This window comes from Lemur catta, chromosome 1 (assembly GCF_020740605.2).
Source record: "Lemur catta isolate mLemCat1 chromosome 1, mLemCat1.pri, whole genome shotgun sequence".
Taxonomy (NCBI): Eukaryota; Metazoa; Chordata; class Mammalia; order Primates; family Lemuridae; genus Lemur; species Lemur catta.
In genome coordinates, this window is record NC_059128.1 from 179,402,851 (window position 1) to 179,474,939 (window position 72,089).

General features: G+C 36.9%; 1 protein-coding gene across 1 annotated transcript; it reads left to right on the forward strand.

The window, feature by feature from the left end:
- The first annotated feature begins 12,473 nt into the window (after window positions 1-12,473).
- On the forward strand, window positions 12,474-56,929 carry AGTR1 (angiotensin II receptor type 1). The gene is made up of 2 exons (XM_045539426.1): window positions 12,474-12,670; window positions 54,928-56,929. Exon 2 carries the CDS (start codon window positions 54,975-54,977, stop codon window positions 56,052-56,054), a length of 1,080 nt encoding a protein of 359 aa, XP_045395382.1. The 5' UTR covers window positions 12,474-12,670; window positions 54,928-54,974; the 3' UTR covers window positions 56,055-56,929.
- Window positions 56,930-72,089: the final 15,160 nt, after the last annotated feature.

Below are 72,089 nucleotides of genomic sequence, written 5' to 3' on the forward strand. Positions count from 1 at the left end.
ATATTAAAGAATCATTGCATTTCCCTTGCACCCACATGGAAAAAAGGCACACTTTCATAGTGCCATATGCACATGTAGTGACCTCTCTCCAGAGGTCTAACCTTTAAGACAAGTCTCAAATACTTCCACCTCTAGTATGAAGACTTTCCCAACTTGTGGCTATCCAAATTAATTCTGGCCTTCTTTGTATTTTCTAAGCATATCTTAATTATTTCAACATAGTATAATACATTCTTACTTCTCTTACCTCATTGGATTGCAAACTTCTTATATTCAGGGGCTATGTCTTCTTGACGCACCCACAACTAACCCAGTAATCTTTATAGTTGGTTTGATTAATGAATTGTGTCTCTTCTGTGACTAAGAGCCAAAAACTGGCTTATATCTACACTATAATAATAAGCAATATTTGAAAAAAGCAAAAAATAATAAATGGAAAGGGATACCATATGTTGCTCATGGATACATAATATGAAGGCACACTTGAAGCTCTGACTCGGGTGGGGCAAAGGCAATATATGTAACTAAACATTTGTACCCCTACAATATGCTGAAATTTAAAAAAATTATAAATAAATAAATAAAAAGAAAGTGCTACTTTATTTGCATTTTATGTAAGTAATTTTAATAACATGACTTACTTTTTTATTCATCCAGGAAAAGACAATGATTTGCCAAAAAGGCATATTTAGCTGTTAATTTCTATCCACTAATTTTATTTCTTATTTTGGTATGTTCAAAGTACATTTTGGTGAAATATAATTCTCTTTGCTAAGAAATATTTGAGAATGTTATCCTCACAATATTTGTTTTATATGCATAATATGTTTACATCTTGTGTATATTCAAGTCATAAACAATGTGGAAAATAGAGGATGACAGATGGGCTGCAGAAAGAGTCAAGAAAATAATTACAATAATAACTACTCTAATCTTTAAGATGTGCCAAAGGGGAGATCCAGGAAATTACCAAGCAGTTAACATCAATACTAGGAAAGAATAAGAACAAATAATAATAGAATTGATCAGGAAGTACTTAGGCAAAAACAATTTAATGAGCAACTAACAGCATGAGTTCATGTGGAAAGACTATGGAACACAAACCAGACGGAAAGTGTGGGTACAGGCAGAGTCAGCCAAAGGAACCTGAATTTGTCTATTTTAAATTATACTAATAGCCATGTCAAAGTGTCTGAAATTAAAATAATCCTATGAAGATTATGAAATTAACTTTTGGCTCATATACTGGAAAAGACTACTTAATTTATGAAAACTTGCTGCTCAGAGACCCCTTCAATCCAATTATGCCTCTACCACTGGATCCCAAGTGGTGCATATGAGTACTAGGGGTATTACTTGAATAATCTTAGCCTATCTCCCAATAAACAGTTGTGCAAACCTTGCTAATAAGTGGCTTTCAATCCAACCAAATATGGACTGTTGATGCAGGCTGCCTTTGTGAATGCTTCCGGCATGAAAACTAGTATAGACGAAGTCCTAAAAAGATGACAACTGTTAGCAACCCAGGGGCTACAGGTGAATGCATCACGTTTTACTTTTTTAAGGATAATTTGTTTATGTGTAAGGCCTCAAAACAAAGAAAAATCTTTAAAAGTATTTGGACTGCAAAGTCAAGTTAAAGATTCTAAATGGGCCAGAGGAAGCTTCATTCATTAGGAACTGTCTCTAACTTTAATGAAGCTCAGGTCAGATATAAACATCTCTCCTCTAAAAAGAGATGGCTTTCCCTGATCGGGGAGGAGCCTTCTGTTTGGATCAGGAATCATGCAGCTCAATGATCAGGGGCATGAGCATTCCCTGTCCAACACGGGTGTTCTCAAGGTGGCTGGGTGCCAAAGAAGAGTCTGCCAAGTAGACAGCCTGATATCATGACCTCTATAGAGGGTAAAGGACAGCCAGCATGATTATGTGACTAAACTATTTGATAGTAAAGAAGGGAAGAAAGGGCCACCCGCCAAAACTGAACCAAAATAAGAAATGTGGTGGTTATTTTGGAAGAAGCAAATAAAAAATAAGAAAGAAAGAAAGAAAGAAATATGGTAGAAAATATTTGTATTGTATAGGGAAGGCAAAATGGAAATCTAAAACCGGGACAACCTGCTCTCCCTATCTTTCCTCATTCAGTTAAATTCAAATACAATTTTGCAAATGTCATCCATTTTTCTAAAATTTTTAATCTGAAAGTATGTGTATTTCTATATGGGTCAAAATATACACCCTTCATCATCCTAAATATCTATCTTATTCTTCCCTGATTACTTCATTTTCCAGTACCCCCATCTATTAATAAAACTTCCTTCTTTTAAAGTTATATATTTAAGTAATTGATACAACTTTTATGTACGTCAGTTCCTTTGTACAGAGTATGATGCATGTATTCAATGATTATCAACACGGACGTTTATAGATTTAAAACATCCACATACAAAAAATTTATTGCTGGGAATTTTACTTTTGTAGTATTTTTCATTGTTTCCTATCATCTATCAACATTTTTATTGGTGAATGTACTAACCTTGCTTTTTTTAGAAAGTTAAATTAATTTAATACTAAAGTGATCTATCTTCATTTACTACATCTGACTTCATCTCTAATATTAAAATTAGCTTTATTTCTACTAGTTTTCTCTTCTTTCCTCAGGAACATTTATATAATTTTTAAATATTTTCTCACAGTTAAAGCAAAATATAACTTAGAATAATACATTTTACTCTTTTAGAGTCTTCCAAGCTTCTACAAATTTTCACATTCACCAGCTTATCAGCTAATTTTAAAATAACCTTATACTCCAGTGAGTTACAAACCTTGCAAACATTCATTCTCTATCTCTATAAATAAAGGTGATTAGGAATAATAGAAATCCTGTCTGATTAATGATCTGTGAAGTTTATAACTTAGTTTTTTTTTAAAAGGTTATATCTGTAAAAGTAGAAAATAAGAGGGGTAAAGCAGTTGTTTGCTCATCCTACGTATTGGTTTCTCACAGTATGCCATACAGACAACTGAAATAAATCACCTGAGAAGTAGACTCTCATTACAATACACAGCACTGTAAAACTCAGTTATACTAATGAGGCTATAAACATACCCCAGTAAAGAATGTTCAACAATGCTGTTTTTTGGTCATATTCTTGTCTTTTTCTATATTCTTGTAAGCCACTTAAAACAGGAATATAAATTTTGGTACATTGAGTAAGATAGATTTCTATCCTATCAGAAGGATTTCTTAGTGACTGTATTTGAATATTTTGATAACATACGTGTGCACAATTATTGGGCTAATACAAAACAGCTAACAATGATTGACCCTAACTACAAGCAGGCACAATTCTATTTACTTCATTTAATCCTCATTCACATTGAGTTAGATGCTATTAGTACCCACATTTTACTGATGACTAAACTGAAGCACAAAAACATAAAATAACTTGCTCAAGTTCACACAACTAGTAGACAGAATATTGGAAATCCCTTATTTTAAGTGCCAGGAAATACTTAGATGTCAAGATATTTTCATATCTTGGCCAAGCTCCATTTGGTGCCTCTTGAGAGAAAGAAAAATGGAGTCTAGGTCTCTGAACTCCTAGCTAACATTTCTTCCCATAACATTTCTTTGCTACTTTTCTATTTTCAAAAACAGGACATAAAGTTCAAAGGAGAAAGTAGTAACTTCTGGCAGATGTCAGCAGGAAAATTAAGAAATTGAGCGTTTGATCTGAGTCTTTGAGGATAGGCAGGTTTTTAAAACAGCAATGGTTGGAAGATAGTCTAAACAATGGACTAGCACAGGCAAAAGGATGAAAGTAAAAAACTGAAGAAATGTGAGAGGTATATTTGGAGAGATTTTAGTAATATGGTTGAAAATTTTAAAAGCAGGAAGGGGTGATAGAAAATGGAATCAAAATGAAGTTCTCCTTGTAAATTTAAAGTTCATAAAGCTTAATGATATTGTTAGGGAAAAATTTTAGAACAAGGGAAATACAGAGAATATTAAATTTTTTTCATTGTGAGCAATATATGTGGCCATTTGCATGAGTTCCAATTTATAATTTCCAGTAGCTGTGTAATGAATTCATTTGGAAGCTACATCGGCTAACACTGTAATGTGATCAGTCTAACCCAGTGCTCTCTCTGAGGCAAAAAATCATAGTTCATGCAGTAGTAGACTAGATTAACACCTGCCACAGTGTCCATCTCAAAAGCCTGGCTCTGCTCTCTCAATCTCTCTTCACTAGCATGGACCTCTACTTAGAAATGAACCTGAATATGGTGAATATTTACATATGCTTAGGATGCCCTTTCTTTCTCAAGTAAATTCCAGCTACATACTGAAATACCATAAAATACAAGAGAACCAGTTGCATACTCAAAACCAAAGAAATGCCCTAAAATACAGATATAGACACACTTACAAGGTTGAAGCCATTGGGCCTTCAAGTTTAGTGTCAGCAAAAGCTGTCCACAAGTTTCCAAAAGTTTCTGTGCTAAGTTCCCTGGCTTCTTGTTCATTCTGCTAATTTTTAGCGATATAATCATTATATAAAATTTGGACAATATAAACAAGAAAAACAGAAACAATATAAACAGAAAAAGAAAGTATGTTAACGTACTCGTAATCCCTATATTCAGAAAAACCCACTGTAAGCAGTTTAGTAAGTATACATCCAATCTTTTTCTATATGTGTGTGTATGTGTGTAAACATATATATGTCTTATATAATTTGAATAACAGTATACATATTGTTCCATAATCTGATTTTTCACTAATTAACATATCATGAACACTTTTTATATCATTCAATATCCTCCTACATTACTTTTAATGGCTAGATTCTATTCCAGGTGTATCATAGCTTATTTAACCAACCCTCTATTTAGGGGCATTAAATTTGTTTCCAATTATGTGCTATTATACATGGTAATATAAATAACATCATTGCATATAAATCTTTACATATATTCATGATTATTATTTAGAATAAATTCCCAGTTGAAGAGGGTACGCAACAATCCTACAGAAATATGTATGTATTTATATGTTTACATATATATACACACATATATGTGGGGGGGAACCACAGCAGCTTCCCCACAACCTTGCAAAAACAGAATTCTGATTTCTTTTTAATTTTTGTTAATTTTATTTAATTTTTGTTAATTTTATAGCTGAAAAATTGCACCTTTTTCCTTTAAATTTCATTTTTATTACTTGGAAAAATAAACTTTTTTTCATGTTGATTAGGCATTGAACTTTTTCTTTTGCATTTCCTGTTGAATTTTACCTCTAGACTGATTCAGATTTGGGCCTTTGGTAGACGGAATTTGACGCCAGCCAGGTCCTGGCTTCAGCAGAAGTGAGGCTCTGGGGCACTGCCTTTGCTCACCTAGCATTTCAATAACCCAGCTGCCCTTCAGTTCTGTGTTCACGCTTCCAGCTACACAGTGACAGCACCATCCAATCCTGCCTCATGTGACACATATAAAGAGGAAAGAAGGAAAAAACCTACATCAAAATTTCACAATTTCAATACCATACTAGAAAAATATTAATCAGGGAGATAAAAAAGTTTTGCCTCTTTTGAAAAAACATCAAAAAATTAATACATCTCTTACCAGCATGTAAAACTGCCTGCTTCTTTCCAAAAATGGGTGCCATCCATTAAGCACTGAAGTATCTGAAACTTCTACATACACTCTTTACTTTAGCCCTGACAAATGTTTAGAGAACATTATTGTCCATACAGTAAAAACCCATATCAGAGGAAAATCTTGTCTAAGTGTGCAGGGCTCTTGAAGCTCTGAATCGGGACGGCGGGGGGCGGGGGGGGGGGGGGCAATATACATAACCTAAAATTTTGTACCCCCATAATAAGCTGAAATAAAAAAAAAAAAGCTGGGCTTCAAGGTGCACCCTTTTGCACAGGATCAACATGTCATTATTGTAAAAAAGCCCAGGGTTAAAACCATACCATTTCTCAGCCAATTCATCACAATAATAATGATGCCATCAATTTCTTGGAAAATTTCCTTCTCATCTGCTGCTTCTGATGATATAATATCCCTGAGAGCAAACCCCACCCTTGCGGGAGGTTTTATCCAACACAGCTGACTCTCTAAAAAACTTCTAGTCCTCAAAACTATGATTATTTTTAAAACCAAGTTGGAATTTAGTACAAGAGTGACAGTGGTTAATGATTTACAGCACTAAATCGATTTTAAAATATAAAGATTTCTTGAATCTTAATAATCACAGGAGCATTTCCTATTTTCATTCACAGACTCTAGATTTGGTTATCACTGACTTCGGGCTTTTCTACAAAGGCCTTGTGATAAATGGTTCCAAATATCTGTGACACTACCAGGTAAGGCTCATGACGAGCCCAATTTCAAAACTGAGCAAACAATTATTGCCCAGGACAAGCTTTACGCTCTATAGGAGAGTTAGATGTTGTGAGTTTCCTTTCTAGTTCCATAATTCTTGTGTGTGGACCCCCACTCCCCAGCATTCCCAAGCTGTATCTGAATCACCTGCATGCATGGCTGCCTCCCAGAGACCACTCATCCTGTAGGAGAAGTTGCCAGTGACTTTTATCTCTGTTCCCTTATCACTTAGCATAGCACCAAATACAAAGAAGCTCAATAAACATTTGCTGAGCAAATAATCCAAGAGAGACTCCTGAAAACTGTATATGCAGGAAGAAGTTACATAAAATAAAAAGAAATATTACCAGTGTGAGTTTTTGACTGCTAGCAATCACAGTACAAAGGGGAATGTCACAATCCAAGAAAGGGTTATGTGTTGTCTGTTTAAAACAGAGCATGCCAAGGCCAGGAAATCAATGCTGAAACACAAGAAAAGGGCCTGGAATCCTAGAAAAAGTCCATGAAATCTCACTGTGTCTTCATTCTTTCTCTTTCCCCCCACACCACTATCTCCCATGGGTCCCGCCCCCACTCCTGGGATAACTCTCCCTCCACTGTGCTATTCATTCCAGTGCCTCCCTCTCTTCTTGTTTTCTCCCCGTTTGCTGTTTCTCCTGTCTCTGCCTATGCTTCCCTAAATCTTAAATATAGTCAAGGTCTCTGCTTGATTCCATTGCACTCTCTCCTCACCACCAAGCTTCTTGAAATGCTCATTTCTGCAGCCTCCACTGCCTCCTGGGCAGCTCCCTACTATGTAGCTCATCTCCTGATGCCAGCGCTCTCTCCTCTACCACGAAACTTTTGGATCTAATTCCTGGTCACCCTGGTCTTGAACACAAATACAAATCTTCAAAAGCTACCCAAAATCCATGACTATCTTTTCAACCATTTGAGCTAAAACCAAGCGTTCCCACCAAGAAAAAATAAACAGCAAAGTAAATATCTTTAAGCCCTCCAAAGGAGAACCATGATTTTCCAACTGTAAAGGCCAGTGATACATCTGCACAAGGTTCTTAAATAGATAAACCTGATGAGCTGCCTCTCATAACCAGCTAAATAAACCCCCAACTCTCCAGTCATTTCTATAAATTCTCTGTATTCTGTCTTGACATTGTTTCTAGTCTCATTACACCAATGTGGGTTACTTCTAGCTTGGTCCATCGTTATCCCAACTTCTAACATCTCCACACTCTAATCCACCATACACATCATGCCCCTCCCCACTCAAAAGCCGCAGTCATTCCTCAAGAACCAAATTAAGTTTAAACCCCTGTACTAACTTCTGAGCTCCACATTCATGTTAACCTCATCTTTCTAGTTCTTTCTGCCACTCCCTCTTATAGTAAATGCATAGGCTCTGACGCCAGACAATCTGGAATCTTGGCCCTGCCTCTCACAAACCACGTAACCTTGGGGAACTTGCTTAACTTCTATAGCTTAGGTATCCTCATCTGTAAAATGGGAATAATTACCTTTTATATATGGGTTTGCTGCAATTATTAATTAGGCTAATAGATATGAAGGGCTTAAGAAATACCTGATATATATAGTAAGTATCCAATAAATGATAGCTTTTATTAGTAATATTCATGTGCTCTAGAAAATTTCAGTAAGTATCTCTTCCTGCACAAATGATACTTTTTTTGCCATAGTATTTTACATATGCTGTTCCCCTGGTCCTCAGTTCAAAAATCCTATCTATCCTTCAAGACCCATTTCAAATAAAGTTCCTCCCAAGATATAGTTCTTGTATGGGCTCAGTCAGTCTTAGAGCAGGATATTTGCAGGTGTTACTATGTGCCTGACACCCCAGGAATATAGTGAACTGTGAAGGCAGGGCCCTGTCCCAGAGGCACAATCTAGTGGAGAAGGGGAGACTGTCCCCCTCCTGAGCTAGTACATCCAGGACTCAGGGACCATGTCTTCCTCAACTTGGCATTCTGACCAAGTCCTCCTGCAGAAACCTATGTTTACTACATGCTTGATTACATCTAAGTACATTTGGCATTTCTAATTTTACGAGAATTCAAAAAATATAAGTGCTTTCAACATATGGTATGTGGCCAAATAAAAGCCTTTGGGTTTTTTTTAAATAGGTCTTAGTTAATAATTAATTTACATTATGTTTCTGACCTGCAATGTTGTCTAGCACAGAGGTTGTTAGTCCTTGCAGAGGAGGGCATGAAAGGTTAGAATTGAATGTTTCTACTCTCTTCAAAAACTTGGAAGCAAGAAACAAAAGTCAGACATTGATGCCTTTACTCATCTACACAAATCTCATATTTTGCCTTTTTAAAATAGCTTTATTGATATATAATCCACATACCATACACTTCACCCACTTAAAGTGCACAAGTTCCATGGTTTTTAGTCTGTTTGCAAAGTTGTGCAACTGTCAACATAATTGAATGTACAACTTTTCATCACCCCTAAAAGAAACCCTGTGCTTATATTATAGCATTCACTACCATTCCCTCTCATCCCTCCATCCTCACCCCTAGGCAACCAAAATTCTCTATAGATATGCCTTTCCTGGACATTTTATAGAAATGGAATCAAACACTATGTGGTCTTTTGTGACTGGCTTTTTTCACCTAGCACAATGTTTTCAAGGTACATTCATGTTATAAAATGTACTTTATTCACTTTTATTGCCAAATAATATTCCATAGTATGGGTATATAATATTTTGTTTATTCATCAGTTGATAAATATTTGAGTTGTTTCTGCTTCAGAGCTATTATGAATAATGCTGTTATGAATTTTCATGTCTATGTTTTTGTGCGGATGTACATTTTCATTTCTCATGGGTATGAACCTAAGAGTGGAATTGCTGAGCCATATGGTACCTGTATGCTTAACATTTTGAGAAATTGCCACTGTTTTCCAAAGTGGCTGTGCCATTTTATATTCCCACAAACAATGTATGAGGGCTCCAATTCCTCAACATCCTAGCCAATAATTTTTGTTTTCTGACTTTTCTATTATAGCTATCCCAGTAGGCATAAAGACATATCTTATTGCGGTTTTGATTTGCATTTTCTTGCTGGGTAATGATGTTGAGTTTTGTCATGTGCTTATTGGCCATTGTCTACCTTCTTTGGATAAATGCCTATTAATTAGGTTGTGTTTTTATTATTGAGTTGAAAAGTTCTTAATATATTCTGAATACAAGTCTTTATCATATATATGATTTATAAATATATAATCACATTCTGGGGGTTTTCTTTTCACTTTCTTGATGTCCTTTGAAACACAGAAGCTTTTAATATTGATAAAATCCAATTTATCTATTTTTCTTATGTTGCTTGTGCTTTGGGTGTTACACTTAAGAAGGTTTTACATAACCCAAGGTCACAAAGATTTACTCCTATGTTTTATATTAAGAGTTTTATAATTTTAGCTCTTACATTTAGGTCTATGATCCATTTTGAGTTATTTTTTTACGTGTGATATTGTAAGGGGTCCAACTTCATCCTTTTGCATGTGAATACTTAGTTATTCCAGTACCATTTGTTAAAAAGACCATATATTCCTCATTGAATTGTCTTAGTACTCTTGTTGAAAATCAATTGACCAGAAACACAAGAATTTAATTTATGGACTCAGTTCTATTCCACTGATCTATATATCTATCCCTATGGTAGTACTATACTGCCTTGATTATTGTAGTTTTGTAGTAAATTTTGAAATCAGGAAGTATGAGTCTTCCAACTTTGTTCTTTTTCAGAACTGTCTGGGTCCCTTGCACTACCATATGAATTTTAGGATAGCCCTGTTAATTTCTTCAAGAAATTAGCTTTGGATTTCATAGAATTGTTTTTAATCTGTAGATCATTTGGGGATTAATGCCATTTAAACAATATTAAATTTTCCAGTCCGTGAACACAGAGTGTCATTACATTTATTTAGGTATAATTTAATTTATTTCAACAATGTTGTTGGTTTTCAGAGTACAACTTTTGTACCCTTTCTGTTAAATTTATTTTTACGTATTTTATTACTTTGATCTAAGGTACATGAATTTTTTTTCTTTGAATTTTTAAAATGTTAATACAATTGAAAGAAGTGTGTGTGGTTCATTTCATCTCCTTTGCTCAAACTAGGGTGTAGGGACTGCTTCCACTTCTCTGTCTTCTCTTGTTCTATGATGACCAAGTCTAAAGGTATGTGCTGCATTGAACATCAAACTTCACATTACTCTTATTTTTCTTAGTTTTGACAGATTTGGCATCCTTTCACCTGGCTGTGAGCAGAAAGTCCTTGATTTTGTCAATTTTTCCAGACATAGCAACAAGGTCTGCAGGGAGAAGGTGAAGATGGGCACAACAAGTAGTAAAAATCAAGGAGTAAATTGTTTTCTTAATTTCATTTTTTATTGTTTATTGCTAGCATATAGAAATACAACTGATTTTTGTATATGGATCTTATACTCCGAAAACTTGCTCATTTATTAGACCTAATAGCTTTTTAGTTGATTCCTAAGGGCTTTTAAAATATAAGACTATGTCACCTACCAACAGAAAAAGTTTTATTTACTTTCTAATCTAAATGCCTTTTGTTTTTCTCACCTCATTTCCCTGACTAGAACCTTTAGTATTAATACAAAGTTGAATAGAAGTGGGGAGGCCAGACATCCTTGACTTGTTCCTAATCTTAGACACATGAAAACATCATCTTTCAACATTAAGTATGATACTAGTAAGTTTTTCATAAATGGACTTTGCAGTTTGAGGAAGTTTCTTTCCATTCCTAGTTTATTGAGTGTTATAAAAGGGTGTTGGATTTTTGTCAAATGCTTTTTTCTTTAATTTGTTGAGAAAATTGTGGGAGTTTTGTCTTTATTGATATGGTTTATCACATTGATTTTTTTCCTTCTTTAATTTTACTTTTATTGATACATAATAGATGTACATATTTGGGAACACAAGCAATAATTTAATACATTCATATAATTTGTGAAGATAAAATTATATGTAATTGAGATATCAATAACTTTAAATATTTGTCTTTTCTTTATGCTAAAAACATTCAAATTATTCTCTTCTAGCTATTTTCAAATAAACATAGATTATTGTAAACTATAGTCACCCTACTGATCTATCAAACATCAATTAATTTTTGGTAGCCTAATCTTGCTTTCCTGTGATAAATCTCACTTCACCTTGGTATACAATTCTTTTATATGTTACTGGATTCAATTTGCTAGCATTTCATTGAGGATTTTTATCTATATTTATAAGACATATTGGTCTGCAGTCTTCTTGTAATAAATATCTATTTGGTTTTGATATCAGGATAATACTACTGTTCTCATAGGATGAGTTAGGAAACGATCATTATTCTTCTATTTTTTGGAAGAGCCCTTTGTGAAGAATTGATATTAACACTCCCTTAATTATTTGGTGGTATTTGTTTTTAATTTTTTTTCTATTTTTACATCTTAAGTAATGCAACTCGAATAAGAGGAATAATGCATGCCAATAAGAGGAAATGTCCATTCTTTCATTTTATAACCTTGTGAGTTATAAAAGTTCCAGTTACTCACAGTAAAAAAAAAAAGTTCCCTAATTAGTCCTTCAAAGTTTCCAAGTTAAAATAAAAAAAGCAGAGGAATATTAATCCTCATGAAAACTGATACTTTTGTTCCCCAGCTCTCTCCCGCTTTGCGACCTCTCGCGACGGGGGGTTCGGGGCCAGGTGAGTGCCGATCTGATTGACAGCTGATAACGCGGAGAGACCGTGGCATCATCCCCGCTGCCAGCAGTCTCTGAAGAGGGAGGAGGTTGGGCCGGGAGGTTCTGCCGGGGCGGGGCGGAGGAGGAGAGAATGCAAAACAGAGCCTCGTCTCTGGAGCCCTCGGAGCAGCAACGCCCCTGACTATAAATTCCGAGGTGCCTCCTCGCCGAGGATTCCGGCGCCTGACAGCGAGACCCCAGGCAGCGGCGAGGGACAGAGCGCCTGGGCGGGCGCACGGCTGGCAGCGCTGCCCGGCCCGGGGCGGCGGGCGACGGGGGGCGGCGGGCGAGGCCGGCAGTGAGGGCGCTCGGCGGGACGCGGGAGCCGGCACCAGCGCCGGCTCCGGACAGGACGCGGCTCGGGACTGCGGGGGCCGAGGTGCTAAGTTTCCTGTCCCGCTGTCTCATCTCTGGCTCTGTGCTGGGAGGTTTCCAGCGACCAAGGAGAAAGAGACCACCTCGGAGCTGGCCGCCCGTCCCCGGATCAGGTGAGGGGCTTCTGGAGTGGGGTGGGAGGGGGGACAACGTGGGCTTCTTTGCCGCGTGCCCGAACATTTCATTCAGTTTTGACCCAACTCTTTTTGAGTAGAAGTTAGAAGTCTCTAGAAATGGGTTGCAACCAAGTAAACTTTCTTCCCCAGGCTTTTAGTTAACTCTTGTCTTTTACCCGTGACCGGAGTGGGAAGTCCGCATGACTCTGCCCTGCGTCCATTTAAAAATTGTGTTACTTTTGAGGCGAAGCTAAGACTATCCCCAACCTCCCCCTCTGCTTCCCAGGCAATGTTCCCGAACCGCTCATCCCCCCCCCTCCCCCCTGTAAACCATACCGGTGGGTCCTTGACATTGGACACCACCCCCTCTGGGCCAAACTCTCCCACCTCAGATGTTCCAGGTGCCCTTTGATTCATCAAATTGGGGAGGGAGAAGCAGGGTGTCTCCACACCCCAATCCCCACAGCTGTGGCCAGTGCACATTTGTACGTTGTTGCAGGTCTTCTGCTTCCAGGACTGAACAGAGCCTCTTGCAGGCCCTCCTCCTGCACTCTACTTCTGTATCTAGCACCCATTCTCCAATTCCCTTCAATGTCCAGCTCAGGGTCTCCGTGGTGCCAGCCTGCTTGTGGTCTCCAGAAGACCTCAGCAAATCTTGCCCAAAGCATCTCCTTCTGCCCAGTTATCTCTAGGCAACCATTAGTGACCTGGCTGTTGAACCCATCTGGGGACGTTCACCTTTGTTTGCTGATAGCCTCATTAAGTATTTAAAAGCTAAGGCCCTCAGGAGCCTTATCTTGTCAGTGAAACTTTAGGTACTCACCTTCCCCTGGGAAACATTTGGGACTTGGCTACATTTCTTTCTTGTGTCATTCTGAGAAGAGAAAGTAACAGAGAGGCAAGAGATCTGGCATCCTACTGTTCTATAATTTTGTTGGACAACTTGTGTCTCCTTCTGAAGGTGCTTCATCCCCAACATGATTCTCTTGGTAGTTATCTCCTGAGGGTCCTGGGTCCCTAGGTGTTTAGTCCCCTTAGCATAGGCTTTAACTCCCTTATGAGTCTTCTCTAGAAAATTGCCCTGCTTCCCTTGTCTTCTTTGCTGTTTCCCCAGCTATCAAGACCCCACTTGGATAATCTCTCCTCAGACTGTGATGGATTCCCTGGTAATGCCCTGGTACCCTCTCCTTCCTCTCCACCACCCTTCCTGACAGCGCAGAAGCAGGGAAGCACAGAAGAAAGGGAGGGGAGACTCCCACAAGTAGCTGTGTGCTATTAGGAACATTATTTAACAACTCAGAACTTCGAGTCTCTGTTTATAAGGTCCCCTCCAGTGATAAAATTATTTGATTCCTTTTGTTTCCTGGTTATCGCTTAAAAAAAGTCTAAAATAATTATCCTATTAGAAGATATTTACAGTTTTCAAAACTGTCCAACTCTCTTGTTAAATTATCTGCTCTGGACAAACATTAGGTTTTTCAGTGATTGCTCCAAGTGTCCACACCCTACATTATGGTTGGCAGTTCCTATAAGGCTCAGGGGTAGCCCCAAGTTGTTAAGTCTCAACATTTGCCAAAGTTTCATGATTATTAGTTTCAAGTCTGTTATCTACTCTCTCTCCCCACTCTTTTTCCCCTGACTTCACTGTTCTTTGCTCACATCATGAGACCTTGATTTCTGATTCTGCTCTTCTTTGACCTTAAACTGAATCAACTGCTCCATCATCCAACTTAAGAAAATTGGTTTTCTTCCACTGGTTCAACTGATGCCGATGGAAGACTTGTCCTCCGTGAGATTTACAAAATGTCTTTCAGTCACTGTTGGCTGCAGCAGTGCTCCCTGTCCCACAGTATTCTAAGCTTAAATCTTTCCTCTTCCTCTCTTTGGGGAAGTGTTCAAAAAAGGACAGGGTTTTTGTGGATTTTTCAAGTTTTTTACTTTTCTTTTTCTTCTTTCTAGTTTGGGGTCAGAATTGTGTGTTTATGTGTGTACATAATTTTGTTTTTGTTTTTTCTGCTGCCGGTACTTATTACTGATGTTGCTATTATGACAATGGCTAATTCATAGTAATGACTAATTTTCCCCTGTGCTAGAGGGAACATGAGGAAGAAAAGTTTAATCTGCTACTTACCCAAAGCCCAGGTAAAATACTTAGCTGAGAAGAAATTTGAAACTCATAGTTGCAGGTCTCCTATAGTTTTATCTGTGCTGCGACAGTGCCCTTTCAAGCAGATAACTGTATTTTGCTTTCAAATTTGTTACAGGGACAAAGATAGCGACCCTCCATATTTACATGTTTTGGCTGCTTAATGCAAGTTCCTGCCCTCTAGCCCCATGTTTATTAGTTTACCTAGTCCTTTTCCTGCTCAGTCATGGCTGGAGAATGCCAAAGAGTCTCCTAAGTAGGCTAGCAAATTAAGAATTATGTTTAGAAGTTTGAAGTCCAAGTGTTGTAAAGATTAAAAAGCTGTCTTGAAGATACACTGTGGCAATAAACAAATATGGAGCCAGAGCAACAAAATATGAGGCAGTATCCAAGCCCAGGTTAGGAGCACTTTCCTCCCATATTATCTGGCAAACTGGACAAATCAGCTTTTAAACGCATCACCACTGGAAAGTGCTATTATTTTTCTTCAAAATCATTCTAAGGTTTCTCTTTCAAAGTTGCCTAGTCATTGGATCACATGATCTATATTTCTTTTCATGTAGGTGCGTATTTAAGCAGTATACTAAATCTCCACTAAACAAAAGTAAATTTTGATTAATTTGCATCCTAAATTTATTTATCACTTCACATTTCCTATTTTCTTAACATGATGAACTTTAGCTTCCAAAAATAAACTTTCTAATAGCTTAATATATAAAGCCATTTTAAATCAAGGAGTATCTATAGAGATTTAAGGTAATATCCAACTGATTTGACAAGTGACTACTATTATCCTATTAGGGCTCTAAAATACACTGGATCATAGCAAAAAAAAATTAAGAATTATACACTTGCCAGATATTTCATTACTTATTAATTTAATGACAAATTTGATAAGTGAAAATAGAAAGCAAAGTATATACTTAGAATAGTCATAGAAATGACAAGTGAATGTTGTTACTAGCTGTGATTGTATTAACACTAAAAGATTTGCTATCTGATTTTGATCCTATCTCTTCATAGCAGATGTTCACAGGGGAAAAAAATTCTCTTGCATATGAAAACCAAAATTGTCTTTCAAAATATTTTAGTAACGAAGAATTCATTATATAGTGTAAACGCTGTGTGACTGCTTTATTTTATGTTATTCTTATGGCTCAATTTAGAAGGGTTCGCATTTGTTTTTGCTTTGTTTAGTTCCTCAATAGGTGTATCTTCTAAATGTGTTAAGTAGAAATAAATGCCTAGAATCTGTCAGTTATTGTCAGAGTTATTTTTCTGTACCAAAGAATATTTTAAATTGTGGTGCTAGTCTCACATATAATTACTTTTCTAACATTTAAAAGTTTGTAAAATAGGTAAGAAATGAGTATGTTTTGTTTTTTATAATTGCAGTGTGCCTTCCTATTTCAAGACTTAGTTCTAGATGTGCTTAAAATGCAAAATCAGAGAATTAATAATCCTTCAGTTTGAGTCAATTTTTATATGATTTCTTATTCATTTTACATACACATAGGATTCCTTGATTTTCACCAAATGATGTTAAAATCTTATTTAAATCAATGGATTTAAGTATTCTGAATGGCTAACTGCAGAGTAAGAATATCAGTAAATACACATATAATTATATACTCTTAAAAAGAACTTATTATTGCTCATTTGCTAAATTTCTTTAGATATTTTCTCATCCTGTACTAATCAAAGCTCCTCTAATCTACTTTGGAAAATGAAGAATTGTATCTATGAAACAGTTGCAGATACTTATAGAGGAAATACTATAGATCTGAGTGAGATTAGGCCCGGAGGTTACATCAAAGTATAAAAATGGTTTTGGGGCCAGGCAAGATAGCTCATACCTGTAATTCTAGTGGTTTGGGAGGCCAAGCTAGGAGGATCGCTTGAGGCCAGGAGTTCGAGACCAGCCTGAGCAAGAATGAGGCCCGGTCTCTACAAAAAATACAAAAATTAGCCAGGCAATGTGGTATGCACCTGTGGTCCAGCTACACTGGAGGCTAAGGCAGGAGGATTGCTTGAGCCCAAGCATTAGAGATTGCAATGAGCTATGATGATGCCACTGCACTCTAGCCCAGGCAGCAGAGTGAGACCCTGTCTGCAAAAAAAAAAAATTGGTCTTTGCCCTAGAAAGAGATTGGTCAAGCTAAGCACATACTTAGATATGAGTCTCTAATAAGTCCCACTGCCACTGTGATAGGAAGTAGGAAACCATTTAAAAACTTCTGTCCTGCCTTGGTAGAATGTCTAAAGAGTTCACATTGTTTGATTCCAAGACACTTCTATAATAACCACTGCTCCTTTCCCTTCCTCATGGGATTATAACTCCTTTGATAGTATGGGCCACATTTAATGCATCCTTGCTTTCTATTACTAAATGCTTCACAGAAGTCACTTGTTTGCCTGTTTTTAGTTTGTTGGCTTTTTGTTTGTATGGAAAATGTTAAATACATTTCAGATGCCTATGTTTTAGAAGAGAATATTAGAGAAACCATTTTTTCTCATCTCATTTAGGTGTATTATCCTGTTACATACAATAAAATGATTTAAAGTAGGCTTGCTAATTGGGGAACTAAGCATTAATACCATTTTTCAACATAAGCAGCAATGGCCAGGGGATAGTAAAGAATAAAGAAAGGGAAAAAAAGGAATAAAAGTTGAAATACCAAATCACTGGTTCATGAGGTGTTGGGAGGCAAGACAAGAATATTAGAATCCCCTGGGGAGCATATTAAATCTGTTCACATGTTGCCCACACCTTCCTTTGTGCCCCTTCCCCCATTCATCCTTTTGAGACACATATTACAAATCAGGAGCAGCCATCCACAACTACCTCAGATGTCACAGTCCACATACTTGCACCATGGGTATCACCTGGGAGTATGTTAGCCATGCAGAATCTCAGACCTTACCCGGACGCATTGCATGAGAATCTGCATTTTAACAAGATCCCCAGGTGATTCAAATGCATATAAAATTAGAGAACCACAGTGTACAGCACTTACGGCTTGCTTAGAATGACTGCCTAAAGGTTATCTTCTTGACTTTTTAATAAACTAACATTTTTAATAATGCTAACATTTATTGAGCACATATAATGTGCCAAACACAATGTTCATCCTTTTGATGGTGTTTTTTATTTAATTCTTACAACAATGCTGTGAGATAGTCACTGCTTTATTCTCATTTTATAAATGGGAATACTGAGTAATAACAAGATAAGTGGCTTACCCAAATGTGGTAACTGATACAGTTGAGAATTCAACACAGGAATTCTAATTCCAAAGCCTGTGCTCTTAGCTGCTCTACACTAGGCTGCCGATTTTTTAAAGCCAACTAATTATTTAAAAATTGATTTAAAGTTACAATTTGAAATCAAGCCCTATTTCCCTCATCTAAAAAAACAAGACCTGTGCCATTTTGCTTGTAATAGTTGCCTTTACTACAATAATAAAAAAATTCTAGAAATCCCCCCCTTTAGTTGTTGTGAAAAATACTAAAAATATGACAGCTTGTCTAAACTCATCAAAATATATATTTAAGGCCAAGTGTGGTGGCTCACGCCTGTAATCCTAGCACTGCAGGAGGCCGAGGCGGGAGGACTGCTTGAGCTCAGGAGTTCGAGACTAGCCTGAGCAAAACCAAGGCCCTGTCTCTACTAAAAATAGAAAAATTAGCCAGGCATCGTGGTGGGCACCTGTAGTCTCAACTACTCGGGAGGCTGAACCCAGGAGTTTGAGGTTACAGTGAGCTATGATGAAGCCACTGCAGTACTCTACCCAGAGCAACAGAGTGAGACTCTGTCTCAAATATATATATATAATATATACATATTTAATATGTACAGTTTTTGTGTATCAGTTATACCTCAATAAAGATTCTTTTAAAAAAGTGACATACTTTTAAAAATTAACTTTCGATATCTCTATTTTTTCCCATAACTTATCTAAAATTCACTGTTTGCCTTTTAGTGTTCTGATGCTATAAAGTAAGTTTTCTCTTGAATAAGTTGTTCTCTACATACATGTAGACTGTTTAGCATTCCAACATACTGCTTTTTCAGCTTTTAATAGAAATGCTTATTTAGCAGAATCAAGCATGGTTTACAAAACTGTAGTCTAATGTAGTTACTAACCAGTCGGTCTCCAAGCAAATGGTGACTTATTTTAAGCCAGTGACTGCCCAAATGATTCGGCCCCTGAACTATTTTTCCCAGTGCATGTAGATTCTCTTGACATCCGTCAGTTGGATCGTGCTGAATACCCCTTGTTTTGCCCACTGATGTCAGTGAAAAGACAAGTGAGTCTGGATTTGGGTTCCCTGTGATCGTGTTTGAGAGGAGAGGTGTGCCAACAGGATTGAGCAGCCAGTTTTCTCAGTGATGTTGGAACATTCCTAGGAGATAGAATTTCTCCAACTGTTTGGATCTAGAACTTTGGATATTCAGGCAGCACTAACAAGACAGCGTCTAACTTTTAAGTTATGGGTTAGGGCAAAATCAACCCACGCTACCATCATGCCAAGTACTGGGGGCTGGGAAAGGGAAGTAGTACTGGGCGGGGGCAGGTATCCTACACCCAGCAGGCAGTTTCTTAATAGTAATAAGTGATAAAGTACCAGTGACCATCCCCTATGGCCCTTTAGAGTCCCCTGGTTTCACTAAGCCCAAACATTTGTGACTGTGGCTGAATATAATCTGCACCAGTTTTTTAAATAGATTTTTAAGAATCTCACAGTATTTTTTTCTAGTAAACTTCATATATTTACAATTTTATCAGCACATATACTTTTTTCACTTTTTGACTCAGATTCCTGTCACCTGATCCAAATGCTTCTAAATTACAGGGTATGCCTCTAGAACAAGAATGTTCCATTAACCCAGCTTTAATAACCTCTTTTTCCATTCAAATGATGTCACTTCACATAAAACACGTTGTATCACTATATCTCGAAGCCCTGAATCTTTACACAGTTAATTGCTGCCACTTTATCAGGAATGAAGAAGAATTTCATTGTGATTCTTGTGTAGTGGTTTCGTGACTATGTCCTGGCCTTTGATTTACTGAGTTATCAGAATGGATTTTTGAGAGAATACAGATCTATTCCTATTCTTTTAAATTCCCATTAGATTAAGCCATATGATAGGACATTATATAGTCATTATATATTTTACACAAATATATAATGTAACATATAACATATATATTTTATATGTTTAAATACATTTAATGGCAAGAAAAGATAAGTGAAAAAAACCAATGTATAAAACATGAATCATAAGTATGATCCAGTGTGTGTATGGGGAGGGGCAGATTCTTGTCAAGGTGCTAGTTAAGCCTGTCTTGGGTTATTGGTATCTTAGTGAAAGTAATTTAGTTATGTCAGTGCTTCTTTGTGAGTATAATCACTTAATACATTTTTGAAATGAATGCCTATCTGTGGAGTAGATAAGAAAGACTAGGAAAAATATACAACAAATTTTAAAATCTTTTGAGATGGTAAGACCAGGGGTGATTATTTTTTCTTCTTTCTTTCTTTCTCTCTCTTTTTTTTTTGTATGTGCTTTAAAATTTTTCTATAATGGATCTCTGTTGATTTTATGTTTATTTCTATTTGTCTTAGAATTGCTATTACTTTCTGTGTAACTCACTCTGTATTTTAGGTCTTAGACAACCACTTTTAACTTTCTATAGAATGGTACTATAAATCCGACCCTTCCTATAATTTTTTTCCTAAGGTGCACTAGAGCCTTATAAAATAGCTCCCAGAATTCATACTGTCTTGGTATTTTGTAGGTAAAATCATCTTATGGGAAATTTCTTTGGGTAACAGATCCTTCTTAGGCCAAAATTCTTCCATATGACAATGATAAAGTTGGTGTACACAGCTGTTTAAAAAGTAACCTATACACAATATTCTTCAACTTTAAAAAATATTTCTTATTTAAATCCTTAAAATCTATAATGAAACATAATGATGAATTTGGCTACATAAAAATAGATGTCTGCATAATAAAAAGTACCATAAACAAAGTCAAAGGATGAACAAGGAACCTGGGAAATCTGTTTGCCAGACATTACGTGTAAAATGCCTGTTTCTTTAACATAACATGAGAAACAATGAACACCTAATTGAAAAATGAGCAAATGCCAGGGCTTGGCACACTAGTAGAGGAATAACTACAGAAAATAATAAGAAAGTGAAAAGAAGCTTAACCTCATTCATAATTAAAGAAATGCAAATCAAAACAAAGACATATGTTTTTACTTATCAGATTAAGAAAAAAAGATTTGACTAAAGCCAGAATTTTAATATCATAAATTGGTGCAACCTTTATGTAAAATATTTTATAAATATCCATAAAAAACTTAAGGGTATACAAACAATTTAGTTCAACAATTCTGTTTGGAACTTATACTGATATATTTATAAAAGTACAAAAATGAGTAAGTATAAATATGATTATTGGGGCATTTTTGTAGCAATCAAAAGGGAAACTGAAAAAAAGATTAAGGCCCACTAATAGAAGATTGGTTAGATTATCATGTATTTGTGCAATGAATGGAATATTGTATAGTCATCAAAATGAATGAGGGAGATTTATGTATGCTGTTGTGGGAAATCTGCTAGCCATTATAATAAGTAAAACAAATAAAAGAGCAGAATAGTATGATGTGCAAAAAAGAAATATGGATATACACATTTATATGCATGTGTATGCATTTTTAAGCCTTGAGATACATAAGAAACTATTAATATTAGTCTTTCTGGAAAGTGGATCCAGATTAGAGAAGGTGAAATGTTTACTTTTATATTCTTTTGTAACTTGACATTTATACTACATGCAGGCATTCTATGAAAAAGAAAAACAGAAAAGATAATCTTTTAAAAGGATATTTTTTAAAGTACGGTATCATAACATTTGTATAAGCTTTATACTAAAACAAAAGTAGAATCATTTAACAAAGTTTAACTGTAGAATTACAAGTAAAAATCAAATCCATTATCATACTTCTTATTAGTAGTAACTATGTCTACAGAAAGAAGTGTCTTAGAAGACTGCACTAGTTTACCCAAAAACATTCTTTTTCTCTTTCCCTAGTGTGTATCTACAAGGGGATTGGGGAAAATGCTGACCATTAGCAGGAGGAGGATGAGACCCCATGACAGCCACTTAATACAACCTAATTCTATACAAGGAAAAATAAGTTCTTGATGTAGACGAGATGATTTTATTCCCTGCAAAGACCATTCTTAAGATACAGTGTCAATGATTACTCTGTAAATTAAAAAATAAAATCTGACCATATTTAGTGAATCAATTTAATCTTTTTTTGTCCAGGTTTGGTATGTGATAAATTGGTTTAAAATGGCTGAGTTCTTTATCTGAATAAGTCACTGAAGCCATCCCAGAAAGTCTGCACCAGGTAATTGTCTTACATTTACAACACTATGTCTGTCAGTAGTTTTCTCTAATGTGTTAACAGTGGGAATAACCCAAGAAGTCACACACACCATTGTCCTGTGAAAGAAGTAGAGGAAGCAGAAAAACGTGAAATTTCAGTTTTACGCCATCCCCTGAAATATACAGACTAAGAGCATATGTATTTATATGATTTTAAATGTAAATTGTCAGAATTACTAAGCTATTTCCATTTATATACTGATATAAACTATGTGAGAAATTCGCAACCCTTTGGCAAGGATCCCTTGTGGCCACGGGTGATTGCCCTGAGCAGTGTTCTTCTTGCTGTGTAGGGCTTAGGAGGACCAGAAGGGAAATGACTGTGCTCTCTCCTCAGTCCTCTAGTGGGGGACTGGGGCTCTGTGATACCCCAGCACTCACTTCCAGTAGCCTTAAGAGCATAAATCTTCAAACTAGACCAACTCACCTTCAGAAAACACGAATGTCTGAGAGTCTCATGCTTACAAACTTCTGCCTTACTCCAGTGACAAGATAGAGGAAAAAGAGCAATGTGAAACTGGAGATGGAGGGACCCTCCAAGGCCCGTGCAGCTAGCCCCTGCCAAGCATGAGTCACGTGGAGTCACGCAGCAGGGCATTAAATGCTCTCAGAACCTAGTGAGGAGAGCATCAGGGTTAGCCAGCACTGCTTTGTCTGTCCAACTCCTGTCACAGGGCCCTGTGTGATATTTTTCATAAAAAGAGTCCTGGATTTACCTAACTAGTAGGATTTTTTCCCTCCTAACAAAAACTTAGCTCAAAGAACAAACCTTCAGCTTCCTTAGTCCCCTCTAGGGAAAATGAAAAGAATAGCTTTTCCTCTTCTGAATATGTTGTGCTTCCATTTTATCAAAGTAAGGGAGGACGTAGGCTAGGTAGGTGCTAGGTAGGTAAATACTAGAGGTGACTTTATCTTTCTTTGCTAGATTGGCAAGTAGGAACCACTTTCTGGAAGGCACTGTACAGTGATGGTATTAGGAAACTATTTAGGACTGCTTGAATCTTGAAGATGAAAATAGTACCATTCTACAGAATTCTGTCACTGGATATCTTTAGGGTTTTCTTTCTTTATTTATTTTTTTCCTGTTTTTTGAGCTGGAGTTAAACATGGGACTCTGTAATATACATGTTTTCAGCAAAAATCCAGCTCTGGAAACAGAGCATTAAAATCTGTATTTTAGTTAGGACAATACAAAGACAGGACACTTTATTTTACATCTTAAGAATACTGAACAGAAGGGGAGCCTTCTCTGTGATACCATTAGCCCTACAGCAGAAATAGCAGGACGGATAATCTAGGGAGTTACTACTGACAGTGATTCCTCTTGGACCAGCCTACCTTCTCCTGGATTTCAGAAGCCTTCAGTTTCTATTAAAAACAGTCACACTTTTGTAGCAAAACTTCCAAGATAGCTATAGGGATGGCTTAGGGATAACAAAATATAGAAGAAAACAGTCTGTGAAATTTTAAACTTTTTCAAACCTTTACGTTTCAGATGAATAAGCAAAACAGAATTCTAAGAAGTTACTTTTTGTTTGTTAAAGCACTGATGCTATACCAATTCCACCACTAACTAGCAACTTTATCTGCAGTTTCCTATAAAATAATCTCTCAGGCCCCATCCTGACCTGTGAACACTATACTGAAATACAAAACAAAACCAACTGTTTGCAGAAGGACCTTCTGAACTCTGTAATATCCCTGTAAAACTTCTACCAACTTACAACTGGAGAACTCTGATCTCTTATTGATTTAAACCAGTGATGTGTAAATAATATTTCAGAGCTTGTTTTATAGGACCAAAGCATTTATGCTGCAATTTACTTAGGAAAAATGAGGAAAACCTTATTTGTACATTTAAAAGAATAAATAAAGAACCATATTCGGTGGCTTAAAATCTATAGACCTGCACCATCCAATATGGTAGCCATTACCACATGTGGCTGTTTAAATTTACATGTAAATTAATTACAATTAAATAAGACTAAAAATTCAGTTCAATAGTTGCACTAGCCACATCTCAAGTGCTCAGCACACATGTGGTTAGTGGACAGCACAGATACAGAACATTTCTATCATCATAGGAAGCACTATTGGACAGTATTGATATAAAGGAATTTATTAATGCAGTGGACTTTCATTGCCACTCGGTAAGAAAGTTATGCTCTTTTAAATTTGTCTGAAAAATGTTACATATTTTTTAAATTCCAATTTTCTTAGTGTTAGATTACCTGGTATATTGCTTTCACAGGTCCCTTTTTCTTTTTTCTATTTATTTGCATATTAAAATATATGGGATTAAGTATTTTATGTACTCTTCCAAACTTTGAGGTTCTTGCTGTCTTAAAAGTTGTAAAAAGAGGTATCCATGGTTATTTTGAATTAAGGACTAAAATAATAGCTATTGGCTTGGTTACCTGCATCACTGACATCTCCAGGTAAACAAAACTAGAAAAGATGTAAGATCATTTTTAAGAGCCAATACTTTCTTCTTTATTCTTTACCTTCTGTAGGTTTTATGTAGTTTTTCTACAATGATAAATATGTCCCAATTGTATTGATTAAAGCTGATTTGCGTTTTTTAAGCAATTGGAGAGCCAAACAAAATAAGTACTAGAATACTTCTTTTTTTCCTTTTTTATGAAAATGTACATGATATGAGAACTCTCTATGGTTATTTAAATTATATATATGTATATCACAAATAAGAGTAGTTTGTTTTCATTTTTAATTAATATGATCACCCCTTGTTATAGTACGTACTTGAAGTTCTTAGTCACTATTTTTCACTAATATGATCCCATTACTAAAACGTCAGTCTCAATCACTTTTTCAGTCACTTATACCTAGTAGTTCATCTATATTTGGTTCCTAGTCTAATGGTTGTGTGTTACACAAGGTAAAAAAATAAAAAAAACAAATTTCTCTTTGAGTCATTGAAGCATCAGGGATTTGGAATAGCTATATAACTAGCTGTGAGAAAGGGGTATAAATAAATATTCAGCCAATATTCCCTTCAAACATTTCACACATAGTATTAATATCATTTTCAATGAAAGCGTAAATAATAGAAGTTTGGACCTAGTTTGGAATTTTTGAATTTTTAAATATTAACCCCAGAATCTCACCAATGGAAAAAAAGGTATGGTAAATGCTAGCCATTTGTGTTTTCTTTAAATAAACAAAAATAGAGCTTGTTTTATAAGGTAAACAGGTTTGCTCCAAATAATGTATTCACACAGTTTATTTACAATAACTTTATTTCTTTGCTTAAATAATATTGCTAGATATGCTTAATCTATAGCTGACTGTATAGTAAATTATAATTTAAATTAGATTACTATTAATATTTTTAACCATTCAAAGAGCTCAGAGAATTAGCCTCTAAATTTAGAGCCTCTGTTTTGCTGGCAGGAAAAACTTAGGAAGCATCAAAAGTGTCATCATCCTCTCCCTTCAACCTGTTTTTCGTTTTAAGACTCTTAAAAAGATTTAGATGTATGAGTCATTTTTAAAATTCCAGAAAGGTCTCGGATATCTCAGAAATGTAATAATATAGTACAGACCCAGTGGAAGATAACCATTTATCTGGAACTAAGTCTTTGATGTGTTTGTATAATAGAATTTGAGCAAATGAGACTCACCCAGAGAGCCATCGGACAACACGAACGATGTCATACTGCAAGTCCATAGTCCAATCAGGAGCTGCATTCTTCCTCCTCTTATCCAGGCAAGGCCAAAATAAATCTGGACACAGGCCAGGCACCATCAAAAACAAGCAGCCACTGTACATAAAAACCAAGCAGGGGGTAAAAGCTGTCTTTTGACCTATAGCTTCTGCCTTGGCTCCTAGTGATGCTCCCAGGTCAAAGAGTAAAAATAAGATGGGCATTTTGTGGTTTCCTAGTCCTTCCAGTGGGGTCAGTTTACAGAGCAGGGAGACAAAATAACTGTCTTCCTTAACAATGCAAAGCAAGAAATCCAACCTGCTTTGACAAAGTGAAAGCAATACAAATTTGAGTCAATGATTACAGCTTCTCATGTGATATGTAAGCTTATTATATGATAGTAATGGGCCCACCATATTTTATTCAACCCTAAACCAATAATGGATGCTAGTCTTCATTTCACATATAGCATGTTTATCTATACACAACTGAACTAACAGGGAATGTTGAAAGTGGTCCTGTGAATATTGGCTCATAATGCATCAGCTGAGTTTGGGACAACTGAAGTAGTAGGAAGCTCCCCTGGACTTCTAGAATTTAAATTTAATTAGATGGATGGATTAGACTAAACATACTATATGACTTAGAGAGTGAGAAATACAATAGGCACCAATTAAGGAAAATCAGATAATAAATGTGAATAAATTTCAAACTTTGAATTTATTTTAGATTCCTTAAGATAATGCGGTCAATTTACCAGACCTAATTTAACATCTTAAAATAAAGACATCTGTGTGACCTATTTTGTGATTTTATTTTCTTAGGAGGATGCTTTAATATCTTTAACTTTCGTATTTAATCAAATTTTTTTCTTTTGTAGTTTCTATGGTGTCACCATCTATTAATCCATATTGGTTGGAAAAAATATATAGATATATATGTCTCCCAAGAGAAAGTAATTTTGCAATCTTCCTCAGCAATTCACTCTAACAATTAAGAACCCTTAAGCTAAATAGAAAAATTCATTTCACAGGAAACTTTTACTCAATATGTATAATTAGTTTTAGTTAACTTTATTAATGAAATGTCGCAAATCAATTAGGTTTGCAATAATCAGATGCTGAGGACCCAAGAGGAGCCATTCCTCTCACAAGAGGGGAAGGTGATATACAATTTAGTTGGGAATCAAATGTAATTAGATTTGATCAATTGAGTATTCTGTCCTGACATAATCAGGCAGATACCAAGCTTGAATATACAGATGGAAAAGAAGTAGAAAAAACAGTGTGAGGCCGGGCGTGATAGCTCACGCCTACAATCCTAGCACTTGGGAGGCCGAGGCGGGTGGATCATTTGAGCTCAGGAGTTCGAGACCAGCCTGAGCAAGAGCAAGACCCCGTCTCTACTGGAAAAAAAAAAAAAGAAAGAAATTAGCTGGACAACTAAAAATATATAGAAAAAATTAGCTGGGCATGGTGGTGCATGCCTGTAGTCTCAGTTACTCGGGAGGCTGAGGCAGGAGGATCACTTGAGCCCAGGAGTTTGAGGTTGCTGTGAGCTAGGCTGATGCCACAACACTCTGGCCAGGGCAACAAAGTGAGACTCTATCTCAAAAAAAAAAAAAAAAAAAAAACAGTGTGACTTAGAAATGTCTTTCTGGTCTCATTGGCCACAACTGGCAGCAAAATGAGCTTAGAAACCACAGATCGGTTTTGTTCAGACAGGGATATGTTTTAAACTTATTTTTCAAATTTGAATGCTTTTAAGTCGGGTAATATATAAGTTATTTGTCTCCTATTTGTCACACAGCCCCACCACTCTTTAGTGCCTTAGGTTGGGTACTTCACACATTTATTTAACTGCCCAAATTTAATGCCCAATGGCATTTCAGTTTGCAACTATCGTGACCTAGAAGTTAGCTATTGAGCACGTGTGAGGTAACCTTAAAGTATCTTTCCTCTGACTCTAAAATAGGAATATCAAAGAAATGTCATGAAAGCAAGAATCCTTCTGAAAGAGGATGATATTAAGCACAAAGTATTCCCATTTAGGGCTGTAGTTTGCAACGGATTCTACTATGATTCCCTTAATAAGTGTTTTTTGAACAGTGCATGCCAGTCACTGTTGTCAGCACTGAGCACAAAGTCATGAGCAAAGCAGACAAAAATTTTTGGCCTCATAGGACTTACATTCTAGTGCATAAAGCAGAAAAACAATCAAGTAAAATATATAATATGTAGGATGACATGAAAAATGGAAACAGAGTGAAAGGGACTATAGTTTTAAAAGGGTGTTTAGGGAAAGCCTCCTTAGTAAGAAGAAGAGAACTATGTGGCTATCTGGGAGAAGATTCCTCTAGGCAGAGGATACGGCAAATGCAAAGGCCCTGTGGCAGCACTATACTGGCTATTCAAGCACAGCAAGTAGACCCGTATCTTTAGAAACCACAAAAGAAGAGTGGACAAAAATAGTAATACTGTGTATTGAAGGGTATGAACTGACAGGTAGGAACTAGAGACATATTTAGAATAGATGCTAGAAGAAGGGAAATAGAATTTAGAAAGCTAAATGGTTCAAAGGCTCAAAATGCTTTGAAGTGCAGTGAAATGTTCCCTAAATTGCAGATTTAAAAAAAAAAAATCAGATCCATGATTTAGTCTTCAATGGCCAGTTCTGTGGCAGATTCTAACTCTAATCATTAGAAACCTGCATTTTATGTCAATTCCTTCTGGACATTCAATTACCATATTTGGTGCCTTTGGTATATTCCAAACACACTTTGCCTATCACTGACCTGTAATCCTGTGTCTCTGGACCTGAAAATAAAACTCTTCAAGTAAAAGAGAGCTAGAGCTATACAGCATTGCCGTTAGATTATTTTTTAATGAATGCTTTGCCTTCTTAGATAAATACAGCAATGTATTTAAACAAGTCCTAGGGATACTACTCAATGTAAAATAATTTCATATACTGGTTATTCCATTTAAATTTTTTATCCCAAGTCCGATGAGAAAATTCGAAATAAAAAGATACATTTGGGATTGTGTATGTGTCATCCATCCACATATAAGTGGAAATAAAATTAGCCAATGGAAAATTTCAAATCAGCTAATTCTAAAAAATATACAGGTAGTCTGAATAAGAAGAAACAATCCTGGCTTTGTGTTATTTTTCAGTGGTAGTGTTTTCTCATAATCCCCATGCTTTTTTCCTGTCCTGCTATTCTTTAAGATTTCCTAATGAGGATTAGGGAACAGGCATATTTAACAATCTGTGTTTGCAGGTTGGAAACAAGAAAATGAAGACTAATAGTTTCTCTCCTGCTAATTTGATTTTCCACAGCCTTTTTCTTACCAGCTTATGCAAAGGACTTAGTTACTATTTCCAGCAGATGGGAGGAAGGAAAAGACAAGCATCTGTGATGTCACGCCTCCCCCAAATTGGCCAGCTGCTTCACAGGCCTCCATTAGAGACTTCCCCGAGAGTAAGACATAAGAAGTGATCATGAATAAAATGAGTAAAAAATGCAACTTCCATTATTCACAAAAAGTAATAGTTCAATAGCTGGGAAGTTCTGTGGCCTAAAAGGTGTTGAAAATATGATTTCTGATTTTAAAAAAAATGCCATTATTCTTATCGTCACTGTTTTTTATCAAATAAGATTTTAACAATTGCATTTCAGATTGTTCTAAGTTTGAGTATGTTAGTAATTAAATGCTATTATTAGGAAGCATTTGAACATCAGAAAAATTAGACCATAAAATACTTAGTTGACCCTTGTATTATTCATATATACATGTCCTTTGCTCTAAAAATAGTTATTATTGAATGAGAACCTGTCTTTGCTGGCCTTTTATATATGATAACTTCTTTAATTTAATCTTTATACTTCTCTAGCCTTAGAAAGTTTGTGACTTGGATAACTTTCAAACAACTAGTATCCTGATAGAAATCCAGAACTTTTTAAACTCAGATCACAGCTGTATACCTAATCACTATGCAACAATGGCTTTAACTCCAAACTGTATCATGTCAAAATGCTTTTTTAGCAAATTGGACTGAATCATGTTCAGAAAACTGCTGGTCTAAGCAAACCTAGCAAAGGGGTAGGGTGGCCCTCGGCACAGCCGTGTCCTTTTCCAAGCTCTTTACTTTTAGCACCGTGTCCTCCTCTGCAGAGCTACTCAGCTGTACCCCCTTTCTTATTCTCCGCTAATCCCATGATGGAATCATACTTATCTCATAAAAGCCCTGGTCTCATAGAACTAAAAAGGAGACTCCTGGAAATGGGGTTGTGTTGAGCTGACAGAGAGATGTGAAGTTCAGTTGTGAATTGCCTATGTGTGGGTGGCCCTCTAAACTGAAATATAACCCCAAAAGACCTTCTGATAGGATTCCAGGGCCTAGGGCTGATTAATAGTACAAATGCAGTTATTTGTAACTATACAGGAATTTATAATATTTATTTATAATTTATAATATTTATAATATTTCCCGGTACCTTTTGTATTACTGACATCCCATAAAATCGGCCCTGCAAGAAACATTCTAAGAATATACAACTGCAGTCCCCAGTCCCCAGGCGACAGACTGGTAACCTTTTAGGAACCAAGCACATAGCAGGTTAGTGTCTGTCAAGTGGGTGAAGCATCATCTGTATTTACAGCCACTGCCCATCACTCGCATCACCGCCTGAGCTCCGCCTCCTGTTGGATCAGCAGCAATATTAGATTCTCATAGAAGCAGGAACCCTGCTGCAAACTGTGCGTGCAAGGTACTCCTTATGACAGTCTAATGCCTGATGATCTGAGGTGGAGCTGAGGCTGTGATGCTAGTGCTGGGGAGTGGCTGCAAATACAGATTATCATTAGCATAGAAGTTTGACTGCACAATAAGTGTAATGAGCTTGAGTCATCCTGAAATCATCCCCCTCTTCCTGTCCGTGGAAAAATTGTCTTCCATGAAACCTGGTGCCAAAAAGGTTGGGGACCACTGATATACAACACATAACTTTAAACAAGGCGTTTTCCTTTTCTCACACAAAAACATGAAAACTGGTTCAAACCGACCTAAACTTCTGTTTGGGTCCCTCTTTTGAAACTGCTGTGTGTCCTTGGAAATTGCTGCATAAAGGCCAAACTGCCAAAGTCTAGTTCTTCTCCTCTGAGCAAAGCCTTTTTAGTTGTATGTTATATCTGGTCATTTCTCTTTGGTACTCATTGCAAAATGTGACAATTGTAATTCCAAATCCCAGTAGTATTGGGGAGGCAAGTTGAGTTTAAAAGAATGTCTATAATTTAATCAGCAATCTATCCCTAACAAAAAGCTAGTTTACAACTTCCTTCAAATCCCTCTCCCACAGATTTCTCTCCTGAAAGGAATATTATACAACATTTTAGAGAAAACAGACATCTCTAAATTATTAAGGGTGGAGTAATGAAAGAGTTGGAAATAGCATTTTAAGCAAGATTACTTTTTTCTTTTAATTTCCTGAATTTAAACAGTTTCTGCAGTTTTTTAACTGCCTTGAAAATGATTTGTTTTTCTCATTGCTTGTTTCAGTATAATATTTTGTCTGGTAAAGTCACAGATTTAAGACATCATCCAGATCAGAAAAAAAAGTGAGACTTGAAGTAATATAAATGGGACAGTCTTCTTAATCAAAAAAATAAAAATCTCAAATCCAAGAATGAATCATCTTTGAAATCCTCCCAACTTGTGATCTAGTTTTCAGGGTAAAAGCTTTGGGAGAAGAGCTAGTGAAGCAATTGATAACCAGGCCCTGTTTCACACACACAATAGTATCTGTTATTCACAGCAACCCTTAGAGGTAACTATGATTATTACCATTGTATTATGTTGCCATTTTATACAGGAAGGTAGGAAGCATCACAGAAAATAATAGGAACATATATTAACTGGACACTTACTCGTAACAGGCACTGTGTCAGTCACTCCATCTGCACTTTCTTATTTAATCTAACAAAAAAAGTATAGACTAAATTCTGTTATTGGCTCCATTTCCTCACAGAAACTGAGCCTAAAGTGCTCACATCGCTAAACAGTGCCAGGGCCAGGACTTGCATTTGGGACTGACTCTGCCTCCTTGGTTCCAAACATTTTTTTCCTGGCAATAACCAACCAAATTCACCAGAGCCTAAGGTCTTATTATTACTGGTTAATTATCTACTACAATAGCAGCATTCTTTTTCATGTAAGTAAATACTGTGCTACTATTTAATTATAGGTTTATACTGATATTGGGTGCAAGTATAAGCTAACATTATTTTGAATAAGAGAAGAGTCAGGAACTCTGAATCAAATGTTCAGTATAAAGTAAAGCAGATATTTTTCTGTCACATTTCAGTGAGGAAAACTGTTAATTCATATGCCACCAACCATAGGTTGCAGAAATGCAACAGGAAATGAGGAAAAACTCCATTACTTTAAACAAGTTGGTCTGTAGTACAAATTATTGCTCCGTGAATTAGTTTCCTTGTAGAATTGATCATTTTGATTACATAGACAAGCAGTGCAAGACATTACTAAAATTATTCTGAAATCCTGGATTTGAGATCTATATAAAACACTAGGCAATTTACCCACAAATACATAGAAAACACTTTTTAAAAGGATTGGAATGGGTTATTTTCCCCTCTGTTAAATATTAGCCTTTGAAATGAACCCAGCTGATCTGCCAAATAACACTTGCAAATTGTTGTGTTTTAATAAAGTGACAGACTGAGAGAGAAGCCACACTCAACCTGCTTGTGCTTCTAGAGCTGTTACAGGCCAGGAACATTATGCAATGATGCCTTTTAAAAGAAGGGAGCCTCTTAGCAGTTTACCTTGCCTGGCAACAAATGTAGCCACTTACTCCAAATGCAAGCATAATTAGAATCTGTGAAAATCTAGCATCAGAATCCCAAACCTCTGGTGCAATACTCAGTAAATTACAGCTTTTAAATCTCTAATATTTTCAACCACCCTATTTAAATATGTGAATATATGAGTGTGTGATGCTTTAGGAGGCCTGCTCCCTATGCTATGGAAAGGTTTCATCAATTCTAATCAAGATGGTCATTAAATGGGACACCTCATGTTCAGGTTTCTGGAAGGCTCGGAGCCTGGGCCGCTGCTGGCAGAGAGCAAACCCAAATGGGCTACTCTGGTGAAAATCTCTAAGCAAACATGGAGCACAGGGAAAACCTGGAGAACCAACCTATAGTAGGTACCATCAGCAAGCATCATTCCTGTTATAACTTTAACTAGTCAAGCTCATGCTCATGAATTAATTTATAAAATTATACCAGGGCCTTATAAAGTAAAACTGAAAGGACATTAATTTTTAAACTAATTAAACCAATTATGACCAATAAAAGAACATTTTATTTAAAAACCCTTATAAATGTAGTAAAATTGCTGTTTTAAGTGAACTAAATGAGAATTCAATTACTTTTTCTTTTGTTGCAATAGGAAAATAAATACTTTAAAATTTAAACTAGAGTCCTTTAAATGTGTTGGGGAAAAATTATTTTGCATAGGCATTTTGCAGAAAATAAATTTTGTTCCCATGATTAGTGACTGACCACTGATTTCTGTGTTTAACAGTGTGAAGGTGTGCTCAGCCCTCTACTAGGAATAGTGGGGCAGACTCAGTCTTGTTCCAAATGGAAGGGTTCCTTTTAGACTTGCTCCTTCATTTCTTAAGTGTTGTGATTTTTATTCCCTGGTGTTATGTCGTAAAGATATTTTAAATCTTAAAACGTAGAAATAGCTACTGAAATTGAAAGCTGAAAGTCTCAGCCGTTTAGTTACATTTTTTAAAAATAGGTAATACAGACCTCTAGTGGTTGAACAGTTTGAAAGCCTCTGCAAGAAAAGGAAATTGTAGAGAAAGTGCCTGCATTTTAAGAGAAAAGTTAGTTGAAATTATTTACATGGCAAAATTCACATATTTCCTAGAAACAAAAAAAATAAGAATGTGCTTTGAGGGAAGGTGAAGTGCTCCCCATCCTTTCAGATGCTCAATTCCTCTAAAACAAGCAAGGATCCTCTCACCAAAGTCTCAGCAAAAGTCTGTGTCTGTGTTATTTTTCCTCTGAAAGACTATATGAATGGAGCTGGCAGATATTTGTGTTATGTGCAATACATTTTATTTTCCTTTATACATAGTTTTGCCTCATTTGGGGTTTTTCTTCCTCTATACTCCAAGGGCTCCCCATGAAAACAGAATCTCAGCAGCTCCAGTTTGCCTGTCCCGTTCTCAAGTTCTGTCCATGGGCAGCCAAACTTAGTGGGGAAGGTTCAGTGATTGGGGTGACTTTCCAGTCTTCTACATGAGAGGGAAATATTTGCTCCATGTGTAAGTCCAAGTGATTACTAAATGTGCCTCTGGACTGGTGCTCCTCAAACCTTCATGGATACCCAAATCATCTGGGGAATCTTCTTAAAATGCAGATTCTGACTCAGTGGGTGTGGGGTGGAGCCTAAGGGTGCTAGCAACCTCCCAGATGATGCTAATACTGTTTCTACAGCACCACACCTGGAGCAGCAAGCAGGCTCTATGACAACTCTCTATTCTTTCTATTACACTTTTAGTTTTTACTGATTTCTTCTTTGTTTTCTTGTTTACTTTAAATTTTAATTTTTAAATTTATAAAACATTTAACTTTCTTTTTCACTTGACTATGTACACATATCTCTGGGATCCTGTTACTGAAGTTTTGAAAAGTTGATCTTACATTTTGAAAATGGATTCTGTGTCCTCTCTTTAGCTTGCTGAGTTCTTGGTAGTTGTGAACACCTCACTGAGTGCTTGAAGTTACTGGGCACTTGCAGCCACAATGAAATATCTGATTGGCCACCTTCGGAGAGTGGGTGAGATCAGGTTTTTGCATGTCCTACATGTGTAGAAAAATGGCAAAGGCCCAGAGAACATCCACATCATGAAATCAAGCAGAATTAAAAAAGCACAAGGTGAAACCATGAGAGTCAACAGATCAGAGTAAAAAATGGGAGAATGTATTTTTCAGACCAAATCTATTATAATTCCATCATCTAAATAACTTCCTATCATAGCATGTTGTCAACCTTAATTTTGAAATCCATAATTTTAGAACTTATGTCATGGGGTAGTCTTTAAAAGCCTCTTACAAACTTTTAACATCCAGTTGCAAATCAAAAATAATATATTAACAAGCTGTAGCATGGAGGGAGTACATAAATTATCATCATTGCCCTGCATGAATAGTAATTCACAGGTTTGGCTCAGACACAACTTAGATGAAATAATTAACTATGTACAGTACTTAACAGTATAAAAGTAATTAATCTAGCTGCCTCATACTGGTTTGGCCTAAATAAACATGCAATAAAAAAGCCATAGGATTTTATTATTTTTTTCACTCACGTTACTACTTTAGTAAGTTGGAATTTTAATATGTCAGGAGAAAGATATCTTTGCTTTTAAAAAAAAATCATTTTCTTTTCAAACGTTAATGTATGATTATAAGCTGAGCTCCATATATTCATAATTGTGGGCAGATGTTCTCAATTAATAATTTTATGCATTCTTCCTACTTCCTAGTTTAGTGAAAATCATTATTTTAAATTAAGGTATGAATAAGAAAAAATGAGATTTTTATTGCTGCAAATCACATAGACTCTGCTGATGGTACTATAATCCTGTGTTGGTGTAGCTTTGGCAAAAATATTTTAGTTAAACTTGTTTTTTGCCTTGTGGGTTCTGGGAAGAGGTAAGTTGTCTCTTTGTCCTGTAGTCCCTTTACAAGCAGGCCTAGAAGGTAAAGGACAACGTCATTAATTGGCAAGAAGGCAACACATATGGCAAGTATCCCTGTTTGGGCAAGAGAAAAGAGTTGAGGTGATTCCCACCAAGGAGAGAGAAGGTTCATTCACCTCCAGTCTTTTTTTTTAAAGCCCATTCTGAGTGTGTGGATGTTCCTTTGCCTAATCTTATAGACTATAACATTTTTTCCCCTATGTGACTCCATTAATTAATCATTGTAATATTATCTCCATAAATGGGCCGAGAGGAGGAAGAGGCTGAGTATTTCTTCCAAAATTAAATAGCGTATAAGATGTAGGGGTGAAAACTCAAACCCAGAGACTTCTGCTTGATCTCCCCACCTAAAACAACTTTAAAAACTGGACGTACATATGAAACAATGGTTTTCAAGACAGTGGACATCAGATAACAAAGGGCAGTGATCCCTGAAGGATAGGAAACAAATGAAGGGAGCCCTGTGACTGCCCCAGCTCACTACCTGGAGGGAGTTTCCGGCCATGGTACAGGGAAGGCAAACTCAGGCAGAGCTCAGATGTCTCCCTGAGTTGAGGAGATGGATCTGGGAGGACAGAGAGGCCAAGGAGGCTAGAGTTCAGAGGACAGAGTTCCAGAGAGTTGAGAGAAAGATCCCAGAGATCTGCAAAGGGTCCCCCTCCTGTTTAGTGCATGTGAGTGAATAATCACCCAAAAGGAATAGAGGGAACAAGCCCCAGAGATCATCTAGAGCCAGAAAATAGTTCCTGTTTCCACCAGCCACAGTAGAAAAACTCGTAATTCATGGGGCATCAGGTAGCATACTCGGAAAAGTTTTGCCTCAGGAATGGGAAAAAAAATCTTCCCTAGACTAAGTGTTGCTCTGGTCCCACCTAATGAAGCTTAAAAGCCAGACTCAAAAGAATCAAACTATTTACAAGTAACTCAACTGCTTTGCAGAACAAATTTCTAGAAAAATTTTATAAAAATAGAAAAACATCCAATACCCAACAAAGTAAAATTGACAATGTTTAGCATTCATTTTAAATTACTGAGCATGCAAAGAAGCAGGAAAATGCAATTCATAAAAAGAAAAACAAACCAATAGAAACAGACCCAATAATGACACAGATGATGGAATTATTACACAAGGGCATTAAGTGGTGGTTATCATAACTGTATTTTATATGTTCAAGAAACTAGATGAAAGTTTTAACGTATTAAGTAGAGACATGGAAGATATAAAGAAGAATGAAACTGAACTTCTTGAGGTTAAAACTACATCTAAGATGAAAACTCAAACTGGGATGTCAGATGCTGAGTCCATGTTTATTCCACCACCCCCACAATATTCTCCCCTGGATTCTGTTCTATCCCAGCAGCCTAATACTTAATGCTAAATCTCTCAGAAACATGCTCCCTCTTCAGAGGGGGATTTGCCACTATGTAGCCCCTCTTCCATCTCACTCTGACTCCTGCCCGCCTGTCTCTGGCTCGTGGAACAGATTCCAGCACCTTCCTAGACGGATACTCCACTCTAGACTGAGCCCCACGCAGGGAAGCAGCCGTCAACAGTCCTCAACATGGCACCTTCTGAGTTAGTTACAGGGACGTTTACATCATCAGACTACTGTTTTCATCTGTTTTCTGTTTAAACTTTAGTTTTAAAAAGCATAAAATGTTATCTTTTCAATTAATATGAAAGTTAGCATTTTTTAGCTTCCCATCCAACATACTGTGTATGAAATCATGAACTATGTTCTTCCAGCCAACCAAGCAATTAACTGATATATACAAGTTGTCCTTTTACAGAATTTGAAATATGCTATTGAGAATTAAACTATTTGTTTTCAATAAGGCTGAAAAATCAGCTTGTCCAGGAAATTTTATTAGGGCTAGAATCCCAAACAATGAATATGCTAGCCAAGTGTTACTATTAATCAGAAACACTCCGTATTCATGCAGTATTAATCCTTTGTATCTCCCTCGGTGTATCTGCCTAATTAATAGCAGATATGTTCTTTTCATGCACTTTTTTTGGTGCATGTTCCCAAACCTGCAATGAATGAATTTAGAAAATGCATTAGTATCAAAAATACAAATGTACTCTTATAAATATGCAGATAATTTCATACTTGGAGCAAAGTTCACTTCAGAAACTCTTTGACAATGAAACATCCAAAAGTAAACATTGTAGCACTTATTAAAATATTTTGAAATTTAAGCTCCTCATCAGCTATATAACCAGGGCCACTGAGTCAGTGTGGCTCTATGAAATTGTTTCAGTCCCTTTCACTACTGATGACCTTTTGTGTACTAGATGTTATTTGTTGAATAAATGTCAAAGTAATATACAAGAATACCCAAACATCATAGATTCTATGCTATATTCACCCACATGGAGACATCACTTTGGAGCAGCAATATCTCTAAGAGTCATAATAGTGTCTTTTACAGTATAGAAAAATGAAAAGGGGAAAATAAGTTGCTGGCAGGAACAATGAAGGGAGAAGTGGTGAAGTCCAGGCTGCCATTCTGAGATCTTTCTCAGACACCAAGCCAGTCTCACACACAGGCAGACTGGGCAGCCTGGCTTAATGAAAGCATGGGTGGACAATAACCCCATCCCATCACATCTCTGTGTTTTCCTATTTCCTCAGACTACTCTGCCACGAATTGGTTTTGAATGTGGAAATGGAAGGGAGGATGTCTAACAATCAGAGACGTACTTCAAGTATTTAAGGTAGCATAAGACATTAGAATGAGGGTCTGCAGCATCTTGTTGGGGCTTGGAGTCTTTTTTCAGTTGTAAAATTTGGTGGTTGGCCTGGATCCTAAGTTGCAAATTGGCAGCCCTTGGACCAAATCTGATCTATAGAAGAGTGTTGTTAAGTTTCATAGTGTTTTTTTTGTTTAATTTTCATTATTGAAAACATTTTCAATTAGGATAGTTCACATAAAATTTGAAATTTCCAGCTTATCTTCAAAAATCAGCTACACCTCCATTACAATTGGCACAATTGGCTGTAGCTTAAAAGGGACTCTCCTGTCCCCTTTTGAGAAAGGCAGAGGGCCCTCCATGCCCACTTCACTCATCTCTGCCACTCCCAGCCTATATAAGTATTTCAATATTTGAACCCTGAAGCATATAATTTCTAGGGACCATCCCAACAATAAAATGCTATGAATCTATGACTTAAGTTGTTTTAAGGAAAGCAAAAGACTGTAGAGAATAGTAATTCAACTACATTATAGGTTAAAATAGACTTTACTTGGATAACCTGACAATTGATAATATAGTAATTGTGTGTATTTACCAGGACAAAGGGCATACATATATATTCTTGTATTTCTCTGAAGAACATCAATAAATTTGACCCGTAGATTTCCTTCTATAGCAGAAATTTTTGTGACTTACTAATCCACATGAAGATAAAGCTACTCTCCAAATCTAAGTAGAAAGTCTGTAAGTTGCAGAATGACTTTTTATGTAAAGATAACATGTTAATTTAGGGTATAACATAAAGAAACCATGTAATTATCTAGGCAGTGGCTTTAAGGTGATCATTGACTTATCTATACAACTGTTCCTACTGGTATAGACTGATTTCTAAAACATATTTCTTCTGAATTGGAATCTCTTTCATATCAAGATATCCAAAATTATTAGCATGTTATGTTATTTTCACAAAGTTCTAATGAACTTCACAAATCTGCCTGCTCTGTTCTGGGTACAAAAATATTTAGCCTAATTTGTTTTTCCTTTATTTTGTATAGTAATAAAGTAATACCAAAAATGCTATTACCAGAAACAATACAGTATATAATTATTAGAAAGTGAACTCATGAAATCATATTAAAGAATAACAATTACCACATGTTAAGTCAAATAATTCAAGGAAGAGACTTATATGAATACTAGGGCAGCTGTATGCAAAGAATTTTTTTTCTCTGCACCCTGCATTTTGAAGGGAATTTTGTCATTTAATTAGTTGAGGTATGATTCACCAACCAAAGGTCTATAGTATGATTTTTTTCTCCTCCAACTTAATCTTAAAGTCATCTGCACTTTAGAAGTTTATTCTTTCACTTCAAATAGATCCTTTAAGTGGCTTTATGGGTTTAATAACAAACTATATCACCATATATTATTGTATTACTAGGGTTTCTAACACAACCTCAATTTCTTGGCTATATGTAATGTGACAAATTATACATATAAAGTAAAATTTTGTGGGGTAATAATTTACTTGCATATGTGTGGGGACATATGAATACATATTGACAATATATTTAATGCTAGTTACAATAGATAACCTTGAGTGTCTGATATATGGCAATGGTTTTTCCTCATGTTTTATTTAATCCTCGTGTTAACAGTATAGAGTAGGTTTTTATCTCATTTTAAAGATAGGGAGACTAAGGCTTAAAGAGGGTGAGTAAATTGGCCAGTTACACAATTAGTCAGAGATGGAGACAGCTTCTTAACCCTGACTTTTGTTACTGCAAAGCTTAGGGTTGGTTTGTTTCCTATACCAGCCAGCCAATAGATTGTGCAAACATTAATTAAATTATGTTTCCTTTTAAGATTCTAAGTGCTGAATATATACCTCTTAGTATACATATTAGTTTTACACCTCAGCCGTTTGTTAAAGTTGTTTTATTGTATATAGATAATATACTATCTTTTAAAGAAATTATTTCATACACATAATCTTAAAACATTCATTTAAGGGCACGGTAGAGGCTTCATAGTATCATTCCCATTTGTCAAATCAAAGTTCAATGAAAGTTTAATGACTTGCCTGAGGTCTCAAATTCTACAGAGGCAAAGGAAAAGCCCCCAAGACCTCCAACTGCAATTCTAGGCTAGTGTCTGTTCTAAGTCTTTTTTCCCTTGCTAAAGCCTGCAGTCAACTTATTTCTGCTCTTCAACTTCTTAAATTACGTTGTTCTTTAAACTCGTTGCTTTTAGTTTTATATATTAAAATTCAGCATCAGCATTCACCAAATCTTTTCAATCCTAATTCTGAGTGTTTCCATCTGATTGCTTTTTTAAATTTTTTTACTTGATGGGCTTTTTATTTATTTCTGTTTTACCCGATTATCCAGGGAAGGCTGCCTGCATCTTTTGAAAGCTCTGATGTTCTCAATGAAGAGACCTTTTAAGTGACCTTGTTTTTCTCCTACCGAGTTGCATATCATGACTTCAAATGCCTCACTAAAATGTTATCCATTTGGCATCAGTATACAGAAAAGGCTGCACTCTGTGATAAGAAAGAAGAACTGTGGTGTTTTCATAGTAAGAGAATAGAGTTCTTAATGGAAAAGGGGAGAGTATAACTTCCTCCAGTTTAGCTGGTCTTTCAGACTTCATGGTGCTTTTCTCCTTGAACTAGTCTATAAGAAATTTGTAGGGAAAATATCACAGGAACCAATAAATGGTTAAAACCATGGCCATAGAATTTTGGTAGAGAAGTCTATTAATAGTGCTCCTTAGAAAGCCTTTCCCAGAAATGTTCTTCCTTGGCTAAAAAACAACTATTCTATGCCCTTATGGGTCAGAAAAGCAATTTTATAGAGGAGGCAAGTAACAAAGAATCCAGATAAGTAATTGAAACTCTGTGGTTGCCAAATTCTATAAAGTATCATTTGTAACTAGGTACCTTTATCCTCTCTCTTTCTCACTTTTCTCTATTTGGTTTAATTCTAATGAAAGCCTTAATGACATCTTATATTTAATGTGCTGTTCCACAAAGATGAAAAAGCCTAATGTGAATGGAAAGCCTAATTTAAACTGAAAAATTGCAAGGTCAGTTCAGACCCTAAGAATGCAGGCCGATGCCCTCGGACCCTCAGATTCCCTGCAGTGTCTATGGCAGTGATGCCACAAGAGGGCAGGGTTTGACTTCCGGAGTAGGTGGCTTCCTCAGTTCAGTGGGAAAAACCTTGGGGCCACCACAATAGACATGAATCCCTTGCAGGCCTTATAATGAATCTAAACTCAGATTCACTCTTTCAGTGTATTTGTGCAAGATCCTAAAGTTGTGAAAAATGCTTGAAAGGATAATTTGTAGAATGACATAACACAGCAGATATTTAGTCAACTCCCACTTTCAGAGCTACTGCTAAGTACCCAATACAACATTAGACTTTAAGGCATTACCCAACAGGGTTTTATCTTTTGAGGGGTCTAAAGTTTTCCTGGGAAGATATAATACATGAAACAAAAACCACCAATAACATGCAGTACACAGCTATTCCATAAAAGATAAGAGCTACAAATTATCATAGATTTTTTAAAAGGAGGGAGGGTAGACCAGAGCAGGGTTTTTCAATAACAACACTTGACATTTTGGGCTAGATAATCTTTGTTGTTGGGGCCTGTCCTGTGCCTTGTAAAATGATTAGCAGCATCACTGGTCTCTGCCTGCTAAGAGCTAGTAGCACCCCCAACCCCTGTTGAGAAAATAAAAAATGTCTCCATACATTGCCAAATGTCCCTGGATGGCAAAATCATCCCTGATTGAGAAGCACTGGACTTGAGTATGAAGACATAACTTTACCAAAAAATAAAATTAAAAGAGCCTTGAAACGTTATTTATAGAGTGTCAAAAATGTGAGGACTTGCTCTCTAAGCCTGTTTCTTTATCTGAAAAATGCGAATCATAGTACTTTCCCTCAAAGGGCTCTTAGAGGGATGAAAGCAATCAACACAATACTTGGCACATAGTAAGCATTCAATTAATCATAAATAAGAAATGATACTATTGTTACTATTAAACCAATATTATGTCCTTTCTATGAATCAGCAGAAACACCAATTATAAAATAATTGTACATTAAATAAGCATAATTATACACTTGTATGTCACTTTGTGCTAAAGTTATGTAGCTGAAAAGATTAAATTGACATTTGCCCCATTGACATAGCTAATCCTCTCAAAGATGAACTGTCTTCTTTTGCATGAAAGTCAAAGGCCAGTAGCTTCCACATCCCCAGATTCTGATGAAGTAGTTAATGATCTGGAAATAAAATTTTAAGTGCTTTGGGGGATTTCTATGTATAGAGAAGTTCTATGTAAATATTTCTCCAAGAGGATGCTTGAGAGTGATAGTTTACTGTCACCCTCTTAATCTGATTCATAAGGTTCACCTATCTTATAGGATATAAGAACCAAAATTAATTGGGGAGAAAAAAGTAAACAAATGATTTCAAACAGCCACGATCTTCAGCTGGAACCTAGTAACGGCAAAAATTTTGAAATTACAAAGGAAGTGGGTTGAAGAAGTTCAGCCAAAAATATTTGTTTACAAAAACTAGAGAGTATTAGATATTTCTCTCACACTGGTTTATCATTTGAAATTTCTGCTGGCTCAAGTGAAATTGTGCTCTTCTATTTCCTACTGTGGGGTTCCATCCTTAACCACAATTGCTTTAGAATTGGAGGCTTGTAACTTTGAGGACAAGAACAGTCGGCTTTGGTAGCTGGAAGAACAAGAGGAGAGTTTTAATATCTCATGAAGAAAGGAAAGCACTAACAGGGTTGTTGTTATAGCAGAGTTTAGGAAGAGTGGAGTCGACATTGACAGTTACTGACTTGAACAGTTTTGTTGCTGGTAAAAAAACAAAACAAAACAAAAAACCGGAAATTGGTTGCTCAAAGTGAAAGTGAGAAAAGGAGAAATTGCCATGGCAAAGTTAAAAACATAGTGATCTTGGTATGGCACAAAATGTTCAAAAAAATTTTCCTGTCCTTAAGGAGTTGCTGCTGCATGAGTAATGTGTGCTTCACTACATAGCCCTTCTATGCAGAAATGCTATATTTCCACTTTGCAACCCAAGGGATGTATTTTATTTTACATTTAGAGGAGGAATAAATAATCAGAAGGCAAAAATGATACGTTATCTTATGCAGATCTCTTAGAGTTCATTTTTTTTTAACTCCTGCTCAGACTGCACACAAATACTGGGAATATATTTTAATTTCAAATCTGATGTGTGACATCTGGTAACTCATTTATTGCTAATGAAGTTTTCACAGGAAGCTGCAGTCACCAGTATCTCATCTTATTTTTCAGTTGGCAAAGTGTTGTTTACCTTTTATTGGCCCAGCATCCGTGCCTCTTATCACTGGCTGTTTAATTAGAAAGCACAAGTAGTAGCCCAACATAGAAAAGGAGTGGAGTGGTAAATAATAGTAGATAGAATGACCTAAATTTTTTATTGTAATCAATAATGTAGTATCATTTAACATGTTTAAAAATTAGATAGTATTTAAGAGGAATTATCAGAGCTGGCAAAATAGTCCAGGCAGACTTTCGGCCTCCCCTGAGTCTTTCCACCCCTTGCTGGTACTTTCATTTCTTCCACTTGTAGCACCTTGTGCAGTTTCCCAATCTCTTCTCCAAATTTGCTTGTAGGAGGAAAAAAATTAGTCATTTACACCATAGTGTGAATTTAATAACACTAGCAAAATTCCCAAAGCTCTAGGATCTCATAGCATCTCCACATACACAATCTCCTTTGATGTTCCTACCAATCATGTGAGCCAGACTGGACAGATAATTTACTACATCATCATCATTATGAACATTATCATTATCACTGTTTTCCAGAGGAAGAAAATGAGTTGCGGGTTAAGTGAAAAGCCAAAGACTCCATAGCTCATAAGAGGTAGATCATGTGCTTGATTCAGATCTTTTGGTTCCCATCCCTGTCCGCTTCTCACTACCTTAACTCTAGCTCTCTCCTGAGTCATTGTGGTCCCTACCCAAATAGATCTTAGTTCTAATGATAGTATGGAGGTGAGTATCCACAAAATTTCAGATATTTGTGAGTATTTTACTGGATGACATCCTGTTGGGTACACCTTAACTATACCGGTCCTGAATATGTAAAAGAAATACACAGTTTAATGAGTAAGAGTTTCTCATACTTCTGTTTTTTGATGCCTCATAAAGGTCAATTGAAAATATTTTAGCTGAGGGTATTTTCATTGTTTGTTGGATTTGGTTTTGCCTGTTTAATCATCATTATCATCCTTTAAGCCAGAGTTCTAAATTAAGTTGCCTCTAGGGCAGTGTTTTTCAAATATTAGTGTATATCAGAATTACCTGGAGGGCTCATCAAACACAGCTTCCTGGACCCCATCCACAAAGTTCCTGATTCAGTGTGTCTGGGGCAGGGCCTGAGACTTGCCAGTGATGCAACAAATCCCCAGGCGATGCAGATGCTGCTGTTCCAGGACCACACTTTCAGAACCATTGCTAGAGGGGCTAGATAGGGGACTTCAGTGAGTTAAGCACCTGCGCTGTGCTGCCCAGTATGGCAGCCAGGCCTAAGTGGTAGTGAGCACTTGAAATGTGGCTATTTTCAACTGAGACGTGCTGGAAGCATCAGTTATACTCTGGATTTTGAAGACATGGAATCAAAAAAGTAAAATATCACAATAATTTTATACTGATTCCATGTTGAACTGACAATTATTTGGATATATTGGATTGGTTAAAGAATATTAGCAAAATTAATTTCACCTGTTGCTTATTTTAATGTTTTTTAATAGAAAAATTTTAATTACATATATGGCTATTACCTTATATTTCTTTTAGACAGCACTGACTTAAAAAATCAGAAAGTAGAGAAAGGTGGGAATTAGTGAACTACAGAGGATTCAAATCTCAAAAGCTATAAACATTCTTCAGGCCAAAGAAAATACATTTGTTGGTCAGATTTGGCCTAAAAGGCCCAATTTGTACCCAAACATTTGCTGCCACAAGTATTAAATGTAGCAGCTATCTAATATCTACCATTTTACTTTTCTTTAAGCATTAATCAAGTACTTGTTATAATTCTTGAAATAAAAGCATTAGATTCTAATAATTAAAAATATTTCTGCAAATTTCTGAATTAAAAAAATTCCATTCATCTTTTTAAGATCTGAGCTTGCTTTCATTAAATTCATTTCACTTATCCTTGCATCATAGAAAGATTATATTCCCAAAATCCGTTTAAGTCTTCCAAAGACCTGACGTTTTACCTTTAACAGCCTATGAAATACAAGTGAGAACAGGTGTTGGTATTCCCACTCTAAATATTTTGTAATATTTAAGGGATAACAAAGTAAGAGATTAAATTGCCTGTATGAGATTGTGTCACTGGTTACTGGCAGGGCAGACTCTTTGCCAGAACTCCAAGTCCAGTGCTTTCTCTGCCAGACTGTTTTTCTGTCCCTCAAGTTCTACTGTATCTTAATGTTAAAAAGAAAAAAAGTAAGAAGTAAAATGTATACAAAACTGTTTGGAAAAAATGCAACTATATGATAAAATAAAATAAATAGCATCCCTATAGCATTCGTTTTCTTAGAACAGAGTCCCTTTAACTCTTTAAAATGTTGACTAATACTTAAAATACTAAACGATACCTTACCAGGAGGTTCTTTTATTATACTCTGCCCTCACCTCTGTGTTTTTATCTGGGCAACTGAACCGTATTAACTAATTTCTAAGGTTTAAAAAGTTGTATTTTCCCATAAAGAATCTGATAGTAGGTTCATTTTGTATGAGTTATTTTAATAATATCACATTGTGCCCCTCTTTTCATAGAACAATGTAATCTCAACTCCCTAACTTCAGGACATGCTTTTAATTTTAATTTTCAAGTATGGGCTAATCTCTTTCACCTGGCAATACCAGTGAATAACAGAGGGATGTCTGGGAGGCTCACAGCCTTTGGCCATAAATGTAATGAAATATGTTTGTCCAAATAGGGCCCAAACCCATAGCATTGACCTCATTAGCCCAGGGCCACACCAGCTATCCAAATGTTGTGCTTGGGAAACATTTGAGTGACAGTTAATTTTTTAAAAGAAAGAAACAAACTGTGACTATAATAATTTTATGTGGAGTTTCTTTATTCATCTTGAGTAAAAGGTAAAATTATTTCCACTTTGTTGATTTTAATTCAGAGTTCTTGTGTTCAGTATAGAATATTATTAAATTAATGTGGGATTAAAAATATATAGATAAATATAAATAGCTGATTTAACAATATATATTTCATTTCCACTTGTCAAGCCATATTGGCCTTGTCTTCAAAGGAGGCATACCTATTCAAAAGAAAGATTATGAAATTTCAATGCTTCAGAAGATTTTTTTTTAAGTGTGCAACTGAGGATACAGAGTAGACGTCTAGGGATGCTAAGTGACTGGTTCAAGGTCACCAAGCTAGTGAGTGGGAAAGCCAAAATTGAAACCTCTGTCTCCTTTCACATTTTCCAGGACCAATTTGCAGACTATCATTCAAAGAGTATTCCTACTGCAATCAGCACATTGAGCATTTTGGAGGAATATGTACAGTATATTGAATATTTACTCCTAGCTTCATTTAAAATTCATGGTTATGTGATTTGTATAATGCTGAAAGCTTTAATCTGAAATCAATTGCCATGTGGCCAATAATCTCTCACATAAAACTCATAATACATATAAATTCTATAATATTATCATAATTTCTTAAGGGTGTAAATTAATTAGTGCTGCTTTTCCTGCCCAATAACTTTCCTCATATCCCTTAAAGTGGAATTTGAAATGAGATCAACAATTTCTGCTGAATTAAAGTTTCAAAAAATAAGAGTGAAGTGGCTTCACGTAGGAAATCTAGGGTTTTGTTCACAAGTTGGATGAAGCAGCTGTTATTGATGGGGAAGACCACACTGGTGCTGCCTTTTTTATTTGTTGAAAAGCCTGTGAGCAGTCTCCAAAATCCGTATTATTTAAAATAATGTTTTCTCCCCCATGATGGCTGAGATGCTGATTTGTTAAAATGTGATCATTCTAGTGGGGAAACTCTATGAATCCATAAATTTGAAAAATTTTCAAGTATAAGAGGATAGGAATTCATTTATTTACAGACTTTCTTCCAAGTGAGGTTCTATTTTCCTTTTCTCCTGCTCTATGGAGTCTCTTCTCTTTAGGATCCCTAGAAATGCCTTTCATGGTCCTTCATATTGAACATAACAATATTTTCTACTAACACCAACGTGTCAAAGGAAGATTTTTAAAGCATGTAAATTAGACTTGATCATATATCTTGCATCCCTACCTGTTTCTCTTTTCTTTTTGAAATAAAAACAATAAAAACAGCCAAGAGTTTGGGATATCCATGTGGGGGAGACCTTGGGACATTCATCACAACCGAGTTGTTTAAACTATACTTCATAATAAGCAGGAATTTCTGGAGTGAGGTTTAACTGTAGTTTAAGTTTCCATTAGTAGATAATAGTCTTCAATAATTCTCATGATGCTAAAATGTGGGATTGACATTTTACTTTCACTGAAATTTATATCCTAACTTGAAAAGAATTTCTGAGTTTCCTTTCATAAAGCTGAGTTCTTTGGGTTCTTGGGTTATTTTGGATGAAGCAAAGGGGAGGGCTAGTTGGGAATGATGGAACATTTATCCACCATCACCACAGTTGGTTATAGTAGGTCACGTGCAGAAGTAAGAAAGCAGCTTGCCCTGTTTTCATTTCTCATGAGGTCAGACCACAGTGGATGATATTGACTTGGGATGAGGGCCAGAAACCACTGTTTACCACTTACACATATCACAGAGTCATTTATTAAGTTGCAGAAGATTGGATCTTAAGTGTTTAATTGGTATGACATTAATAATTTTAATAAAATGTTTTACATTGAGAGAAATATTCACCTAGGAATTACAGGGGTGAACAAAGTCATCTATAAAGCATTTAACATAGAGAGATTAGCCAGGATTACCAACCAAAAGTGTGGAATTCTCCTCTGTATCTGACTTGAAGGCAATTCTAGTCACTTGCCCCATGGTGTCAAGTGCTCTACCATGCTCCCCTCTTCATGGCTGCCAGAATTAACAGTATGGGGGTGAATGCAGCCTGGGAAGGCTTGGATGCTTCATCAAAGGCCATGACTATGGAGGGCAACTTCAGTCGAGATGAAGACAATGAACTAAGCATGCATGGAGAGTCACCTTCCCCAAACACAAAATACCAGATCACAGCTCTGGTTAAAAGTTAAGACCACAGGGTCCAGAGAAGGACTAACACCAGATACACAGCTGAGATAAAGTTCTAATGACTTTGCCAATATGCAAGTCAGGGCCCGTAGACACATGTACTAAAGACAATTGAAACTCTATTTCCTGATTAAAGCTAGGGACTGGAAAATTACTGCATATTTGGGACCAAAGACTAGAATACTTCTGTAGACCAGCCAATGTTTGAGTATGGGGGGAGGGCCTAATCTATAGTATCTGCAAAAACAAATTTATGAGGTTGAAAACTAAGCCTGGAAATTGTCATTAGAAATTTCCAGGTCAAATGAGTGTTGTATGGCCAAACAAAAGTATCACAGGCTGCCACCATCCAGACACATAAGCCTCCTAGGAAGCTAATTCCCACCAAAGATGAACTCACAGTCAAAGATTACAAATCCTAAGAGGAAGGAAAATACCAAGAATAGAGCATCCACAGATGCAACAAATAGGATTTATATCTGAGGAACTACAAATGGTAAAGCAACTGGGTTGGGGCTCTTAACATACAGATGTTCAAAATGTTGAAAGAGATAAAGGAAAAAGTAGACTTCATAAAATAGGGATAGAGGGCTAAGAAGTAAAAGGATTTAAAAAAGAAGTACAAATCCTAAAAATTTTCATGCTAACTTGTATGAGTCAATAAATTCACAAATGAATACTAACAGTTATTCCCTGTAGCATTACCGGGGGCAGAGGCGGAGGTGGTGACACAGGAGCAGAAACAGTTGCTTTCCAAAGTCTGAATTATAAAACAGGAACAATAAAGAGAATGGTTTGTTGAACAGGATGGTTTATTGAGCTGTCCAGCACTATGAGCAAATGACTTACAAACGCTGGCCTACTCTTTTTGATATCTGAGAAAGATACTTTGATAGAAGACTATTCCAAAATATAATTGCTTGGTCTTTTAGTTCTCTATTATCATGGGAAACTATGAGGTGGTATTTTTTTTCCTTAGATTTCAAACTCATTTAAAAAGGAGATTGTAATGAACAATTTAATTAGATTGGTTTTGGCTTGCCTAAAAGCTTAAGAAGGTATTAATATTCTAATCAAAAGTCTTGGGGAAATATTCTTGGAATAACAAAAAGAAAATCTTCTTTCTTATGCTTGTTTTTAAGAGCCAGGGAAGCTGTCAATGAATACAAGGTAACTCTTACAAAAGCAATCATTAAACGAATGTTGTTTGGCCACAATGAGCCAACCCCTGTGTTCCCAGCAGATTGAAGGTTCCCACCTGACCATGGCAAATTTATTCAGCTGTTTAAGATTATTTTTTACTCATACTTCAAAAGAACAACAGTTTGGAATTTTTAGACTTTTAACAACAGAACAAACTTACCGATGATAAAATTTTTCTTTCCTAAATCTCTCATGCTTTCTTGACCCAGGCATTGTTCTGAGTCAGTGCTTGCCTTAGATTCAAAAAATAATAGTAAAGATATGCCCAGTGCTTTCACGTTATCTCATTTTATTTCTACAACAATCATGTACAATTAAAATCACTCTTCCTATTTCTTACAGATCAAAAAACTGAGGCTCGTGTTCAGAGAAATGGGGTGACATCCAGAGCCACATATATCTGTACATGGCAAAGAAGGTTTCCATTTCAAATCTCTTAACTACAAACCCATATTCTTTTCCCTAAGGTGAAATGGTGCAATGGAATTCATGTAAGCCACAGAGCCTGGGTAAATGCTATAGCAAGACCCAGAAACAGGAAAAATAGGAAGAGGTGGATCCTCTTGTGTTGCTGTTAGTGTTCTACCCACCAAAATCCTACTGGGAAAAGAAGTAGAATGGAGCTGAAACATAGCTGCTTTCTGGGACTCACAAGTTTGGTTTTCCTAATAGATCACATCTCTCTCTCCAGCTTCTCACCAAAACAGCATCCTTTCAGCTTCAAAGAGAAAAGAGCCCCACTGTTTCCCACTCTTATCATCAGTACAAGATAGCTGCCCTTCACAAGACTTCCAACTTTCCCTCTTTCTTGAAAGCGAAGTTTCTCTGGGAAGACATATCAGTAGCAGCAGTGCAGACTGGGGAAATGGCCTGTGTCACCCTCCCATCTAGAAATACCTAGTGCACATTCAGATCTCACATCCCCAAAAGGGTTGTGCAATATCTGTAAACTTACAAAAGCTCTTTCCCATAGATGATGCTGCAGGCATTGGCAAGGAGGGAAAAGTTCAAGTGGTGGCACAATCTCTCCCTTGGCTGGCCAGCTGGTCACCTTTAAGTTCTAACCATTCTGTTTCCCATACATCCTCCAAGTGTCATCTTCTGATCTCTCTCCCTTTCTGCCACCCTTCACTCCCCACCAAACTGAGTCAGTGAAAAGTATAGAACATTCCACATGCCTCTAGTATGGCATTCAACACACTGGAAATAACCTGTCCCCTCAGCTAGGCTCAAACAGTGAAAAGAGGAGAAATACTGTGACTATTCACTTTGCATCCTTGACACCCACACATAGTAGGTGTTCAGTGAATATGTGATATATGCCCACTGGATATACTATTTGTACTTCTCCTTCCCTGTGCTTGTTTCTGCTGTTTCCATCACCTAAAATTCCTCTGTCTTTTTCTTCCACCCTCAAGTATGAGAAAATTTGTTTCCTTCCTAGGTAGGGAGTCTTTGTCATTATACAAACATTTATGTAAAATGTTTTTCTAATTAGTATATTCAATCCTATGTCTAGAGTCTTTCAAGTGATATACTCATTAAGATAATAAATATCTCATGAACTTTCCAGGGATTCTCCTCTAGCTGTTGGGAGCAACCTTTTAAATATCAAATGTTAGTCAGTATGGGTCAGTTGTAACTCCAAGAAGTTGGAGTCCAAAACTAATTGGTCCATACAAATGCAAACATTTTCCCATAGAAATTCTTATGAATGCCTGAAAGAGTTAAAAGTAGAACTAACATCTGATCTAGTAATCCCACTACTGGGCATCTACCCAAAGGGAAAAAGACATTCTGTAAAAAAGACATCTGCACTGGAGTGTTTATAGCAGCACAATTCACAATTGCAAAGATGTGGAAACAACCCAAGTGCCTATCAATACATGAGTGGATTAATAAAATATGGTATAAGTATACCATGGAGTATTACTAAGCCACAAAAAGCAATGGTGATCTAGCACCTCTTGTATTATCCTGGATGGAGTTGGAGCCCATTCTACTAAGGGAAGTATCACAAGAATGGAAAAACAAGCACCATGTATATTCACCATCAAATTGGCATTAATTGACCAACACTTATGTGCACATATGGTAGTATCATTCATCAGGTGTCAGGCAGGCAGGTGGGAGGGGGGAGAAGGGGATGGGCATATTCATGCCTAATGAGTGCGGTGCACACCATCTTGGGGATGGACGCGCTTGTAGCTCTGAGTCGGTGGGGCAAAAGCAATATATGTAACCTAAACATTTGTACCCCCGTAATATTCTGAAATAAAAAATATATACATATTAAAAAAAATTTTAAATGCCAGTTATAGTTTCAGACTAGTCAATATAATTCAACTCACTTCAAACATAGGATTAATGGAACCAACATGAGTTGTGTGCCCCCAAAGTAGCATCAAGAAGGGAAAGAGAAAAGAGAAGGGGATTTCCTCTCTGCTCTCACAGCTCGGGGTACCCAAGGGATTCTAATGTGTAAAGTGTGTTCCTTCCTATTTTTACTGCCCTAGTGCCTGAGATGAAACAAATATTTACCTCTGCCCTAATTTTCAGTTATGGAGTTCACTCAGGCCTTTTTCAACCTTTGAGGTTCTTTAACCTTGACATTTCTAATTTTTTTCCTAAGCAAAATCTATCTGATCTCAACTACATGTTAAAAGGATAGCAAATAGGTAAATTAAGCCATATTAAGGCACGAATGACTGCTAGCCCATAGAGCTTTAATTAGTAATTAATTTTTAATAAAAATTGTGTTTATATAAATGAATTTATACTTCTAAATTGGCTTAAGTTCAGTAACTATAACAAAATGAACTGAAAAATCAACAAGGTATAGGGAAATCCTCTGAGTGAGGAACAACTAATCATACCTCCTTAAACTAGCCCTAGTTTCTATTACATTATTCCTGCTTTTCATCATCTTCTGTTTTCTAAACCACAGATTTCTACAAACATCAAGGGGTTTTCTGCTTGTTTATTTTATTTTGTTTTTATTTTATTGCCCAAGGTGAGGCCCAGGGTGACACTGTGTATTCTCTCTGAGACTCTGTAAGAAGCAAGACGTACATTCATTTCATAAGCCCCGTAGAAATTAGTCTCCAATGCTCATAGCATTTGAGGTATATGCGATTCACTCATTCTTTTGTCCACTCACACTCATTCATGACACATTTATCATCTGCCTCCTGGAAAGCACCAGGGCCTACATAGTAAAGAAGATGATTTAAAATAGGCCCTCCCCTCAAGCAGACCAGTGGGGGACACACATATGTCAACAGACAATTATAATTAAGTGTCAAAACCTGTATCCAAAGTGCCAAAACAGCTCAGAAAAATTGGGAAGGCTTTACAGAAGATATGACATTTGTGGTAGGTAATACTGTTCGTGGATGCTAATGTCCTCATGAGTCAAAGAAGAAGAAAGGAATTCAGGTTATAGAAGGCTGAATACAAAATGGAAAGATAATGAGGACATGGAATCAAAAACTTGGATAGGGAGAATAACTTCACTCAAGGAAGGCAAAGAGGCCACATAAGAATCCTCTTCTTTGCCTGTGTTGTCTCCTAAAAACCAGTTATTGGAGTCTCACCTGGTGCCCAGAACCTTTTTGCACCAAGGTAGACTCCACCCTAAGAACGTATGTTCAGCTCTCCTGGATGCCAACACAGCCATGCTGGGCAGAGCAGTAGTGTCTCATTCCTGCTACTCTGCTTCCCCAGGGCATGCGCATTGCTACAGGGACGCACGGCCATGCTCAGTGGGGGCCTTGCTCCTGGTGCAGCAGTAGGATCTGTGTGCCCAGCCCCACGCCCCACCTGGCTGTCCTCACCTGTGCCCAAGACTGGCCTCCACCTCAGAGTATGCCTGTACCACATCCTGTGACCTTACTCTCACAGCATCTTCAGCCTCCTTCCCAGGAATTCCTGATGGACTCTGATCTAGGGCAGAATATGTTGATTTTCTAAATCACATAAATGAATAGCTTGATTGTTGACTATGTAGCATATTGGAGCAAATATTTGCAGAAGTACTTGTGGAACTCATTCCTGAGCATCTGATTCTTCCTAAAATCCTGAAGAACTGCTGTTATCTCAAGCCCTCACTGAAGACATGCTTTGTTGTCAATCCTAGATTAATCTACTCATTTGACATCTTTGTTATACAGATGGTTAACCTCAGAGTTAAATTCTGATATGGCTGGTAGGTATGAAAGTTAGGTAGGGGATTCAGGCCCTTTTGCTAGACAGAGTTGGAAGTTAAAAAATAAGGGGTTACTGCCTATAGAGGCCTAGAAAACCAGGGAAAGGATGCTGTTTCCCAAAGTCTTGAGCCTTCCCCCCTAGCCCTCTTAAATCATTTTCCACAATGACCAATTCCTCAGTGACCTAAAGGCAGCTCTTCTGACCACTTAAAAGAGGGTGCTAATGATTTTTATACCTAAGTAAAGATTGTGAGCTGAAAGAAACTGCTTAAAGAATAAAGTACAGATGTGTCACACTTCTGTGTTTAAAGATAAATTAATTAGTTTTGCTTACCTCAGGAAAAACTTTCAAGTCTTTCCAAATAACTAATTCAGTAATGTTTTCTAAGATTTAGGTTATGTTTTTAATCAATATGGAAGCTACGATTTACTTATTTAAAAAAATGAAAAGAACCTAGATAGGTTTATTCAAATAGAATCTCACTTCCATTTCTCTGGAAGATACTTATCACTTTTTATAAAAGCAATATGTTTTAAAAATTAAATGTACAATCTTAGACTTTAGCAGTTCACACTATTTCTTTAGAAAATATGATCCAATATTTTTTCCTAAGACAAAAGTTGTGTCACTGGATTTATAATTGAAAAATGAAGCTTATTGTTTACAACTGGAAGTTTAAATTTTTTTCTCCTTTTTACTTTTATTTTTTCCAGGTCTATTTGGTATAGTGTCTGAGATAAATTCAACCCAGGAGATCAAAATGATTCTCAACTCTTCTAGCGAAGATGGTATTAAAAGAATCCAAGATGACTGTCCCAAAGCTGGAAGGCATAATTACATATTTGTCATGATTCCTACTTTATACAGTATCATCTTTGTGGTGGGAATATTTGGAAACAGCTTGGTGGTGATAGTCATTTACTTTTACATGAAACTGAAGACGGTGGCCAGTGTTTTTCTTTTGAATTTAGCACTGGCTGACATATGCTTTTTACTGACTTTGCCACTCTGGGCTGTCTACACTGCTATGGGATATCGCTGGCCCTTTGGTAATTACCTGTGTAAGATTGCTTCAGCCAGCGTCAGTTTCAACCTCTATGCCAGTGTGTTTCTACTCACGTGTCTCAGCATCGATCGCTACCTGGCTATTGTTCATCCAATGAAGTCCCGCCTTCGACGCACAATGCTTGTAGCCAAAGTCACCTGCATCATTATTTGGCTGCTGGCTGGCTTGGCCAGTTTGCCAGCTATAATCCACCGAAATGTATTTTTCATCGAGAACACCAATATTACAGTTTGTGCTTTCCATTACGAGTCCCAAAATTCAACCCTTCCTATAGGGCTGGGCCTAACCAAAAATATACTGGGTTTCCTGTTTCCTTTTCTGATCATTCTTACAAGTTATACTCTTATTTGGAAGGCTCTCAAGAAAGCTTATGAAATTCAGAAGAACAAGCCAAGAAATGATGATATTTTTAAGATAATTATGGCAATTGTGCTTTTCTTTTTCTTTTCTTGGGTTCCCCACCAAATATTCACTTTTCTGGATGTGTTGATTCAGCTGGGCATCATACATGACTGTAAAATTGCAGATATTGTGGACACTGCCATGCCCATCACCATTTGCATAGCTTATTTTAACAATTGCCTGAATCCTCTTTTTTATGGCTTTCTGGGAAAAAAATTTAAAAAATATTTTCTCCAGCTTTTAAAATATATTCCCCCAAAAGCCAAATCCCACTCGGGCATTTCAACAAAAATGAGCACACTTTCTTACCGCCCCTCGGACAATGTAAACTCATCCACCAGGAAACCTGCGCCATGTTTTGAGGTTGAATGACATGTTTGAAACCTGTCTGTGAAGTCATCTTGTGAAAGAAAGAGCAAGAGAAACATTCCTCCACAGCACTTCGCTACCCAATGAGCATTAGCTACTTTTCAGAATTAAGAAGAAAATGGATTACACGGACTGAACCAACTTGTCTAAAGCTATGAACAAAAGCTTTTCTTTCCCTTTGCAACAAAATAAAACAAAGCCACATTTTGCATTAGATAGATGATGACTGCTCAAAGAACAATGTCAGAAACTGGATGAATGTATTGGTTTGGGAAATTTTACTGACAGAAATGCAATCCCCTAGTCTGCTCTTGGCCTATTATTTTTGATTTCCACATAAAGGTATTTAGAATATGTTAAGTCTTTAGAGGAGCAACAGGAGGTCAGAGTTCAAGATTGTTCTGCCCAAGAGTCAAAGGACTGTAAAGCTTTTGTGCCTGTTTAGCTGTAAACAACCGTGGCCCACTTGTATCAGCTACTACACATTTTATATACAAAGATTTGCCAAGCAGTAGTTGTCAAGTTTCAGAACCTTTTGTGAAATTCAACCAGTGTCTTAGAGATTTACACTGCCAAAACAATGCCGGTAAGAAGGCTTATTTGTATAACGATGTTACTAAAGTCACCTGTAAAAGTTAAACTACTTGTAAAGGTGTCATTCTGGTCCCAAGTAGTAGTGTCTTCCTAGTCATATTAGTTTGATTTCATATCTGAGAAGTGTATATAGTTTGTGGTAAAAAGATTATATATCATAGAGTATGCCTTACTATTTTAAAAAAGTATATATTCTACACATATATATGTATATATCTCTAAACTGTTGTTACTTAATTAAAATCTGTCAGTTATATTTACCTTAAAATAATTTTATTTTAATGTATTGTATCTGCATTACTTAAAATACATGCTGATTTATTTTTAAAATAAGACAACTGTGAATAAGTATTAACATCTTTTCATTTAAATTTTGATGTAACTGATAGTTTAATGCTATTGGTTATGGATTTTATGTCTTGCCATTGAAAAGATAAAGAAAAAATATTTTGCTCTACCGCACAACATGGAATAAACCCACCATTTTGAATTTTCCAAACTTTTTCACATAATGAAGAAAAAAACCTCATTCCTTATAACACTAAAGTAATACATTAATTTACTCAATTTTTAATGATAGAATTCTTATAATTATATACATCATCATTGTAGGAAAGTTAGAAGATATAGAAAAGCATAAAAATAAAAGTCATGTTTAGTGCCCCCACTCAAAAGTCATCATTTTAACATTTGGGTGCATTTTTTTCTACCTTTTTCATTCATTATACACACATACATGCATAAATCAAAACACTGAAGTCATAATGTGTATAGTAATTTGTGTACATATTTTTTGCTTAATGTCATAGCATAGTAGTTTCCTACCCCATGAAATATTTTCCTACAACCTTTTAATATTTGCGTAACATTACAAAATACAAACACACAAACACACTGTGGTATAGTTAGCTAGTCACCAAATTGGAACATTGAGCTCTTTTTTGCTTTTTTGGTATGATAAATTACACTGAAATGGACGTTCAAGTACATGAATCTGATAAAGTCCTCACACTCATCGAAGTGCCACAACGGAGTATACAGAGATGAACATTTTTAATGTTCTAAATACATGTTGCCAAATGTTTTCCAGAAGACATGTAGCAATTTACAATACCATAAACTGTGTACGAATTTATCTCACCATGGCCTCAGCAACATGGGGTATCTACTAAATTTAAACAGAAAGGAGAGATTTACTATAAGGATCCAGGTGCCACACTCAAGGGCAAGGATGCTACCGTGTCTGAAGACCATGTTTTAACATTTCTGTTCCCATTGGGCAGTTGCCTCATGCTTCAACCTAGAGGGCTTTGCTGCTCCTGAAGTCCACACACAGCAGGCTGAGGTGCTCATTCTGGCCCAGTGAACTGTGGCCAAAGAATTGGGGTGATGTATAGAATAATTGAAGGAAGTTGTGGGTAAGGGGGTCCTCTTGGTGCACAGTCTCCACAAAGCAGACTATTACATTCACATTCCCAAGGATAGAGTTATTTTATGAATAAGTATGATTACATATGCTGCATATCATTTTCCTTTTATATTATTTTAAATTTCATTAATATAATGCCAGCCACTCGCCCCAAAGGTCCTTTGCTATTTTCACAAAGGAACACCTCTAAAAAAATAAGTTCTAGTTTATCCCAAATTAGAGTATAAACTTATCCTGTTTGAAATCTCTCCTGATTAGCTTTATAACCATTCTTTTTTTTTCAATAGTCATTCTAGTCTGAGGGATAGTGAGCACTTCAAACTTGCTGAACCATTTGATAGGTTATAGTTGGTGAGATTTCTGGTAGATAATTATATTTAGATGTCCCATATCATGTATTTATTAACTGGTGTGAGTAATGTGTTTCATGCCTCATTTTTATTTTAATTTCATCAGATTATATTGTGATTTTGCCCCATATAATTTGTGAAAAAGATATCAATAACCTTGATGATGATTCTTGCTTTTTCAGTGAGACCAACTTAATATTGAAGATTCTACTTACCAAAATGTTAGGATGGGCTGCCATGATTTATTCTTCATGAATTTATTTAATTTATTTAGAGGTTAAGTGGACTCCTTATTTTTGGAATATTTTAAAAATTTATACAGAAAAGAATATTTACCATAAAGATCTAGATGCCTAACAGAACTCAAGAGCTATATAGATATAGATAGAATTATAGACATAGACAATATTCCAATTTACATTTCAATTCTTATTCCCCCCAGGAACAAATTCATCTTTTCAGTCAATAATAATTCATTCATGGATTCAATAAATTTTGTATTGCTTGACTACTCTATGCTGAGAAACTAGAGTTGTATAACATAGAGTTTAGAATGTATGATAAACATTTTTCAGCTGCTGTGGCAGTGTGGAAGAGAAGCAACTCGATTGCCAAGCCATGGAAAGACTCACAGAAGTTTGATACCATAGATTTTCCGTTTTGTAACTCTGCATTTTTTTCCAACAATATGTGCCAAGCTGAGGAACCAGAGAAGAGGAAATAGATTCAGGCATTTCCTAAAAGTGGTGAGTGAAGAAAACAAACCCCAGGGAATTTCAGATACTTGGTATGAAGGATGAGATCTCTGAAAGTAAAGAAAGTAAATCAGAAGCAAGTGAGATACAGAGATCTTGAGGTGTGGACAGGAGGCTGGAGGCAGCCACATACTGCCTCAAAGGCCAGGGTGCAGAGCTCACAGGAGAGCTGCACACAGATGTTTAGGGCCCCAGGGCCATGTTGGATCCACTGGACCCAGATCAACCAAAGGAAGAGGGAACCCAAATATTAGGGAGAGAAAAGCTATAAACAGTAGACATAATGGATGGGGCAAGACTCAACTCTATAAATTTTATATATTTCAGGCTGCATGCATTTCAGGCTGCATGCTAGGAGGACAGAGCCCTTATAAAGCCATAGAGGAGGCCTTGAGGAGAATGAATAATAAATGTAAAGGGAATAATGAAATGGAAGAGATAAAACTTAGAAGCTAATGATCAGAGTCAGATTTTCCAAATTTTAAATTTTGATTGAATCAGTTAAAACATGACATCTGCAACTACATCCACTCTTGTCTGTTTGTACAGTGGACACACATGGAACCACCTGAACAGTGTCCCTTCTCCCCTTATTGTGGAGATTTTCTGCCTCACTCAAGGACAGGACCACCTCAGGATGAGCCATTTTTCTACCTAACCCCATCCCCAGGCCACAGTTAGTTGTTCCAGGCTTGAAGTGGACCAATCACAGTTTTTCCTAAGGATTTTTCAGACAGGCACTGATGAGGAGTTGGCCTCTCCCCAGGGCTAGAATTTGTGAGATGTAAGTTTGGGACCCACCATGTCTCCCATTGTGTGAAGGAAGCTGGTCTGCATGGAGAGTACAGTTAACAGAAAAGGAAAGAGAGCCTTGGAGATGCTTGAGTCCTTGATTGTATCTGTGTCCAATGCCTGGCTGTATCCCTGCCCACCCCACACGTTTCTAATGAAGGGACTAGAACACAATGATCTATAGCTAAGATCTGCAAGTGTTTCTTCCTGCCTATGACCAATAAGAATTTCCCTTTTGTAGTGACCAGCACATCATCCATTGGCCATCCAGCAAGAGTGATACCATCTAAATCCCAAAACTTCTTGGTCCCTATCTTAATAAGGGGTCATGTGAACTACCCCTCTTTCGTGTGTCTCATGAGACAGTGAGGACCAGGACATTCAGTAGTGTGGGTGTTAAGGGGGAAGCAGTGTAGTGGGAGGGGACTAAGGTTAATATAATACCTACTGTCGTAAGTTATTGTAAACTGAGATCTCCCCCTGAGATGGCACAGTGGTAAAATACTGTTCTGTTGCATGAGCAATTATAATAAATATGGTTTGTACCATGAAATTGTAAGCAAAGAGAGGAAATGAGTGCCCTGCACCAGCTGAGGACCCAAAGACATGGCCTGCACAATACCTGGGCCCTCCTTAGTAGACAGTGACCTGCGAGTTCTCTGGGTTTCATGGAGCCAGTGAGCACAGCATCCAACACTGCCCAAATCCAACGGAAAAGGCCTCCATTCACCAAACCAACCCACCTTACTTGAGAAATGATGTAGCTGAGCTCCAAAAAGATGAATTTCCACAATCAGAAAAAGCCAGAATTAGAAATCTGACTAGCCTTTTTTTCCCCCAAAGCTTAAAATGAGAGAATTTAGCTTTAATAACATTTAACTCTAAATCATTTATATACAAGGAAGCTTTGTATAATAGCCTTCAGAGAGTTTAAAGACCCTGAGATTTACCCTTCAAGTAGTGTAATAGGAAAATATTTATCTATATGCATAAGAGATGTAAATTTGATGAATAAATGATGTTAATTTTGAAACTATTAAAAGCCAGTTTGCTGTTATGATTACTTTGCTTCAAGTATCCAAATGATGATGAGCCAAAAACGCCCCTGGGCCCAGTTGTTGATTCATTTCATGTCCTATAAAGCTTCTTTTGAAAAACTGAACAAGATAAGAAATAGGGATCCTGGCTGAACCTCCCAGTGAGTTGGGATATATCTCATGAAATTCTTTCCCAAGCCTGATGAAGTTCTGCTATGCCATATGGGCACATATAGTTGCTAAATGATAATTTTCCAAAAATAAGCTTCAATTCTCCAAAATGGCAAATGGAAAGCAGCTGGTGTTAGCCAACAGGGGGAAGCCCTCCTAGAGTTCACCACAGAGAGGATAGCATCATGCCTGCAGATGCCAGAGCAGATCTGCTGAGAACCAGCCAGCACTGTGTGACACAACAAGCCCCAGATGCAGATTCGTTCTGACTGGTGGCCTTCTCCTGGCCATTGTTGTTAACATCCAAACAGTGTTGAATGTGCACAACGGAAAGTATATTAGCCAGAGGATATGCAGGCAATTCTCTAAATAAGCAACTGGTATTCTCATTTATTCACATAGTAAGTGGATAATGGGGAGGGGATACCCTTTCCATTGATGATATCACCTTTATAGCTATTCCTTGAGTTCCTTTATCTGTTATACTGTCTTCCAGAAATAGCCTCCTTTTTCCATTTGGGTGTCCACTTTTAGTGCAGAATCTGGATAAGCCTCCACCCCCATTATGGCCACCAATTCCATGGAGGATGTGAGAAGATGTAAGCAAATCAGTCCATCATATTCCTCTGGCTGCACTGAGATGGGCACATAACCTAAATGAACCTAATCACGGTGAATTTTCTGGTGTTGCTAGGAACTACCAGACAAAGTGCTTGTTCTTTCCTATTGTGTGGGACCTGAGTGGATGTGAGGAGCTACTGCAGATATTAATATTTGTCACTCCAAAGGGAGAGATGGGAGTTTCCAGGAGTTTTCACAGGGAGCATAAGTGTACAGCCAACATAGTGAAAGACTGGACAAAGATATGGAGAGGAACCAAGTCCTTATAAGGTAGCTTGAGAAGTAACTCTCCATGTTAGGAACTAGTACCATCCTCCAGACTTCTCTTCTTTCTTAAGCCAGTTGAGGATGGATTTTCTGTCAGTCATCCACTAAGATCCAACCTTCTCCAAAATCATTGTAGCTATCATTCATCAAATTCTTATTAAAGAATAGGCACAGAATTCTCTCCTCACAACAACCAATCATGCTACTTCTGTTATTATCCAATGAGACAAAAAAGAAGCTTAGAGATTTTTGCATAATCAGTCCAATATAGCATGACTGGTAAACGCTGGAGTTGAAATTTGAACCCAGGCATTCTAACTCCAGAATCTATGCTTTTATTTGCTGACTATGTTGCTCTTCTCTGCTCTGACTCCCAGCTCCCTAAGTGGCATTACAAATTATGAATTGTGTAGGTACTTTCCGAAATATTGTCCATGCCTATTTATTCAAAATCAAGATGATAATATTTTACTTTGTCTTAAACCCATCATATTGGATTTCAAGCTAGAATTTCAATAGTCTTTGCCCTTGAAAATTGGGCTTACTAATGGAAAGCACTAATTGACCTTACACAACATAGTGCTGGATTTTACATTTATTGTAATTTGATTTTGGATGAGTTTATATTGGGTCTAGCAAATAAACAGGCTACAACTGTTAACTGTCACAGTAATTAGTTAAATGCTCTGGTCCTTTCTGAAGCCAAGAATTTAGATAGCATTTACTAAATGAGAGGGGGAAGGAAATTCCTAAGTTAATTTCCATGTCAAAGTTTTACTTTCTTACAGCCTAATGGAATGATGTTCTTTTGAAGAAAATATTGTGAAGAAACTACATTATATGCTGAGAAAGATTTTCTTTTAAGGTATACAGTTCAGATCTGGCAATAGATTTAGGTAAGGAATAGGACCTGGAATAATTAAAACAAAAGTGTGATTTATTTCAACTGTGCACAGAGACCCAGAGGATAAAGTTGATATTGCCGTGCATGAGTTCTAAGGACAGTTCCAGCAACAACATTGAAAACTCATTCAAAATGGATGCTATTCAAGACAGTGAAAGATAAGAAAGTAGGAAGAGAGTTGCAACAGAACAGGCAAAGCGTACACATTGCTTCACCTTTTGCTTCTCGCTGTAGAACAGATAGAAAGGAGCAATTATACGTGAAATATTTGAAAACAGGTGGTTTCATCATGGGCTGAGGAAATAACCATGACACGAAAGTTCCAGCAGCCAAGAAGCTATGCAGCCTATCATGATAGGAAAGTTGGGCATAAAAGTAGATCAGTGATTCCCAACCAGAGTGTGGCAATATCTGGAAACATTTTTGGTTGTTACAACTTAGGGGAAGAGAGTGCTACTGGCATCTCGTGGGTAGAAGCCAGGGATACTGCTAAACATTCTACAATGCACTGAACAGTCCTAAAAAACTATCTGGTCCAAAATGTCAGTAGTGCCGAGGTTGAGAAAGCTGTGTGAATTAGCTACAATACATTGTGGTAAATAATGAAGTGTTGGTCTCCCAATTTTTATAACCTGTAAAATGCATTTTTCCCTTCTCTTTTTTTCTGTGCTCCCACTTACTTTCTCAAATTGCATTGCATGTAAATGTCACCCAAATAACTTATTTCATGGAAAAATTTTGTCAAAAAGAGCACTGGGGCTTTTAGTCTATTAATCTTCTACAAAAAGTGCTACATTTTAAATTTATTTATGAATGTTAGGAACAGAAGCAGCTGGTAGCATGACGTAAAGCTAAAGGGTTACACTCCTGCTTCCATGGGAGACAAAAAAATGAAGGTGTGGGTCCCACTGAGCTGCTAATCCTCAGAGAAGACATTAAGTGAAGAAATAAAACATGAGCATGGGGTGCTTCTGGCAGCTCCACAAGGACACTCCACAGTATCCTAGCATTTGATGTGAGTCTGATGAAAATTTTTATTGAACAAAATAAAAGGTGTATTTTATTTTTACTCTAAGTATTTCCATAGAGGATTTGAGCAGCTTCCAATGAAAAGCACATTCAAACAGGGTAATACAAAAGAAATCAGACAGGAGAACCACAGAAAGGAAGAAGCAAAACCACTGAGTGTGTGGGCAAAAAAGTAGTTGTGACTCAGGAAAATACTGGGTTCTGAGCTTCTTGCAGCTTCTTTCAGGTTGAAAGATATTACTAAATCTTTAGCTCTTTTTATCAAAGCCAGAGCAGACTGGGTCCCCAAGAGGAGCAGCCTTCTTGATGCTGAATTCCTAAGGAAATTCCCCATGTGGGATTATGCATGGAGACATAGACTCACATTAGAGATCATTTTTAAAAAACATTTTTCACTTAGGCCTAATCCTTAGGTTGTTCTTGCAGTGTTATTCTTAAAATCCAAGAGTGCAACTTCAATTCCATGAAGCTTGTTGATGTAAGGGTATTCAGTACTATGGTATGAAAGTCATTCAATGGGCTCACTTGACAGGAGCAGTGATGTCATTGTAATGTCAGTGGGGACCTCTGGTCCAGTGAAACCCTAGATGAGATTGGTTCAGACTTCCTAAAAAAGTCCAAGATCTCCAGAAATTTCTGCAGAAATTTGAGGCATTTACATTTCCATGTTCTCCTTTAATTCTAGCCATCTGCTTTCCCCAATTCAGATCATCTCATTGTTCCACACAGGCTGTAAGATGCCTCTATTCCATGTGATACAGGCATGAAACAGCTCCAGTTACACACACACACACACACACACACACACACACACACACACGGAAAGCACACTGACATGCTATGTCACTGGCGGATGTCATGGATTCAAAAAGTCCTCTGTACCTTGCAACATTTCTCCCCTAGACTCCATGCAGTCCCAAACTTCACCCTTCTCACACATCATCTCCTTCCTTCTCTGCACCTTTTCCTTTTTATCATCACCTCCCTTGGGAAAGCAAGCCCAGTTTCTACTTCCTCACACAAAGCAGCCTAAACATTCATTTCATTAGCCACCCTCTACTGAATGTCAACCTTGCCATGCCTTCCCTCCCACAGAGATTCATTTTCTCCCCCAAGTGGACTGTCAGGATATGTCCTTAGAAAAATTCCTTAAGAGAAATTCCAGCCCACAATGCTAAAATAAGGAACTGTTCCTCTCATCATTGACAGTCCAATGTTTCTCAAATAGTGGTTCCCAGTCCTAATGGTGGGAAACAGAAAATTCCTCATCAAATGGAGTATCTTCATAATTTGATTTACTCAGAATTCATGCTCCATCGATCTCATGTTTTTCTACGAACCTGATGTGTCACTTCCTGCTGTTGCTTCTTGCCAAGGGCTACCCAATGCTTTGCACAAGGCAGGGCCCCTGTGCTCTGCTCAGAGGGGGTGTGAGCACCCACTCCTCAGGGAACACTCCTGGGCTTCATCCAATGGATGTTTATGTTAAACCATCTCAACATTTTTCTCTTTATATTCATTTAACACAGTATTGGTCTCAGCTTTTATGAAGTTCTCATATTCCATAGTTATTGCAAAATGTAAAACAATATCATCTTTATTTTAAGATTTAAATCGTTATGTAGCCAATACATGGAAGTATACATTCTAAGTTAGCATTTTCTCCATTTACCACATGCAAGTACAAAAATTATGAATGTTATTGTAATATAACCTCACATTTTAAAAAATACTGATGGCAGGGACTAATTTTACAAAAGTTAAAGATTAATTTTTGTTCCCTTGAACTATATGTTCCTTTCACAATCTTCTGAGAGGTAAGGACCATATCTAGACCTTGTTAGGAGCAATAATATCAAGGATGCAGCTTCCACCCCATGCCTTAATTAGTTTTTTTGACTCAGGAATACCAATACAAAAGAGGAAAAAACAAAAGCTTTCATAAAGGAGTATATGTTTTTCTGATGTCAAATTGCATTCTGTCATTCCAAGAGCCCAGAAACAATTTTTAAATAAGAGACCCAAGCATTGCTTCTTCTTATTTTCCTCTCCACACTCAGTGCCTAAAGAGAAGTTATGACTCAAAATTAAACTTGAGGGCATTCTCTGAATATTTTTTCTAGATATAAGCAAGATATAAGCCAAGATGTTCTACATCAAGAAAATAGATCTGGAATTTTTTTTGTTTTGCCTGAACCCAGCACCATGATTTGGTGGCTATATTGAAAAGGATTCCAGAACATTGCTACAAGCAAATTCAGGAATAAGTATAAGATACACTGCCTACACAGTGTATGTGGAGCTAATTCCAAACATTATCCAGAAAAAAACAGCACATTAACAGAGTTATGTAAATGACTAACATCACCTGGAGTCTCCCGCCACTTTCAATAGATCCAGGTAAAATTGCTGTGATGACGTCTGGTCAGCTCTGAAATGCTGGGTCTTTTCCTCCAGGTCTCTGCAAATCCTGAGGGGACCTGCAGGTTTCACAGATCGGGTTCCCCTTAAAGAAGACTTTGAGATAAAGGTTTGTGCAGGATTTGAGGAGTGCTCCCAGGATCAACATCTGTGAGGAAATAAAGGAAGCAAGACTGGGAAGAGGATGAAGTCAGGCTGCAAGGATACAATCTCAATGCCGGTATCAGACAATCCCACAGGGAGTTCTGGAGCTAGAATGACCACAGTTACACCAAACTGGGGTGTAACCTTTATATCTTTATGCCTTTATAGGCCTGAACTTTAACCCCCCACATTGACCAGTCTTTTGAGGTAGTCTGCCCTCCAAGAGTGACACCTAGATGGCTCTCTCCAGCAAAGGGCCATTGTCCAGAGGAGGAAACTCAGCTCTCAGCTGTGGGCCAGCAATCCTCTCAGCCCCTGGGGAACGAGTGCCTCAGACCTGAAGAAAGGATGGGGCAGAGCCCTGTGGTGTTCACTCCATAGGCTGACTGGGTGCTTAGCTCCTCCAGTCCCTGCTTATCCTCTTCCCCTCCCTCCCCTTCGTCCTTCTCCTTCATGGGCTCCTCCTTTAGCACAAACTGTTTCCATTCTACACTGCATTTCTCTAGAGCAAAACACAGCCCTTTCTTCACTATCCACAAGACATCCACTCACACCAAGCACTTTTTGTGTTTCATTCAATCTGCTCAAGAGGGGAGGAATGAGCACCACATCCTGGAGTGTGGGGCATTCTCTCAAATTCCTGCCTTCATACTCTTCCCCTTCTCCTCTTGACTGTAAAAGCATCCACGTTGTATAGAAAACAGTTGAAATTAAAAGCAGTGGAGTAATTTTCTTGTTTCCCATGGATTCAAGAAAACAGTGAGACAGGAGAATTCAAATTATCATAATCCAACTATTTTGAATCCCGAAACAATCCTTTTTTCCTTCTCTGCAAAATTGTCATCATAAAAACATAAACACACAACCAATATTGTTTAATGACCAATTATGAAGCTATCCTGACCTAAATACATACACAGATTACTCACTTTGACTGTCTATATAAAGACCTGAACAAAAGGAATCTCCTTCTATCTGTCTTCTGTATTGATGCAACTGGCTGTCTTAAAACTCTCTCCTCCTCCCAGGCCCAGTAGGCTCATATTCCTAACTGCCTACTGGGTGGACATCTTGATCTGGAGGTGCAAAATCAATTCGTGCTCAAATTATCCAAAGCCAGCCTTCAAAAACAGGCAGCAAGATGTGGCTTTATCCCACCCACACTACCAGCACTGGACACTGAGTTCTTCCCCCACTCCCACTGGTGAACCTAGAGACTGGGGGCTCAGGAGGCTGGTGACAGCCCCAGAAAAAATTTTCCCCAAAACCTGCTGGCTTGTGTGCAGTGTCAATTCCATGTTCAGTTGCTGGGCAGCCAAAAAATAACAAATGAGCTCTCCAAAAAACATTTATTACTAAGAAGGAAAGGCCAATAAAAACATGATAATGAGCAGAGCCCATTCTGGACACAACTGGAAAGTCACTCCAGTTGCTGTGGGTGTCTGTCCATTGTCTGTCGCTACATAGGAGGCTCCTGGCTTTCCTTTCTATGGCCTGTGTCCCCACATCACCAACTCTTTTCACCAGCCCAGAAGGTAACTCTTGGCTAATCTATTCCTTACTGTATAATTTATTTTCATAAATCTTTCTTCCCCTACCTCTTATCAAGTCAGATTTTAGTTATGTCAGAAGTTTCTCATACAGTTTCACATATTATAAATTTTAGGAAAGGAAAATTCACTGGATAAGGTCTTCTCCAACCCCCTTATTCTACAGACGTCAGAGCCCCAAAAGGTGATGCCTTACGTGCAATGGAACATCAACTCTTACATATCAGACAGAGGGGAGAGAACTTTGGAGCAGAAGATGTTTCTAGGGCTCTTAAAATCACACCATAGGTCAGCGCTGAGAATAAGAAAAGGCAATTAAAGGAAATGACAAATCACCCCTGGGGGGATCTGGGAAAGGGGAGAAGGGGAAGGCAGGTTTGCAGGTAATGAGGGAAGAGAAGCCTGGCCTTTCAAGCAGAAGCTGCTGTAATGAGCCATCCCCAGCTTTGCAGCCTGTCCTCTTTAGTTCTTTACAGTGACAACTTCTATATGTCTCCAGGAGTCACACCTCCCAGCTGGAGAGACACTGACCAAAGCAAAGGACCTACGGCGGGGAGGAAACCAGCCCTGCTTTAGAGCTGTGCTTCTAGAGCAGTGCTTCCCAAACTTTACAAGCATTCAATACGTTTCACCTGGGAATTCTGATATAGTAGGTCTAGGACGGGGCCTGAGAGTCTGTATTTCTTACCAACTCCCAGGAAATTCTCTTGACACTGCTCTGTGGGTGACAATTTGAGTAGTTAGGATCTAGTACATGAGGACAGAGTTTAGCTGTAGTTTGAACTCAAGCCTCCCATTTCCTAGGCAGGTAAGCCACATGCTCTCACCTAAGGCACATGTCCTAGGTAGGAGAGTTATACTAAAATAAAATTTAGGGTTCTTCTGCTCAAAACGTGACTTTTGTTACTTTTGGCACAGGAACTATTTTTGAAATATCAGTAGTCTGCTTAAGAACGGTAACAGAAATTCAGAACACCAAAAGGATTCAAACAAGAAAACACTTCCAAACCACAAACCAAGGTTACTACGGCTATTCCAACACTGGTTCTAGGGTTTCTCTAATGTCATTCTGAGTCATCAAACATCTCTGAAATGTCTATGACTCTGTTTTTGCCAGTTAATTTGGTATTGTTTTGAGGAAGATGTTGCAATTTCTTGCACGTTAAATGAGAATGCTCAGACTTCGTGTAGATTCTAAGACTTGGTCTGTACGGCAACCCACAATCTCAGGCAGACTATTTCAAGATGGAGGGAGACAGCCATTACATCTTTTTCAGGGTTTTATCTTCTGTCACATGCATATAGATGCAGAGCAAGCAGGCAGCAATGCCACACTTCCCTGGTCATTGAATACCCTGCAGTGTACTTCTTAATTAAAACCAGCATCACAAATATGATTGCTTAAGTGCCAAAAACCTAGCCTGCTTAATGGCCAATCAGAGAACTACACAATCGTTAAATCCATTTGGAGCCACTTTTTTTTCCTGAGGTGAATACAGTTAAGCTCTAAATATTCTTATTGTTTCCCATCAGGTGTTTTTTTTTTAATACTGCTTCCTTTTTTCAGTATCACAACTTCCATTTCACTTTTGTCATCAGAAATTAACCCTATGTTATAATAGTTTATTATGATTTGTTTTAATCTAGAATTTGTAGCAACACTGGGGATTAAAGAATAATTTGAATGAACGACACATACAGTGTTGCCTAGTAACACAGACTGATCTGTACAAAGCCAAAAATTGCAAAATTTCATAGCAGCATAAAAACTTTTACTGGCACTTAAGCATATTTTTCCCTGATTGAAGCAGAATTCATGCAACAATTACAACCACATGACAAAAGCTGGTAATGATTAGCCTTCAAGAGCTGCTGTTATTTCTGACAGTTCCAAAGCTGTTTTTGTTTGTTTCAGGAAAGAAAGCGTCAGATCCTTTATGGACTAGCCTCACTGAAAAGGCGGAATTGAGCCTGTTAATTAGCCAGTCACAGCATTTTAACTACAGCTCCCAATGAAGAATGGAAGACTTATGTAATAATTTACAATTCTAATTAATTTGTGTCAACCAAAACCAGCTTTAAGTGTACCAATATACACTTTAGAGGACAGCCCTCCTGTTATGTAACATAAAGGTGGAAACACATAAGAAACACAAATGTGCCTGCAACTATTACCCAAAAAAGAACTTCATGAAAATGAAAGCTGAAAGCCAGGAAGGTTATTTTCATTTGCTATAACAAATATGTTACGGAGATATCTTAAGATATCTTCAATATCTATAGTTATTGAAGTAAAAATTACAAAACATAGTTGTTAAAGAGTTCAAGGGGAAATTATATTCACATTAATTCAAGATAGCTTGTTCAGTAATATCTTATAGCCAGCCCAAAGAAAATATGAGTTTGTAGAAATAATAATTTACCACACCCTGATACACACACACACACACACATACACACAAATTGAATGAGTGTTTTACTGAGGGGAAACTGGGTAATTTTCTCTGACAAACATACATTTCTATGAATACATTCACCAATGTGAAGGGATTTATACTATAGCTCAAGGAAATTGAGGAATAAATGTTTTGATCCTTTCATAAACTTTTCATTCTTCTAGCTCTGGCTTGAATAAAAAAAATGCTTATAAAATTTAATAGGTAATGCAGGCACAAAAGAATACATTGTGAAACACATAGGAAGACTTGTATATTCAGGCTTAATCTTTCAATCAATTTTGTGGCTGAGCTTCCTGGTGTACATTTCGATAAATCCTAATTTACTTTCATTCTAGACTCAGAATGTCAAACTTCTCGTTTTATTTCTCAGAATCCCCCACCCCTAACATAGCTACAGAAAGATACTTGGAACAATCCAGATGCTACCAGAGGAAAACAGAGGTGGATATCTAAAGATAAAATAAAAACATATAAGGAAATTCACCTAATCCAAAAATCCCAGGTCTAGGAAAGACCATCCACACACCACACAAATAAAACTTGGAGTGCATGTAAATGGTCCAAAAGTGTGATGAGTCCAAAAGTATAATGAGCCCACAATTCAGTGACAGTAGGTCCAAGAGAAAGTTGCTTAACTTCCCTAGTTTCCTCCTCTATACACATACACACCTCCACACGTTTTGCTGTTTGCCTCTTTTATGGCGTGAGCTTTTATGATTATGAGTATCAGTTATAAAAACTGAAAATAACAAGTCTGAAAAACTTATTTAAAAAGTGGCAGTACATTGCCTTGATTATGTATTGACTTAGAGCAACAACTTAGTCACTAATTTCTGATTAAATTTTAAGGCTGATCAACTTAGATATTTTGAAAATAAGTTGACATTTGTCAAATAAATCCTAATGATAAGTGAAGCATGTTTTTCTACACTGTTAGAAAGCAATAGAAACATCAAATTCTTGAATAATCATTAAATGAATTAGGCAGATTATGAATATTTTGTGTTTCATTAAAACTAATTCATTCTGCAAAGAGGCTACAGAACATGGATTCAATACTCTACTGAAGATAAGAGAAGTATAATGATAGTAGTGGAAATTCTGAGCATCTTTCTACAAGTAGCCCCCCCCCAAAAAAACAGATAGATTTATCAAATTGCTGCTCATTTGTTGCTTGTGAGAATTTTTTAAAATATGGTCATCTGAAATATACTTTCTAAAACATATTACTTGAAATTTCCAGACTTCTTAGCGATGAATGTTGTATAATCTTCAATAACTAAAGTAGAAATTCTAAACTATATGGTTATCAGAGTCACATGTAAATTATGCAGTCTACTAAGCTAAGCAGCTAACTGAAATGCTTTAGACACATCATTACGCAAATGTAATACACTTTTATTAAAAGTCTCTGGCCAAAATTAAAAGGTTAGAAAATGTTGTAAATCTATCTTAAAAAAATTATTCTATTCCTCAACGTTATAACATTTGGAGAAGCTCTATGTAGCCACAATT

What these genes read in the sequence shown, in the direction of transcription:
- AGTR1 (XM_045539426.1), top strand. Translation starts at nt 54,975, where the DNA reads ATGATTCTCAACTCTTCTAGCGAAGATGGTATTAAAAGAATCCAAGAT.